This window comes from Anguilla rostrata, chromosome 3 (genome assembly GCF_018555375.3).
Source record: "Anguilla rostrata isolate EN2019 chromosome 3, ASM1855537v3, whole genome shotgun sequence".
Lineage (NCBI taxonomy): Eukaryota > Metazoa > Chordata > Actinopteri > Anguilliformes > Anguillidae > Anguilla > Anguilla rostrata.
In genome coordinates this window covers 1,779,491-1,851,030 of record NC_057935.1, presented here as the reverse complement: position 1 = coordinate 1,851,030, position 71,540 = coordinate 1,779,491, and the positions used below count along the sequence as shown (strand labels likewise).

General features: G+C 48.4%; 2 protein-coding genes and 2 long non-coding RNA genes across 8 annotated transcripts in view; 2 read left to right on the top strand and 2 right to left on the bottom strand.

Annotated features, from left to right (window-relative positions):
• The window catches only part of LOC135249781 (cytoplasmic polyadenylation element-binding protein 4-like), a 21,928-nt gene extending 16,668 nt beyond the window's left edge, over positions 1-5,260 (bottom strand). For 2 of the 3 annotated variants that reach the window (XM_064325333.1, XM_064325335.1), the window contains exons 1-2: positions 4,811-5,260; positions 2,956-4,112 (exon numbers count right to left, since the gene is read on the bottom strand). In XM_064325333.1, the coding sequence (XP_064181403.1) occupies positions 2,956-4,056 (1,101 nt within the window). In that variant the 5' untranslated portion in view covers positions 4,057-4,112; positions 4,811-5,260. The remainder of the gene's footprint in view (positions 1-2,955; positions 4,113-4,810) is intronic. The other variant, XM_064325334.1, reaches the window with a different exon arrangement.
• The window catches only part of LOC135249786 (uncharacterized), a 34,563-nt gene extending 19,376 nt beyond the window's left edge, over positions 1-15,187 (top strand). The window contains exon 5 of the long non-coding RNA XR_010328777.1: positions 14,899-15,187. This is a non-coding gene — a long non-coding RNA (uncharacterized LOC135249786). The remainder of the gene's footprint in view (positions 1-14,898) is intronic.
• Positions 15,188-34,516: 19,329 nt separating this feature from the next.
• Positions 34,517-39,079, top strand: bod1 (biorientation of chromosomes in cell division 1). Of its 3 annotated transcripts, none has more exons than XM_064325343.1 (4): positions 34,517-34,803; positions 36,064-36,188; positions 37,594-37,857; positions 38,481-39,079. In XM_064325343.1, the coding sequence occupies exons 1-3, from the start codon at positions 34,666-34,668 to the stop codon at positions 37,790-37,792; spliced, it is 462 nt and encodes a 153-aa protein (XP_064181413.1). In that variant the 5' UTR covers positions 34,517-34,665; the 3' UTR covers positions 37,793-37,857; positions 38,481-39,079. The 3 variants fall into 3 exon arrangements, with proteins under 3 accessions (XP_064181413.1, XP_064181412.1, XP_064181414.1); XM_064325342.1 differs by having other exon boundaries at positions 37,594-37,865; XM_064325344.1 differs by having other exon boundaries at positions 37,594-37,886.
• Positions 39,080-56,223: 17,144 nt separating this feature from the next.
• LOC135249787 (uncharacterized) lies at positions 56,224-58,624 on the bottom strand. The gene is made up of 2 exons (XR_010328779.1): positions 58,491-58,624; positions 56,224-56,607 (listed from the first exon to the last, which is right to left on the bottom strand). It is a non-coding gene; the product is annotated as an uncharacterized LOC135249787 (long non-coding RNA).
• Between the last annotated feature and the right edge of the window lie 12,916 nt (positions 58,625-71,540).

The window sequence follows — 71,540 nt, the reverse complement described above, 5'->3', positions numbered from 1 at the left end:
GGTCTCCACCTCAGTCACACGCTCCACTCCTTTTCACTCTGGCTCCTTCCTCTGAGGTGAGATTCAAACAAGCTTGGCTGTTCCTCTTTCACAGATTATGGCCAGTTCTCTCACAGATTATGACTGGTTTTCTTTCACAGAGTAGGGCTGGTACTCCTTCACAGATGATGGCTGGGTCTCTTTCCCAGATTGTAGCCGTTTCTTTTTCACAGATTATGATTGGTTTCTTTCACAGATTATGGTTACTACCTTTCAGTGGCATGTCCTGCATTGCAGCATGTTATCGTAGCGTAACTGTGTGTGTGTGTGTGTGTGTGGGTGGGGGGGGGCTGTTTAGAGCAGCTTACTCAGGACTAAGAGGATGTCTGGACTTTGAGCCTAGGAGCACTGTGTGTGTGTGCACGTGTGTGTGTGTGTATGCGAGTATGTGAGTGAGAGTGTGTATGTGGTGTATGTGTGAGAGAGAGAGACTGTATGCGAGTGTGTGTGTGCGTGCGCGCGCGTGTGTGTGTGTGTGTGTGCGTGTGGTGTATACGCTTGGCCGGTCTCTCGATGTGGAGGCTCTGTCCGGCGAGCGCTGTGGTGTTTGCGTGGTAAACCTGCCGCGTCTCTGGACTGCTAGAGACTCAGCTCGCAGCAACCGTGGAGGTGTTGCCTGGAACCAGGTTCTAGGTCCGCAGACAATACGCTCGCCGCAGTCTCCTGTGACCAGGGCCATGGGCTGGCGTGTAAACCTGCAGACAGAACCCTCCCCCACCCATCTCATCTCTACCCACTTTCCATGAAACCCCGACCACACGCCCTGCCCCCCCACCCAAATCCCACCCCTCACCTGAATACTCCACCCACCCTGCCCCATCCACCCCACCCATGCACCTAAATCACCACGTGCATAACGCAGGAGGTCCTAAATGCAGGAGGTGCTAAACGCAGGAGGTGCTAAATCAGGTGCTAAACGCAGGAGGTCCTAAATGCAGGAGGTGCTAAACGCAGGAGGTGCTAAATACACCAGGTGCTAAACGCAGGAGGTGCTAAACGCAGGAGGTGCTAAATACACCAGGTGCTAAACGCAGGAGGTCCTAAATGCAGGAGGTGCTAAACGCAGGAGGTCCTAAACGCAGGAGGTGCTAAACGCAGGAGGTCCTAAACGCAGGAGGTGCTAAACGCAGGAGGTGCTAAACGCAGGAGGTGCTAAACGCAGGCTGCAGCTCCGGCCCGTAGTCAGGAGAAGCACAGAGACTGAGGTCTGGGTCTGTCTGTACATGATCCGCCAGCATTGCATAACGTGTGCGGATTGCAACAACAAAAAATGCTCACGTGGGAAAAGGAGTCTCTCATTCTGGGCTCTCCTCAGACAGCCTGTTAAACCACAGGGACTCTACAGGGCGGGGCGGGGCGGGGCGGGGCAGGGTGGGGCGGGGCGGGGCAGCCAGACAGCGGTCCTGTGGGCGAGGTGCAGAACCCGGGGAGAAGGGCACAGGACGGGACTCTGCAGCCTGTACTGGGGGCGTATTTGCGAGCTCAGTTTTGAAGCAGAAAGGCGGAGAAATTTAGAAACGGGGGCTCCAGATTAAACGGTCTCACCAAAACTCACAGAGCCCACAGAGCCGGACCAGGGCCCTCCAAAACGCAGACCGTCCTGGAGCCAGGAAACCCTACCCCAACTGCCACCAGCGCACCATTACCCATCAGCCCCTGCATCTCCCATCCGTCACAGCTGCCTCGTCGATCGCCGATCAATAAAACCAGGCTGATTATCCCCGGTGACCTGGCCGGAGGACACGGGAGAGTCCGGTCTGAGCATCGTGGAGCCAAGGAAACGGGAATCTGTCCCGATCCTGCCTTTTACAAGCCATTACAGATACCACATTATCTGAAGAGCAAAGACAGAGAGAGTGGACGCCTGCGTAAAACAGCATCTGTCGCATCCGTTCGCGATAACTGCTGACGACCTCCAGAACGAGCCCTTATCGCTTGGCCCGGAGCGAAGGAGGAACGCAGGAGAATATTCCCCGCTGCGGGTATTGTTTCACTTGTACCTGTGCTGTTCCAGTATCAGCCAGGCACAGCGTTCAGAGCCAGAATGGCATAACTTTCAGAGTCAGAACTGCAGACCTTTCAGACCCAGAATGGCAGAGCGTTTAGAGCCAGAATGGCGGACCTATCAGAGCCAAAATGGCATAACTTTCAGAGTCAGAACTGCAGACCTTTCAGACCCAGAATGGCAGAGCGTTCACAGCCAGAATGGCAGATCGTTCACAGCCAGAATGGCGGCACTACATTACTCACCCTGCCCGTGGCAGTCAGAGCGCTCGGCTTTGATCTATTACTGTACTGCATCTATCAAATGAGGCCACGAGAAAGCCTTGTGATAATCAGATTAGGCACGACACAGCAGCAGCAAGGTTGAGTAAAACAGGAAAAAAATCCAGAGTAGGCCAACATTTCACGTTTGTTATATATAGATTTTTTTTTTTGTGCTTTTTGCCCTTTTCCTCCCGATTTGGAAAATCCAATCATGCTTACACAGCAACAGTCATCACAGCCCCTGCTATCAGAGAGCGGACCAGCGTGTTCTCTGCTCCCTAGCCCGTGGCATGACTGCAGTTCATTTTCACACTGCAGTTACAGTGAGTGAGTCGGGCTCACACAGACATGAGTCTGAGGAAGACGCTTCATGTGCAGCTCAACAGGGGAACTGAGAGCGCCTGATCGAGCAGCGGGAGGGAGCAGGGATGGGGGGGGAGCGTCCTGGTGCATGATCAGACCTGAGCGAAGGTAAAGTCAATTACAGGCGCCCCCCCCCCCCGAGGGGTTGCAGACCACTGTCAGCACTGGAATGTTCCAGATTCAATATCGACAGGCTATGGGGCCCAATAATGCCTTTTGTTTAAGAGCGTTTGGCTGTTTTTTTTGGGGGGGGGGCGTTGCAGAGTCTGGCGGGGACCGCCTCACCTGAAAGGGGAAGATGTTCTCGCTGCGGCTCACGCTGTCGTCCATCCAGGACTTCTGGTTGAAAGCGGCGCGCGGGTACTTCTGCGAGGACGCGTGGCTGTTGGGGAACGACTTCTTGAGCGGAGAGATGGAGTTGAGCGGCGTCACCCCTCCGTTGAGACCGCGGCGGTATTCGCGGCCCTGGGACGCGCCCCAGCCGCCATACCCGCCCCCGGGGCTCCAGGAGGTGGAGGAGGGCGTGGGGGAGGGGCTTTGGTAGCTGCCCCACGGCGAGGGGGCCTTGCTCAGGCTGTTGGCCAAGTGGGGCACCTGCCCGAAAGCAGCGTTCCTGTGGGAGAAGGGGGGCGGGTGGGGGCTGGCGGGGGACCGCCGGTGCTGTTGGTGCTGGCTGTGGGGGTGCTGGAAGTGGGGGTGCGGCGGGTGGTGCTGGGACAGGGCCCCGATCTGGGGGGAGAAGTTTCCGCCGAACCCGGGGCTGACGTGGTGCGGAAAGTTCTGGAACAGCAGGGGCCCGTTGCTGGCGGAGGCGGCGGGGTTGAAGAAGCTGACGTCCTCGTTGATCATGGCGGACGGGTTGGGCGGCACGCCGGGCGACCAGTTGTTGAAGCCGGTGAGCGAGGAAGAGGAGGCGGCGCTGGACGGCACACCGGAGCCCAGGCCAGAGGGCTCCTGGTAATCGAACCCCGTCAGCACTGGCGACTCCATCCGCAGCTTCTCCTTGCCGCTGCCGCTGTCCACCGAGCCGTTCTCCCCCTTGCCTTCCTCGGATCTGGAGCTCTCCAGCTCGGAGATGATGCCCGCGTCCTGCTGGCCCGGAGACTGCTGCTTTTCTTGCGCTTCTTGCATTTCCTGTTGCTGGGCCTTCGGTTTCTCCGACCCCAGAATCTCGTCTTGCATGTTGCCGTGAGCAGCTGCGGCAGGAAACAGCCACGCGGATCCACCATTATTGCCGTTAGCAGGTGTGTTATTTATAAAAGCAGCGGAACTGGCCGACGCATTCTGGTGGTGCGGAGGCTGCAGATGTGGGTGAATTCTAACAGGGAAAGCCGATTTGTTACCAGTGTTGTTCTGCACTAAGACTCCAAACCCGTAATCCCCCATTTAGGTGCTCCGGTAATTTTTCCCCTGACAGTGTTTTACTCGGTTGTCTTAATTCCCTGGAAAAGACAAACAAATAACAGAAACTCGAGGTTATTTAATGATGCGTTCTGCCGAAATTAAATGTAATTAGACTCTGACAACTAGCTAGCTTAATACCTACTGCAGATCTAGTTCGCTACTGTAATTATTATGAAATATTCCTTTTGTCCGGCAACTCGCTGGTGATTATAAATTAAATAACAACGCATATCCAACAATAATGACTTTTAAAAGCCTTCATCTTAGTCCCGAAACGTGTCCAAGGAAACACGTAAGCGATTACACGAATACAGTGAACGTTAGCAGCTAGCTGTGAGCTAGCGTTTGCTCTCTTCGATCTAGTTTGCAGTCATGCAGCAAGTCAGCTAGAAAACGAACAATAATTAGCTACGCCTTTGCAAATGTAATCGGCCACTAACTCAGGAAAGGTAGACCGATCAAATCTACCTATCCAATGAATTCGATCAATGTCCGTGTTTCTGAGAGAGAATCGCATGATACCGATACCTCCGAATTTTCTTCCTTTTAAAAGGAACAAGCAACAACCATTTAATACAAGATAATTCTGATGACGTCTTCAGTTCGCTCGGGATCTGGGCCAAATTTTCCACTCTTTCGGATATTTCTACGTTACCAGTAGGGAAAATGGTTTACACATTTCGGTCAGGGTCTTAAAAAGTCGACGTTGGCGTCGTCAAAAATAAACACTTTTCACCTTTTCGTACCCTTGTCTCCAAAGCGACGTCTCCGATGAGATCCGCTCCGTTCTGACCACAGCAAATTAAGCTCCCTTAGCAAGCTAAATGGTCGGCGATTGGATGGATCCTTGAAATTCCGTAAAACTACAGAAAATAGAAATCACAGACAGCTAGCTCGATGTATTACTGTCTAGTCCGTGTCCTGATTGCTCAATGACACAGCCTTATCTTATTTTTCTAACTATTCGGCGAGCTAGCTAGCTAACAAATTTTACATCAAGGAGAGCCAGTCCCTTAGATTTTCTCAATATAACGCCAACCGTATATAAATCAAATATGCTTCGTGGTCGGTTTCATGGTGGCTGGCATTTTCTTATTACTGCATTTATAAATTTTTTCCTTTCCTGCGTTTCCTCGCCACTGTCCTCTCTCCTCGGAACCTACCGAAGCTACAGCAAATGACAGCCAAACCAGTCGCGAGACACTTCCGGCTGTTACCCCGCCCACTTCCATAACCACACCCACACAAGTTTTTGATTTGTTCAGCCCACTCAATCCATCTGGAATTTAGGCATTTCTTTGGGTGTTACGTGTAACGCGCACCCACTTTCCTCTTCACTGCCGAATCAGAAACGTGGCTCCGCCCTTTGGGGTCAGCTGGCGTACAGCTGTACGCCTCCCTTCCTCTTCGTGTCTCCGCCTCGTAAGGTCCTTGGCGCATGATAAATTTATGGGATGCGCGAACATCTTCCCCTACGTGACAGCAGTTGTCTGTCCACCATCGTGTTGTGGAGGAAACCTCCAAGAAATAGGAGCTGTTATCGACTTCATCCTCTTGCGTGGGGAAAATGTGACGCTTAAATTTATAACTGTGCGTTTATGTGATGCGGCTGTTAAGGTACAATTTAACATAAACAGACAAGCTGTATGTATATCAATGTTCTTTCCTGTTCATATCAGAATACCCCTGAATGTCTCAATCACATTGGTTTTACTTCCAAGTTACATAATTGGCCACATAATTAATTTAGAGAGCTTTCCCCAAGCATAAAATATTCTGACTATGGCGTAGCACTACAAGCGGTGTGTGTGCATGTGCATATGGGGTTATCACCAGAATAAGGGTACTGAGTTTCACTGGGACACAAAACACATCGTGATTATCTTGAGCGTGATTTAAGGCCATCTGAAACAGATCTAATCTTTTTATCGTGAACAGAGAGCAGGAAAGGCGGAGTGAAATGAATCCGCAGATAGGAACAAAAAGAGCCTGTGTCTTTAACGCATTACTATGCAGCCAGAGGCACTGCCCTATCTGGCCACCACGGTAAAAGAATTTGAGATGCAAATGTCCCCAGCAACTATCTTAAATTCTTCCGGTCCCTTTATGGATGTAAAATGTTTATGTGTGTGTGTGTGTGTGTGTGTGACTGTAGAATTATGTGTGTGTGTGTGTGTGTGGCTGAAAAATAATGTGCGTGTGTGTATGTGTGTGTTGGGGGGGGGCTATAAAATGTGTGTGTGGCGGTAAAATGTGTGTGTATCTGCCTGTGTCGGCAGGAAAGGCACTTCTGGGGTTTTTTTGGTGGGTTGGGGGGTGCTGCTGGGGGGGGTTGGTAAGGGGGCGGTGGTTCGTAAATGATGTCTGCACCTGCTTTACCTCCCGTTTTAGGGAAGAGGGATCAATCTCATTACCAGGAGGGCCGCAAATTGATGGGTCAGAGATCAGGGAGCGTGTGTTACACGGAACAGCTGTGGCCACAGCCAGAAATCTCATTAAAGTAAGCTGCTGCTATTTTCAGCCTGTAATCGAGCTTCACTGCTTGATTATTTTCACCGAGGCCAGGTTATTACAAATGCATATTCCTCTGCAAGGGCCTTCTTCCCAGATGCTCTGAACAGGAGACATCATTGGAGTTAAGAAAAATAATGAATCGTTTTTTATAGTCTTTCTTGTGAAGGGACGTGTCATCGTGCTCAATGGAGGTGTAGATGGGGATTAGGGCTGCGCTCTGTTTTTTAAACACGTTTGAGTGTTAAAAAAATATTTGACTGAAGCTCACAGCTTGTGGTGCTGTGCAACTCAGCTAGTTCAGTTGCTAAAAACCTTGGAAGCCATTTTACTGGACTCGCTCTTCAGATGGCATGTGGCTTGTGCTGTGGGTGCAGCACAGCAAGGCATTCGTTTGCCTGGATTATCCCGTCCCATTTTACTGCAGTGTTTGTTTAAAACTAAATTCCTAAACATTCTGAATATTCAGTCTGAAACTACCACACATTCTATGTGGTTTTTTACAACCTTGTGCCACACATTTCTGAAGATCTTTCATTTTTTAACTTCAGAAAAATCAAGCATATGACAGTGTTACAGTATGCCTGTTTGGCCATTTCACCACATTGCTTCCCCTCTCTCTATTTTCTAGACTATTTGCACACTTTTTTTTTTGTGAATTTATATCCAGCCACATTTGAATATAAAAGACTATAATTGTGCATTTAATTTAACGAAAAATCAATATTTCAGTAGAAGTGTCTCTGCACCAAGTGACTCTCTGGGCCTTAATGAGAAAACCTCGCCTCTCTGCCTTTGAGGCCAGCATTGCTCTGCTAATTGGAAGCATTTTGGTTGTCTCGCTTTCAGAATCAGTAACCTTTGATCTTTTCAAAGTCTTTCGAAATCATATCAACTTCTGAACCTCTGTGCAGGTTTTCGAATGTCTGTTCGGTTCGCCGTACCTCTGCGGGCAGGCGGATACGGTGTAGACAACACTGAGGAAGCCTTCGCCGACCGATCGCAAGCGCCGTTAAAATGCTGTTGAGAAAGACACTGTCTCTACCGTCTCTGAGACCTAAATCCCAAAATTCACTGTTCCCATGACACCACCCACTGAGTACATTGAGAAAGTGTACATTGAGGAAGTATATATATATATATATATATATATATATATATACCATAGCTATAGTCTGCCAATTTAATGAGTTCATGGGTTATTTTTAAAGTCCATCATTTAAAAGCAGATTTGTTTCCTGTGGGTCGTGTGGGAGCCACACCCCAGCTCCAACTCATTATTGTAATGTATTTATTTTTTATTTACTGGAGTTGAATTCCATCTGCTTCCCCAGCTCAGGTCCCAGGCCCTTTGACTACACACAGCTGTGTTGTCGAGGGCGTGATTACATTTGCAGTACCTCCGTCATCACCGGTTCTTAGGCTTTCTCTAAATTTACATCTGGATTGGGATCATTTACATTTCTGAGGCTGTGACAGTTATGCAAGTCGCAAAAACAAAATCTCATTATTTTATTGGCTGGGATGAGAGTAGGTTAATGTATTGTCCCTTCACTGAGTAGGTGAGATTGCATTACAGACTTGCAATACAATGCTCCAATGCTTCATGATCTGATTTATCAGACATTATTATTCTTCTTTGTCATAAGCAGCTCTGTTCCACACAATTCCATGACATTAATTTATAGACAGAGACATTCCATTACACACAAACTTAACTGGACTACATGACCCAAATCCTCCATTGCCCCCAAAGCCCATGACTGCATGTAAACCCATTCACAAACATATTGCACCAACCCATTTTATTGCTCAAGATCCTATGATTGCACTTGCCCCGTGTTTTTACATGAACTCGACTGTTCATTGAGCAGCCTGATCTATTCGGGAATAAAAAAAATGTCTGTTGACTGTAAACTGGGGGTTGCCATAACGTCGCCCTGATGGTGTAAGCTGGTATTCTGTACACAGCACGTGGGAGGGGTCAGAGGAGAGCCAGCCAATCACAATGTGCTGTCAATATGGGCTGTTTAGAATGTCTGCTCCAGCAGCTGACCAATAACCTTTGAGCTCACTCAGGAGTCTAGACAGCATAGCATTAAGGTGCGCAGACAGAACATTATCTCATACTGCACTATGCTTTTGGATAACGGCCTGGGACAGCTCTAGTGGGAGGGGGTGGGGGTGAGGGGGGGGGGGGTAGTTCAGCCTCGGATCTCTGTACTGCTCCTTCCTGACATTGGCATTTGTAAAACCTTATAGAATTGAAAACAAATGAGAAAAATAATAGAATTGAATGACAGAGCAGAGAACTTGGGTAAATTATGGAAAACATCGCAGTTTTTACTATGGCAACGGGTCTTCTGAAAAGCACAGACGAAGAGCCGCCAGGCAGGCATTGCTCTCCCAGAAAGCGCGTTTTCAAAGTACAGCCACTGTCCGTGTCAGATATGACCTGCATAATGAGTGTCAGAGGCAGCATTTCTCTCATTTTTACCCTTCCTCGTTTAATGTCCAGAAAGTTAATATACAGTTTTTTAATCCGTTAAAATTTTTTATACGACCATGCCCTCCGTTCAAGCACAGATACAATTACAGTATCTCAGCAGCTTCAGATCTCTTTCGATAGTCATCTACCTCTTTCCCTTTTCAGCCCGACTGCTTAATGATCTCCTCCGTTGCTGATTAAGAATTTTAAATTAATTTCCCTGTTAGCTTTTTGCCCTTTGCCGTCGTTAGCATTTATAAGTCTGCCGATATGCCCAGCGCTGCAGTTCCCCTCGTGCCGCATGTCGTCGATATTAAATAAAATATGACACGCTAACAGTAAGACCCAGGACTGCGGTCTCTGTATGGCGGCAAAAGATTAAAGACTGAGGGGTTGGCTGTGCGTATCTGCGTCTGCGTACAATATCCATTGTTTTTAAAACAAAATTTTTTTTCAGTTGAATACATTTTCATACGACAGATGCCACAGGTTTTATTCATAAAAAGTATATCGGGAGCTTGGAGTTCGGGGATGAGGTCACACCTGGTTGCTGTTGACCCCCCCCTTACCCCACCCCACCCCACCGCCACTCTTCATACATCAAAGATGAGATGGAGGAAGATTTTAAATGATAAAAAGCCGGAATAAAGGTGGAGATGCCAGAATCAGCTGGCGAGAGACAGGCGGTGTGTGGCTATTTATACCCACAGGGCATGATGGCGCAGTGGCTAAGGTGACTGCGTTAGGGGCCGTCTGAAAACGCCTCTCCTGCATCTTAGTTTAGTAACTCGAGCAGGCTGGGAAGTGTTCATTTTTAAAGCCAGGCTATGCAGGGACATGCACATGCACATGTGGAGGGGATGGGTGGAGGTGTGTGTGTGTGTGTGTGTGTGTGTGTGTTTTTTGTTATCGTAAAAAATGAGAGGCTTCTTTTATCGTGTGAGCATTATTACATTTACATCGTTTGCTAGACAGACACACAACTGCCTGTGCGGTGTTCATTGTTTGTTTTGGACGTTGTTATATATATTATTCAGTTAGTCAGCTGGGTGCTGAAGCAACTCAGCTTATGTTTCTTGCACAAGGTAAGAAAAGCCCAGGCTGGGATTTGGGCCTGTCAGTTAAGCCCGGAGCTTTCAGCCCTGTTTCACTCAGCTCGTGAAATCTGCGCTCGCAGAAACCGCTGCTGTTGTGTAATTCACCCGCGTCTCTGTTACTGCGTTAATTATCGCTGGTGTGCAGTGAGACATTGATTGGCATCTCGGCTGGCAGAAACCCTCTCTGGCACCAATTACCCATCATCCTGTGGGGCTGCCAGCCACGAGCGGCCCTGGTACGGTCTGGATTCGATACCGGACCCCGGGACCTAACCATTGATTCGGTTCAATTCATGTCAGTTCAGAGCACATCATTCATTTCTTTAAATCCACAAAGTAACATAAACTAAGAAAAAATTACTTGGCATATTTAAAACTTCCTACGATTTGTCACATTTGTCGTATTTCTATTGTCATATCAAATCGCTCTGTCACGCACACACACACACACACACACACACACACACACACTCTCTTTCTCACACACAGGTCTGATGAGAAGATCAGGCCCGGCTCATATTTCTTAATTTTGGCTTGCTCTGATCCCTGGTCTGCTCTGGTCCCTGGTTTGCTCTGATCCCTGGTCTGCTCTGGTCCCTGGTTTGCTCTGATTCCTGGTTTGCTCTGGTCCCTGGTTTGCTCTGGTCCCTGGTTTGCTCTGATCCCTGGTTTGCTCTGGTCCCTGGTTGCTCTGTCCTGGTCGCTCTGCTGTTGCTCTGTCCCTGGTTTGCTCTCCTGGTCGCTCGTTGGCTGATCCCTGGCTCTGTCCTGTGCTCTGGTCCCTGGTTTGCTCTGATCCCTGGTTTGGTGGCTCTGTCTCTAGTTGGGCTGCGGGACGCTGGGCCTGTTTAATCATTTACGCTGACAGTGGCGGGACTGGGCTGCCACATGTTTCCACTGCCAGGCCGAGTGGAGGGGAGCGTGAGCGTGTATAAACGGACTGGAGGAGAATAACTTGTGTGACGAGCTTTCGGTTACACTCCCCCCCCCCCCCCCCCCTTTAAACCCCCCTCCTCATTTACATCTGCAGACAAACGAGCCTGAAATACTGAAACACAGAGAGAGCGCACGTGGGGTTCATATTCGTGAGAGCTGGGCAGGTATATGTGTGTATTTGTGAGAGTTGGGCAGGTGTATGTGTGTATTTGTGAGAGTGGGAGTGTATTGTGTATTTGTGAGAGCTGGGCAGGTGTATGTGTGTATTTGTGAGAGTTGGGCAGGTGTATGTGTGTATTTGTGAGAGTTGGGCAGGTGTATGTGTGTATTTGTGAGAGTTGGGCAGGTGTATGTGTGTATTTGTGCGAGTTGGGCAGGTATGTGTGTGTATTTGTGAGAGTTGGGCAGGAATATGGACGTATTACCTGTGCCGCGTCCTGCCAGGACAGGTGCTCCTCAGGAGCGTGGAGAGCGTTGCACATGCAGCCCGGTTTTCTCCAACCCCTGCTCAACAACGTGTGGGCAAGCGCATGAATACCACACTGAAACCTCGGGGGAGATCAGTGCTGTTTCCCAGGCCGTAAGTACACTGCGGTTCCTCCTGGAGGAGGACGTACCTGCAGTAAAGGAGAGATTATTTAGTGCAGTAGCATCTTGAAAAGACACACACATGTACGTATGACTAGACAAGCAAAGGCGTACTCTGCCGTGTTCGTCCTCATGCTGGGAGTGCCAGTGTTTACCTGAGTACAGGTGTGAGTGTTTACCTGAGTACAGGTGTGCAGTGTTTACCTGAGTACAGGTGTGAGTGGCCACGTTCCTGTCCTGCGGTGTACAGGATATTTATTTAGCACACACAGTACGCCTCCTTCATTCACAGAGCGCCCCTCTCCTGCTCGCCTGTCCCTGCACGAGCAGCTCGAACCCGAACATCGATCCGAAAACGTCTGAAAGGGCGCTGGGTGTGACCGCCAGCCGTGGGTTTAGGGCGAGCCTGCCCGAGCTCATAATGGCCCCTGATCTGCACCTCTCCAGCGGGGGGCGCTGGCTCTCTGCCCCCCGCAGCACAAACACTGCTCTGCATACGTCTGTTTCTACAAACCGTGTGTGTACAGCGTGTCTGTACAGTATTACAGTATGTCTGTACATACAGTGTGTATATACAGTGTGTGGATGTGTGTGTATCGCACGTCTGTACACTGTGTGTATTCATTATGTGTGTGCATATAGTGTGTGTACTTTATGTATGTACATGTATGTGTGTGCATGTATGTGCACGTGTGTGTTTGCACACGTGTATTTGCATATGTGTGTGTGTGCCTAGCAGAGGCCTGTCCCATTGTGCTGAGGGTGGGGGGGTGTGTGGGGTTTGGTACGTGTGTGTGGGGTGTGTGGCGGTAGGTGTGTGTGTGTGTGTGTGATGTGTGTGTGGTGTGGGGGTTGTGTGTGTGTGTGTGTGTGGGGGGGGGGGGTGTATGAAGGGGGTGGTGGGGTGTGTGTCTGTGCAGAGGGTGGTGTGTGGGGGGATGTGGGGGGGGGTGTATGTGTGTGTGGGGTGGTGTGTGTGTGTGTGTATGAAGGGGGGGGGGCGGGGTGTTAGTGATTTCATTACTCCTCAGAGTGCAGGGGAAGGAAGCGCACCAGCAGCAGCTGGGCCTGCCTGTGCTCCATATGGGCCCCCCGATTTTAAAATCCCCTTTTCTCTTTACTGCTCCATTTGAAATGGCCGATCCCAAACGAAGACTCGTCTCATCTCTGCCACGTCCCTCCTCACCTGGGGAGAGAGCTGTGTACAGTACAGACTGACCTGAGATCAGTCTTTAGCCAAATGGCACCCTTCAGTACTGCAGTAATAACAGATCTGAGATCAGTCTTTAGCCAAATGGCACCCTTCAGTACTGCAGTAATAACAGATCTGAGATCAGTCTTTAGCCAAATGGCACCCTTCAGTACTGCAATAATAACAGATCTGAGATCAGTCTTTAGCCAAGTGGCACCCTTCAGTACTGCAATAATAACAGATCTGAGATCAGTCTTTAGCCAAGTGGCACCCTTCAGTACTGCAGTAATAACAGATCTGAGATCAGTCTTTAGCCAAGTGGCACCCTTCAGTACTGCAGTAATAACAGATCTGAGATCAGTCTTTAGCACAATGGCTCCCATGGTGCAGTAGAGGCAGAACTGGAGCCCCATCCCCTGATGGTGATGTCACAGTCGAGACCCCCCTCCCTCACAGAGCTGGCATGGCCCAAAAGTGGGGAGGGGGGTTTTTGGGGAGGGGGGGGGTCAGGGCTAGAGATGTGTGGAGAGAAAGAGGCTGACAGAGCCGGTTTCTGTCCCAGCACAGCCCAGAGTGCCTTCATCAATAATTTAGGGCCTTTTCACAAGCGGCTTCCTCCGGGTTCAGCTTTCCCTGGTCGGGAAGATGGAGTTACCAGCATGGCCTTGTCGTCTGCTAAACCCGCGACTGCTCCTCCACACACACACCGACCCGCTCGTGTCTTGCCCACTGTGTATGTCTCACAGACACACGCCGTTACCCGGTGCTCTCAACACACGACTAACCGGCCCGTTCCCCTGTGCTAGCGATGCTCCCACAACCACGCCTATTTCCCGTGTTCAATCACCGACCGCTCTTGTTTGCCCTGTGTTATGATCACAGATCCAGGCCTGTTTGCCCTGTGTTATGATCACAGATCCAGGCCTGTTTGCCCTGTGTTATGATCACAGATCCAGGCCTGTTTGCCCTGTGTTATGATCACAGATCCAGGCCTGTTTGCCCTGTGTTATGATCACAGATCCAGGCCTGTTTGCAGTGTGTTATGATCACAGATCCAGGCCTGTTTGCCAAATGTTATGATCACAGATCCAGACCTGTTTGCTCTGTGTTATGATTACAGATCACAGATCCAGGCCTGTTTGCCCTGTGTTATGATCACAGATCCAGGCCTGTTTGCCCTGTGTTATGATCACAGATCCAGGCCTGTTTGCCCTGTGTTATGATCACAGATCCAGGCCTGTTTGCCCTGTGTTATGATCACAGATCCAGGCCTGTTTGCTCTGTGTTATGATCACAGATCCAGGCTTTGCAGAAGCGATTGATTTTTCCCACCAGCCCCCTGATGAGCCATTACTGCCGTTGACCTCAGAGTCCAGAGGTCTGCGCTTGCGGCAGACTGATGGACGGACTGATGATTGATCTGTAATCTGCTGACGATGTCTCTGTATCATCGAGTCTGTCCACACTCCCTGCCCGGCCTTTTTTTCCCCACTGAATTTCTGACAGTGAAGTGTGAATTTTCTAGCGGAACAATGGATACGCGCTCATTGGAGGTGATCGTTTTATTAAACGCACATTCGTTAGAGGTGATCGTTTCATTAAACGCACATTCGTTAGAGGTGAGCGAGTCGCTAAATGGAGGCTGAACAGGCAGGTTTGCTGTGATCAGCCCTGTGGGAGGGGAGGGTTTCTATGTCAGACCATTAAATTACATTAAATTATATTACATTACAGCACGTTACAGTACCTTACAGGCGTTCAGCAGACACGGAGAGCCTGAATCCAGCCGCAAAGCCCCCTACCTTAATGAAACCTTTTGGTGAACTCATTTCCTTGCTGTAGGAATATTTTGGGAGATTGCGGCAGCATTGCTGAAGACAGCCCGTCTCCGTCCCCCCCTTTAATCTCACCGGTCCCGTTAGAGAACAGATGGTGAGGCGTGTCGGTCTGCACCCCCATCAGACATTTACGTGTCACCTCTCTCTCTCTCTCTCTCTCTCTCTCTCTCTCAGGACACCACAACTGCCCCAGTGTACCCCAGTGCTTCTGCATCTGCCCCAGCTACTGCCCTGTGTGCCCCAGTCTATCCACTTGGGCACTGAGTGATGGGAGGTCACAGGAAGTGGTTTGCACAGTGCAGCCAATGGGCTCTGGGGGGGTGGAACTGAGCATGCCCAGTACGATGTGTTCCATCCAGTGCTAATGCCAAGTGGAGCCCATCTCCACCAGCTGTTCTTTGTAGGTTACTCTTGTGTACAAACACACTCACACACACGCACGCACGCACACACGCGCACACACACACAACACACACGCACACACACACACACACACACTCACACACATGCACGCACGCACGCACGCACGCACACACGCACACGCACACACACACACACAGACACACACACACACAGAATCAGTGAGCTGCGGTTTATTCCATCCTTTCCCTGCTCTCATGGTGATTGGACGGCCACGAGCCGTATGTTAATCGCCGCACCGGTGGCGGAACAGGAGGCCGCGGTAATGACATCGCTGTGCTTCGTCCAATCAGAGGCTTCCGTACGGAGGCCCCAGCTGACAGCTCGGGCCCCCGGGGACCAATCGGGGAGCAATCTGGGAGCGATCCACGAGAACACAGATAGAGACCTGGGACGGGGGGGCCCGTGACTCCCCCACGGAGACCTGAATCCACCTCAGCTCTCCACAAATGAGAAAAAAAAGAATTTCAAAAAGGATTTCTTCACATATGTCTGAATATCTGCTTATCTTGCTTTGAAATATCCACTCATTACTCATGTGTATAAACCAGGGCGTTTTTCAAAATTATTATGTTAATTTAAAAAGGTAGGCTAATTTTATGCAATTCAGTCTCTCCTATTGTTTCCTGAGTAGTTTTGTACGGCTAGCTAACTCCATAAATGTGTGCTGCACTGGAGACAGGCCATCAGCATGGACCTAAGAACAGAAAGTTGAAACATTTTGTTTACAAGCCTGATATTTCATTAGCATCGCAAAATTATAAGTATAGGTATGTGTCAGCTGCACTCTGTGTTTGCGGTTGTTCTTGGTATTAGCTGAGGTGCTATTAAGCAATGTAATTTAATTTAGATTATACTTGTTTCTGTATCCTTTACCTTTAAAGTTCTACTTAATGTTTTTTTTAATGGGAAACTGAGCGTTAATTGAGAAAATATGATAATTACAATTACCTTGTGAGTAACCATAGGGAACCATGTAATTAGGATAATTTTTAATGAATTGACAGCTCTGGTATAAATATCTACTGTGGCATGTAAATTTAGCATGTGTGATAATGTATATTCATGCGCAGGGTAACGTCACATACAGTATTTCAGACACGCTTCACATGAACGCATTCCTTAGATTTAGGTTGTTGTCGTAATGGATCTCATGATTGTAGGATTCCTTCCTTTCAGTGGTCAGTGAAGAGGCATCTCCTTCCTGTTCTGTTTCGTCAGTAGCTCTGAATGTTAGCCTAGCGCCAGAGCAGAGATTAGCCTCTACCGGCGTCATCCTCTATTGGCCTAAAATCTGCACTGTAAACGAGAATAGCTTGTGAGGTTTAGGGGGGTTCATACCCATGTGATTTTGGGTGGGGGGGGGGGGGGTTTGCAGGATGTAGGGATGTGATCGGAAATCGAGAACTGTGCTGAAGTCCTCTTTTTTGTCGACGTGCGTTCGATAAAAGCTGCCGTACCGCGGTCGAAGTGCCCCTGCCTCAGGCAGATCAGGTTGCGTTGAGCACGTGTGGTGCGAACGCATCGTAATAAAACTCCTGCCTGAAGGTAATTAATTCAGAGTCGGGGGCTGGGTCTTTGAACAGGCAACAGCCAATGAGCCTGATGTAAGAAGTAAAGCAGGCTTTCAGGCACTGTGATAGACGGCTTTGTAGCAGAGTGGGGTCCTCGGAGACCGGCCACCTGTCATAGACAGTAGTTCCGCTGCAGAAAGTACTGCAGGAACCCTCTTATCGAGATTTACTCAGAATCCGTGGTGCAGGGACGAGCCCCAGGGTCTCGGGCCGAACCCAAGCCGTGGCAGTGCTGACTGTGGCCGGTAGCTCCGTAGGGTGACGCGCGATTGGCGATTGCGCCACCCAGAGGATGGGGGGTGTTCAGTCGGTCAGCGGTCCACGTTCTGTCGCTATCTCGCGACCGGATCGGGCGCTCGTGGACTCCACGTGTGAAAGGTCCTCCTCTGACTCCACCCTGTGCAAACTCTGCCTTAGCCTGCGCTTCTGAAAAAAAAGCAGCTGGTCAAACCATCTGCCTTGGAGAAGGACCACGCATGCCTGCACTGCTCTGAATCCGCAGTGGAGTTTGCGCATTAAATGCGTCTGCGGTCGCAGATGCTTGGACATTCCAGATTAGAGTGGGAGTTGGATGTACCAAATGGAAAAAAAAGACTTGCTCAAAATCCAGTATCCGGTCCAACATTGCTGTTACGTGCACTGCACTGCACCTTATTCTTCTGAATCGTGCTTTTCTCGTGGTTTGGTTCTGCTGGAGAGATATCGCTCGATCTGAAGTCGGTGTTAGAGCAGCGGTTTTTGAACTCTATTCTGGGGACCGCTGTGTCTGGTGGTTTTTGTCTCAGCCTTGATCAATTCAGGAAGTCCCGGTTGAGCACGCACAGGCGGAGGGCTCTGTAATGCTTCTGAATAATGCCCTGTTTGCACAAGTGACTCAGCCTCTCGTGCATTAAACCAACATGGCTTCATTTAAAGAAAAATACTATTATTTTTTTTTTGGCGTGCAGGTCTGGAGAATGTGTGCAATGAAATGACAGCACTGGCCAGCTTCTTGCACGCGTGGCTCTGTGTTACAGAACACCGCCTTGCCTACAAATCTCTGGGCAGCGCTTCCTGTCTCACAGAGCGCTTTGCTTTAATTTATTTAGCAGATACTCTCTGCAGATCCGTAATCCAGCGCAGGAGAACATTAGCGCGGTCGTCTTATTAATGAGTAATAGCGCCGGACCTGGGTAACAGCGCTGCCCGAAGCAGGGGGACCTGGGTAACAGCGCTGCCCGAAGCAGGGGGACCTGGGTAACAGCGCTGCCTGGCACAGGGGGACCTGGGTAACAGCGCTGCCCGGCACAGGGGGACCTGGGTAACAGCGCTGCCCTAAGTAGGGGGACCTGGGTAACAGCGCTGCCCGAAGCAGGGGGACCTGGGTAACAGCGCTGCCCAGCGGGCCCTGACCGTGCCTGGCACAGGGGACCTGGGTAACAGCGCTGCCCGAAGCAGGGGGACCTGGGTAACAGGCTCCAAGCAGGGGGACCTGGGTAACAGCGCTGCCTGGCACAGGGGGACCTGGGTAACAGCGCTCCCCGAAGCAGGGGGACCTGGGTAACAGCGCTGCCCGGCACAGGGGGACCTGGGTAACAGCGCTGCCCGCCGCAGGGGGACCTGGGTAACAGCGCTGCCCGGCACAGGGGGACCTGGGTAACAGCGCTGCCCGGCACAGGGGGACCTGGGTAACAGCGCTGCCCGGCACAGGGGGACCTGGGTAACAGCGCTGCCCGGCACAGGGGGACCTGTGCGTGCGGAACATCGCTGAAGTGCTCAAGCAGATTAACTATGCGAAACGTGAACCCGAAAATGCAAATCCTGAACACGTACAGATTACATCCCAAACAAGCCGCCCGCAGGGGTAATTAACCTGAAGGCATAAAAATGCCATTACCTGAACTGGGGGAGGGGAACCAGGAAGTGGTGTGAAGGGGGGTGAGTTACCTCATGCAGTGCCATGGGTGGAGTTCTCTTTTTCACTGAACATGGCCGCGTAAAGCAGGGCGGACCCTATCTGGAAAAAGATCCGGTGCAGGTTTTTGTTTTGGCCCAGCACTACAACACCTGATTTAACTATTTAACTAATTATGGTCTTCAATGAAGACCTTGATAGGTAGAATCAGGTGTCTTAATGGTGGGCTAAAATAATAAAAACCCTGCACCCACACCGGCCCTTTTCGGATAAGATCGGACGCCTCTGGCTAAAAGCTCTGTGCTGCTATTGGTACTGATCACAGGATGCTAGTCTCCTCTGTCACTGCTGAGCATTGTGGGAAGGTTATGGAGCTCAGTAAAATCTCTGTGGCTTGGTCAGAGTTAAAAGTCAGCTGGTTTTTGTGTTTTTGCGGCTGCAGAATTGCACCATCGTCCCGTCCCTGTGCGGCTGAGCTTCAGCAGTCACGGCGACATTTTGTGTTCCTGTCGGGTCCCTTCACCCCCCACCCCCCCCACCCCCCAGGCTGTGTGCGGATCTGACCCCTGAATGTTCCTCAGTCCCTGTAGCACCCTGCCCCCGAGGTCTCCTTCCACACCCCCCCCCCCACCTGACACGCCCTTAGCTGGCCTTAGAGTCTCTGTTTTCTGCTGACTCATTTTGCCCCCGGTCGCCGTACAGAAGACCTGATATCCTTTCTAATGATGACCCCCCATCCCCACCCCCTTCCACTCCCCCCCCTCCTCTGTTTCACAGGGTCTGTCTGTCTCTGTGAAATCCTGCACAGTCTCTCTGTTTTGTCGGTCACCCTACAAACAGCTTGTACACACACCTTGGTCCCAGATGCCTGAGTGGTAAAAGGGGGAGGGGGAGGGGGTGGGGTTTGGGGGGGAGTCTGTGAAATATATGCCCACCCCCCCCAGAGAGAGATGAGCGGTGTAATCTATTTAATGGGCTCAGGGTTGTATTTTCCATCAGCTCTCTGGTGCAGAGCCAGAGCCAGCCCTGCAGTGCTGACGCAGGTGCTTTCTCTGCACTAAAGCAGAAGTGCATGCCCCCACAATGCACTGCAGCGAGGGTCACACAGGGTCGACGGTGAAACGAATGCTTTCTGCATTCAGCGAACAACACTCATCGGAGCAGTCTGCACAGATTTCAACCCATTCACGCGACAGATTATTTGAAGCAATTCAGGTTAAGTAGCCTGCTGTACCTAGCTCAAGGGAACAATGGTGCTAACCCATCTGGGACTTAAACTTATAACCTTTGCGTTATGGGTCCAGTTTCCTGGCCGTTACACAGTTACCCTGTTGGGACGCTATGGGAGTGCGGCTGTGTGTGTGATTGCATCACAAGGCTCCAGCGCGGGGTCACACGGTGGGGAAGCTTTAGCAGGGAGAGGCTTGCGTATGGGTCGGGGGGGGTGTGGTCTCCAGATGGACCCCAACCCCCTCACCCCCCCTCAGCCTGGCGCTACCCATCACCCCATCCCAGCGTCCTCAGCGGCACCGCGCACGGACGCCACATCACCACCCTCACCTCCCGCTGGAAGAGGAAGTGGCGATCACCATGACAACCACACTGGAGATGCGGCGGCCTTGCTCTGATGATGGTGTATGCGGCGAGCGGCAGGTACTGCGCCTGCAGCTCGCTGCAGCACTGCGGGGGGAGGAATCCGCATTTATATGCAGCGCATGCACGCCCGCTGCCCGCTGATCGCCATCCCCCCCCAACCCCCCCGAGGCGGCGCGACGCGGACCGCGTGCTATTCCCAAACGCAAACGGTCACTGCCGGCTCTGTTCTCCCTCTCCATGGCAACGGCAGGGACAGCGGGTCCGCTGAAGAACGCGAGTGCATCAGGGCTCTTTGTGCGAGTGAGAGAGAGAGAGAGACACACACAGCGAATGGAGACTCTGCTTTCCAGTGTTAGAATCAACACTGGGAGTTAACACTGGGGATTAACACTGAGAGTTAACACTGGGAATTCACACTGAGAGTTAACACTGTGAATCAACACTGTGTGAGCTTGGAGAATCAACACAGAGTCAACTCTGAGCCAACACTGTGATGGCATTGAGAATCGACACAGTAAGCACTAGCACTGCCAGAGAACACTGAGAATCAACACTGTGATGTCACTGTCCTTCTGTGTGGCAACTGAGGACATCCCATGTGAAGTTCTTACACAGAGTGAGTTACACTGCTTACAGTCCTTTACACAAAACCCCCTTTTAACTTACTGAAGCTAGTCAGGTTGTACACCTTTTAAAATGGCACAACAGCGGTTCCCCACCTGGGAATTGAACCGACAACCCTGACTCCCCCGAACCTACACGTATGAGCTATTGTGTCCATCTGAAACTCATTAATAATGAATAATTAGGTTTAAATGGAGAGAGGGATAGAGAGTGTCTGTTGTTTGTTCATAATATTTGGTAATTTCTCTGATTCCTATATTTTATCATACTCATATTTTTTTTATCAAAATGCCCAGCATGTATTCAGCATGTGTGTCACTCGTCTTCCTCCTTGTAATTTGGATTTTGGGGTTTAAAGGTGTTATTTGGTGTAATAATCTTTGGCACGCGCTTATCACAGTCAATGCGTGGATGCACACAATGCTGCAAGCCCATTGGTTACTCACGTCTCTGTAGCACCTCCCCCTGCAAGATCAGCCAGTACAGCCTCCATGCAGGGGCAAATCCGTGCAAGGTTTTTTTTTTAAGAATGGGGGGGAAAAAAATTATGAACCTTTTGTATTAATGAATGCCAAAAAAATGTGTTGATGACTGTGAAGCCACAGGTGTGAGTGAAGGATGTCTGTGAATGCGTGTCTCCCTCACAGAGGACAGGAAGCGCGAGGTTGACGGGCGGTTGCAGTGCTGTCGGCTGGTTGGTCGGTCGGGGCGCGCGTGTGGGCTATGAATAGCACAGAGAGGCTGCAGCTTACGTCCGCAGGAGCTGATTAGAGAGAGTGACAGAGACGGGGCCCCCAACCCCCCCCCCCCTCCCACAACATCCCCCCCGCCCCCTACCCCAATCACAGGAGCTCTGAGGAGCTTAACCTATACTGCCCCCAAAACACCACACTTCCTCATCAGCACCTTAATCCCACGTGGACTCCACCTACGCCCCCCCACCCCCACCATAACCACACCCTAACGCCACATTAATGTCAGATTAGAGTATCCCTGGCCTACATTATAGTCTATGTGGCAGATATTCTTCTTATCCAGAGAAATGGACAGTTGTGGAGCGTGATATACTCGTGAGTGATTATACATCATAAATGTACACTTTGCTGATTGAGTTTTTTCTAGCTTTCTGACCTGTGGTAGCCTCAGTGCAGATGAGGAAGAGAGTGTTGGTTATCAGAGGTGGAAAGTCCAGGGATCTGAAAGCAAAAGTATCGCCCTGTGTTTCTTCCACCCGGCAACTCAGCCGGCCGATTTTCCATCTCTGCCTGCTGTACACCGTCTGTGGTCTCAAATCAAGTAATTTCCACCTCCTACTTGCTCTACCCCCCCCCCCCCCCAGTGTTTTAGTTTTCTGTTGGCACTGCCTCATATCCTCTGAAGTGAAGGGCAGCACATTTAGCAGACTGTGATGTCGTGGTTAGACAGCCAAAATAAATTCTCACTCAACCACGCCAATTTCTAATTGGAAAAAAAAAAAGAAAAGATTCACCAAGGAATACACAAATGGGATTAGTTCTCCCCAGGAACAAGCAAGCCCCTGTTGTTATTTAAACTCAAAATGTGTGTTTTTAATTAATTTGCTAAAATCTTGTCAGGAAAAAATCCAAAAAAAGAGGCGAAGATTCCAGCTGGTTCTTTTATCTCACAGTAAATGTGAACGGCATTGGCAGTTTCGCTGATTTAGCTGGGCCGGCCAAATCTGGCAACCCTGTTGCTGGCTCAACAGGGAAGGAGGGGTCTGTGCGTAATCTGGCAGAGCCACTGTCTCCATCTTACAACAGTCTGATAATCACCCCAAAACCTGGTTTTTATGCTTCTCCCCTTCTCCAGAGTTTGGAAAGGCCGGTTTTATTTTGATGCTTATTGCCACAGCTTCCCCTCTTAATTCAGTCGTGTGCAGGCGAGCATGTGCTCTCCCCAGAATCATGTCCACAACCACAATCCACAAGTCTAACTCACACAGACATGAGGTGGAGGAACACACTTAGGGCCTGAAGAGCTTTAGCACGTGCAAAACCTTTCAGCGCATGCAAAACTAACAACACAACCAACGATTGGTGCAAGATAAATACCATGACCAATCAGTGGGCATGTTTTTGTTTTTACATGTGAAAAATAGTTTTGCACATGCTAAAGGTCTTAGTAAATCAGACCCTTAATGCAGGGGTCCTCAGTCTTATCCAAAAAGGCCGGGATGGGTGCAGGTTTTTGTAGTAGCCCAGCACTGACACCACCTGATTTTACTTACAACCTGCACCCGCACTGGCCCCTTTTTGGATAAGACTGGGGACCCCTGCCTCAATGTGTGCAGCTCAACACACAGACTTGCAGGTGTCCGGTCGACCAGCAGGGGTCGCTGGTGCACGGTGAGCGCCTGTAGTCCCCGCTGACTGAAACCCTCCCTCCCTGGGAGGTGCTTGGATGGAGCGCTAACCTGAGAGCTGAAGGCTTTCTCTCTCTCTCTCCTCTTCTCCCTCAGAATCCTTCAATTATTCATCCTGGTGCTGAATCATTTATTCATGAGCGGCAGGGACAGGAGCAACTTCAGCTCAAAAAAAAAATAGCTGAAAAAAAAACTTGTGGAACATGAGCAGTGTTCCTGTGCAGGTTCCGCCAAACTGCTGCCGCTGCACGCTGTGTGTGTGGCGTGGGACACCTCCCTGGGCCACCCCCACCTCCATTTCACACCTCCACCCATTTCACACCTCCACCTACACCCCACCTTCTCCCCCTACCGCATTGTTTTTCATTGCGGTTGTTCAATTTAGGGTAAATTGCAGATTCTCTGTCCCTTTCACCGAGTAAGTAGCTGTTTTCCAGTTGTTTTATTTAATTTGGGTTTGTTTCATTGTGCGTTTTCGGATTGCTGTTTTATTTATTTTTTAATTGAACAATATTTTACAAAAGTGAGGATAGTGTAAAAACCCATTTTGTGATATTTGGGAACAAAACTAAATTTAACTTGAAATGATGTATATCTTGGACCATAAGGCTCTTTCTCAGTGTTTTTGCAAGACATTTCTGAATAAAACGAGCCTTTTGCCCACCAGTTCTTTTATCGTGTAGCCTGAAATTTTCCGTAATATTGGATAATAAGAGCGAGATGGTGATCGATACGAACTTGCTGTCTGTGCTGTTTTTTTCCGGGACATAAATGATCCTGGCGAGATGAGAAGTTACCATGGCAACTCCTCATTTCATTCTTTTTATTCACGGCGTGTTGTTCACCCTGTCCTGTGGGGGGCGCTCCCTCAGATATATTCAATTCACACCCCCCCCCCCATACACACACACACAGACACACAGACACACACACACACACAAGCACAGTCACACACACACACGCACACACATACAGACACACAAATGCAGTCACACACACACACACACACACACACACGCACACACACGTACAGTCACACACACACGCTCGCTCAAATCCAGTCACACACACACACACACACACACACAAAGAAGCTCAGACGAAGGAGATGCTCTTCCTGGTGACTGTGATTGTGGCTTAAGAGAGACGGTTTGCAGGCGTATGACTTGCTGTTCCTCTTTCCCTGGAGTCCAGGCATATGATCCAGTTCCAGGCGTCATTCTGCCTCGTCCCCTCCCCCCCCCCCCCCCCCCCTCAGCGCTGGCCCCCAGCCAAACGGCTGCTGCTATTGGACTTCGACAAAGTCCTCCTGGAGAACGTGACCATCACCCTAACGGCGCTAATGTAAACAATAACATATGGACAGGGAGTAAAAAAAAAACTAAAAAAATTAAAAATATAATAATTCTTAGTCATTCTTGGATAAGATTCTGAGAGAAAACTGTTCTCCCTGGAGGTGCTGTGGAGCCAGAAGCACTAACTCATGAACAAGCCTGTTCAACGAGATGCACATACACATTACAACAGGTTCATCCGCACAGAATAGACCGTAAACATGCAGAAGGCTAAAAGCTGTATAAAATACGGTCATGTAAACGCCACGGAGGCTGCTTGGCTCACTCATAGGGCTGTAAGCGCAAATGCAAATCACGATGCTGAACGCACAAGGGATTTTTTTATTCATAAGAATCCATAAAAGAATATACAAGGACAATTTGTCAGTCTCTTTGGCAGTTGCAGTCCCTGACGCTGACGTGCAACCAAATTGGATCCCATTACAGTAGAGAACAGGACAGAAAAACCGTGAGAAATGTGACACACACCCCCCCCCCCCCCTTCCCAATAAGCAGAAGAACACTGTAGGGCAATAAAAACTAATAAATATGATGCACAGGCCGCTGATTGCAATTTCTCAAAATAACTGTTCAATTTCTCAAAATAACTGTTCAGTTTCTCAAAATAACTGTTCAATTTCTCAAAATAACTGTTCAGTTTCTCAAAATAACTGTTCAGTTTCTCAAAATAACTGTTCAGTTTCTCAAAATAACTGTTCAGTTTCTCAAAATAACTGTTCAGTTTCTCAAAATAACTGTTCAGTTTCTCAAAATAACTGTTCAGTTTCTCAAAATAACTGTTCAGTTTCTCAAAATAACTTCATTTCTCAAATAACTGTTCATTCTCAAAATAACTTTCAATTTCTCAAAATAACTGTTCAGTTTCTCAAAATAACTGTTCAGTTTCTCAAAATAACTGTTCAGTTTCTCAAAATAACTGTTCAATTTCTCAAAATAACTGTTCAGTTTCTCAAAATAACTGTTCAGTTTCTCAAAATAACTGTTCAGTTTCTCAAAATAACTGTTCAGTTTCTCAAAATAACTGTTCAATTTCTCAAAATAACTGTTCAGTTTCTCAAAATAACTTTCATCTGAATTTCTCAAAATAACTGTTCAATTTCTCAAAATAACTGTTCAGTTTTCAAAAAACTGTTCATTCTCAAAACATATGTCAATTCTCAAAGCAGTTTCTAAAATTCGATTTATGAAACACCGCGTGAAACGTATGGCCCTGAACGAGTTGTCATGGAAACATTCGGATCTTATCAACCGCCATCAACGAACGCCGACACCGTCACCACTGGGGTGAAGGCTGAAGGGGCGGAGCCTCGACCGGGTTCTGCCGTTCGCTGGACGCTTTCGGGCTTATCACGCTTGTCAGGAGGCAGTTGGGGCTGGGGGGAGAGAGAGCAAGCACCCCCCCCCCCCCTTCCTAGTGGCTGAGGCTGGGGGGGGGCGTGTGATTTTCAGCACCAGTCCCTGTCAAACACAGCTGTGCGTCAGCAGCGTGCCGCAGCGAGGAAGAGGAGGGGCTGACCTTCGGCGTGTGACGCCTCCAGAGTCCGTCCGCGCGCGTGGATAACGGCGAGCGTGCCTGCGCTTCCTAACAGTCGCATTTCCTGCGACGGGCGCATTGGAAGCATGCAGTACAGCTGCGGTCTCTCGTGCTCCTGTAGATTGTGGGAGGAAAGCGGAGTACATGGTCACGAGGAGAACATGCAAACCCCACACAGAAAGGCCCCAGGACCTTCTGCTAGGAGGGGGGGGGCGGTGTGGGTGGAGTATTGAGAGAGCATTGTCATGCTGATGATATTTACAAACAGTGTCACGATGACTCTGTCAGGGGTGGGAGGAATACCTCATAATCACACATCACACTCACAAACACACACCCATATGCACACACACACACATACACAGCCCATATGCACACACACACACACAGCCCATGCGCACAAACACACACACACAGCTCATACGCACGAACACTCACACACACACACAGCTAATATTCGCACATCACACTCACAAACACACACCCACCCCATATGCACACACACACACACCGCTAATACGCACACACACACACACACACAGCTAATATGCACATACACACACACAGCTCATACGCACGAACACTCACACACACACACAGCTAATATTCGCACATCACACTCACAAACACACACCCACCCCATATGCACACACACACACACACCCCATACACACAAACACACACACAGCTAATATTCACACACACACTCACACACACACACCCAGCTCATATGCACACACACACACACACACACACACATACACAGTCCATACGCACACACACACACACACACACCCCATACATAAACACAAACACATTCTAAAGGGTTATTTAGGGAAATAAAAAGCAGAACCTTCCCCAGATTGAGGAGCTGCCCAAAGATCACTGAAACTGACCAGGCCTGCACAGTACAATCCCCTCACAAGTAAAATACATATACACACACACGCGCACGCCCACCCCCCCCATCTTATTATTTCTTCCATCTTATTATATGTAGTAAAAGTCATAAAATACCAGATTAATGTCCACAATCATAATGTCATATGCTATGATTATAATTAATATTGCATTGGTATTGACTGTAACGTTGATAGTGTCGTATGGTGGTTAGTGAACTGGACTGGAGACTCTGGGGTTGCCTGTTTGATTCTCAGGTGTTCCAGAGCGATGCCATTAGCCTGCACTGCTTCAGTAAATATCCAGCTGTGTAAGTGGATTGTGAGGAAAGCATATAAGGCGAGTAAGCCACTAAGACAATATGCTAAATGTTTACATTTAAACCCTGTTGTGTGCAAGTGCTACGTGATATCTGGTTTTTTTTCCTATGCTTTACACATACAGTGTACCACAAAACAAAATGGTTTATTAATACATTTTACAGAACCTCGGTTTTTGTGTCCCTTTACACCGTATATTCTCTAGGATTCTCATGGTTGATGCGTTTGCTTTGGTGTAATAACCTCTCATGGTCTTGTTTTATTAAAAACGGACATGAATGATTCTGCAAATTATCACTATTGTATACACGTGTTGGGGGAGGAGGGAGGGAACCCATCACTGCCCTCTACTGGCCAGACTCTTACACTGCCTCCCTGAAAGACGTTACATACTAAGTCATTTTTCAAACTGACAAAAGAGGCACATTCGGAAATGAAAAAAATAAATGAGAGATTTGTGCAAACAAAGGCTGTGATGTCATGCTGGAAAACAGACTTGTGATATGCATATATCCCTCAGTGATACATTAGATTGATATTCATTCCCTTGCTGGGGTGTTTTCCCTGATGAGAGAGAGAATAAATTCATTACACAGAATAATGGGGCTGGCGTGCCTTTATTTATGTCAGGGACGTCGATCTGTTCCCACGGACCAATCGCGCTAGTGCTGTCGGATCCAGCCCACTCCCTCAGCCAATCAGAACAATCCAGTGGCTCATGGGGGAGGGTCCGGCCCACTCCCTCAGCCAATCGCAGTGCTGCCGTAGCTCCAGTCCCGGAGGGTGTGCGTCTGGTTTTATTTTGCACCTGAGCTCTCAATTAGCTGACTAAATAATTTAGTGTTTTATTAGATTAAAACCCCTGCCTGGACAAAAGGTCCTTGTCGTTGCTCAGTGCAAGCCTGATCGTGTGGATAGAGTGCGACGCGCCACATCACCGTCGGAGATGAACAGCCCTGTAATGAGGTCTCCTTCAGTCAGACTGCATTTGCAAAACATGGTTAGCAGACCAGTTTGGATAATTTTGTCCCAGGGATGTTTTGCATAGTCCAGTGGGTGTTCCCCTAGGCTGCCAGGCAACAAGGAGGAGCTGCTTTAGAACACGTGCGCACACACACACACACACACACACACAGGAAAGGTCTGTCAGTGCAGCTGGGGTTTATCAGTGCAGTTCGACACCTTTTGGCTGTGTTTGATTGTGTAACAGCAGCGTGATAAGACTGAACCCCAAACCGCCGCTTTCCCACCCTGAAACCCTCGGGTAATTGGACGTCTGGCGTCTGAGAAACGCGCGCGAATGGAGAAGTTAAAGGCCGTCGGTTATTAGCGAGGGAACAGCTGGATCAGAGTAACTCTGAGGAGTAATGCTGATCGTGACTTACCCATGAAGGTTGTGATTCGGGGGACAGACCGAGAGTCTAATTAGAGAGCGTCTGTGCAGAAGCGCAGAGAGGGGAGGATTAGAGGAGGCTAATGAAGTCTCTCTCTCTCTGCGGCCTGCTGATCACACAGCTCCAGCTCCTCTCTCCTCTCTTCTCTCTCTTCACGCGGGCGTTCAGTCTCCTGAAGGCTAACGGCGCTCATTTACATAAACATGTCCGTCTCCTTCTGCCTCTCAGATCCGCTCGTTCTGACTGGCTCTCTCAGAGCCGGGAAGGGCTCTGAACACCCGGCGTGTAGCGCAGCCTCTACGTTTATACACTTCCTGAACGGGAAGGCTGGCCGTGTTCATACGGAGGTGGGGGGTTTTAAAAGCTCTGACCCCCAAGAGGGGGAGGTGTGAGGGGTACGCTCTTTATGATGGGACGTGCGTAGTGGAGGGTACCCGAGACAAACCCAAAATCTGTAAGGGGGGACAGGAACCAGACACATGCAGTGGTGCTTCTCTTACCTGTAGTTCATTTTCAACTTTCGTTTAGCATTTCATCACTCGGCAAAGCTCACTATGCCATGTCCATCAGCACAGCATCCTCCGTTACCATGGAAGCCTGACTCCCATCATAATGCAGCACAGAGCACAGCACAGCATCCTCCGTTACCATGGAAGCCTGACTCCCATCATAATGCAGCACAGAGCACAGCACAGTTTCTACTGTTACCATGGCAGCCTAGCTCATATAACAATCACATCATGTCAGGGCCTTCGTGCAGTTTGACCCAGCCTTGTGGTTCACGCTCGATGCTGCTGCAGTCTCAGAATAGACAAGCTATCAGTTCGTGAAAATGAGATAAGATCTGACTCAGAGATTTTGAGTTCCCTTTTTTTCGCTTTGTGAAGCCATGAAAGGCACTGAGACAATGAGAGAGGCAGTGACTGCGTGTGTCCGCTCGGCCTGCTGGGTCACATGCTGCCCTGCAGTACAGAGCAGGGAGCTCTGTTTCAACATGGAGCTCAGTTCCAGATGAGGAACCGAGTGGTGGGGGGAGGGGGAGGTCTCTGAGTCTCGGTGGAAGAGAGCCTCCAGGGAGGTCACGTTTCCCAGCATGCACCACGCAGGTGGATGAGCTGGCCTGTGTACACGTGACCGGCACCAGGAGTGGGCCTTAAAGCTACGGGAGTCATGGCTTGGGCGCACGCGTCCATCACCGTACCTGCAGCTAACGAGCAGGGAAAGGAGGCGAGAATGAGGAGTTAAGGAGGCGCTAACAAGGAGCTAACAAGGAGGTGAACGAGGACGGATCACAAGGAGAAATTGGGCCCCCTTAACAAACCAGTCAAACAGTATCCAGCACATCGGTTACTGGTGATGCCAGAAGTGTGAAAATGGGGGGGGGGGGAGTCTCCATGGGTACTCTGCTCTTTAACAGTTCCTGTGGACAGCTCACTTCCTGTGCTCTTTAACAGTTCCTGTGGACAGCTCACTTCCTGTGCTCTTTAACAGTTCCTGTGGACAACTCACTCTCGTGAACCCTTATCCCGGGGAAAAGGACGCTGATGTAGACAGCTGGTTTGTGGTATAATCTCCCACACCAGAGACGTGTCGCCTTGGAAACGCAACCTGGCCTGCTTTACAGCAGTCTGTGGTGACAGCTCTGCTCATTCAGTCCTTTATGTTTAATGTTTTTTTTAATGTTCCCCCCTTTTCTCCCCAGTTAGCCAGCTGTATTTATCTGCGCTCACTGCCAGTGTTGATTCCTTCTCTCCGCTGAAGCATGTGATGTCAGCCTCCATCTTATCACACCGCAGGCTGCAGGTCCGGGCTTGCAGGCAGGAGGCACAGGTGCAGCTGAACAGGTGAACTCGCCGCCACTGCCGAACAGATCAACCCTCCCGTCCGTAGGGGGCGCTAGATCCCACTGTGCATGGTCCTGCAGGGCTGCCGGCTACAGTCAACACCAGCACAGTCCGGATTTAATAAAACCCAGAGGGGCCCATTCGTGCACTAGAACAGGGTCTTAACAGGATGAGCCACCCAGCAGCCCCCACACTTTGGCCCTTTATAACTGACCTCAGACCTGCGTAAGAAACATGCCAGTCAGCTGCACATGACCTCACAGGAACCTTACGGCCCAGCTGCATGGCTCCTGCACTCTATGGTGCAATACTGGAGAGTATGGAATCATACGGCTTGATGAGAGACATGCACACCGTACAGTTCTTACTGAGCATGTGCTTCTTGTTTGCATTATTTATAGGTTGCAGGAAATCAATGAACTGTGCGCAGTACATTACAGGCCTTTTGCAGACACTCATATCCAATGGCGACTTACCAGAGGCTTGTATTTTTATGAAGCATCTATTTAAACAGCTGGATATAGACTGAAGCAATGCAGGTTAAATACCTTGGTCAAGGGCACAGCAGCAGCATACTACCTGGGAATCAAACTGGCAACCTTCAGGTTACAAGCCCACCTCCCTAACCAGTATACTACAGTGCTGCCTAATACATATTTAATTTATCAGCGCATACAGTAACACAAGATGCCAAACAATTAATGACACTGTCGCACACCATTTAATGTTCCTCAATAATTGATTTGCATATTGTGGTTATTTGATGTGGAGTTTGTATGTTCTCCCTGTTTTTGTGTGGTTTCCTCTCACAATCCAAAGACATGCAGGTTAGGTTATTTAGAGTGTCTAAATTGCCCCTGGGTATCAGTGTGTGATTGAATGGTGTGTGTGCCCTGCGATGGACTGGCGAACTGTCCAGGGTGTATTCCTGCTTCTCAGCCAATGCATGCTGGGATAGGCTCCAGCACCTCCCATGATCCTGACCAGGAATAAGCGGGTATAGATAATGGATGGATGGATGAATGGATGGTTATGTGGCGTGCTGTTTACATGTCATTTATTATTTTTTGATATTTAGCTGGAACATGCCTCATATTAACAGGGTTGACTGAAATGTTATGTACACAGACATCCAGGCCATTTTTTCAGTTATTACAGTCATACAAATGACTACAAGCTGCGCATATTTTACTGACTGAAATCTGCGTTGCACTTTCTGTATTTACCTCACGCACATGAATTGGGCAGAAGTGAGCTCGGTTACAAATGTGCCTTCGACACTTCGCGATTCCAGCGTAAGCCAATGTCCCGAAGTCTATAAAATATCATCATTGAATATTAAATTCTCCTCACTTAATCCCATGAATGTACTTCCTGTCACATTACTGATATTGCTGAGCTCATTAGGGATGCTGCAAAAAAAAACAATTAAGGAGATGCAGAATCCCAAATGACTGCAGCAATATCGATAATGTGACAGGAAGTACATTCATGGGATTAAGCGACAGGAATTTAATATTCTAAGATGATATTTTATGGGGATTATAATTATTCTCTGTCAGCACGTAAGGCGATGAATCTTACTTTGATGTGTCTAAGACCAATCTGTTACCGCCATGGATGGCACCGTGCCACATCTAAGGAACAGCCTGCTTGCAAACACTGCTGGGATACATTCACAATCCCCGGGGGCCAACTGCACCAGAATGCATTTGTTTACTCACTGTGGAAGTTAGAGGAAAAATATTGGCCCAGTATTACAGAAAACAGTGCCCGCCCCAAAACAGAACTAAGCTCTTAACTGATGTTTAAGTAAATGTTCAATAAAAAAAATTGAGACACACAGATTCAAGTACCAAGGAGTGCCAACGCCCTGGAAGAGGATTATCAGAGCTCTGATGGGCTGCACACTGTGCAGAGTGTAACATTTAAAAAACAAAACAAAACTATTTGTTCACTACCCAGTGTGTTCTTATTATTTAATATATCCCTATTCCGTTTTCAAGACTTGCTCTGTAATAAACTGCAGGTGAGATCTGTAGCACTGGGGCACTGCTGTGTACAGAGGACGAAAGACAACGTGGAGGAACTGTCAGTTAAACCTAGGCCATGAATCTAAAAGAGGAAAAAAAAAATCATTGACACAGTAAGTATGCCTATCCTTTCAACCAATATCACGCCCACACCTGCAGTGTGATGTTATGTTTCCCTCTAGTGGTATCTAAAGAAACTACATCTACATTTTTGTTTTTAATTGTTTTTAATAAGTTCTGCATTACTTTTACAATTAACTAGTGAAACAACAGATCTCTTGTTGTTGTTTTTTTACTATCCTACTCAGTGAATTTTTCTGGGTTTAAAGTCTTGCAGCTATTTCTTAAGAGGGTTAGTCATCCGTTAATAGACATTCAAAATATATAATTAAGGACAATTAACAACTTTATGATGCAGGGAATGCAGTTCTGATTGGAACACAGGGGGCGCCAGTACTGAGATTGTAGCCACTGCTACATAGTTGTAGATGTGACTGACCTGTTGTTCATTCCAGTATCCATCAAGCTACATTTAAGTCTATTTTGTTTTGCTTTGATTTTTTGTATTTGGAATACACAGCTCATATCCACATTTCCATACAAGCACAAGCACCATTGATTTCAGTCGCTAGATTTTGTGAAAGACTGCACAGTTTTGTCTTGGGTCAGAGCCACCTGTTCGGCCACCTGTCTGATAAAAGGGGTGAATCTGGGCCTACCTGAGATCCAGACACCTGTCCCTCTCATCCGCTGCACTGATGCTCTCCTCTTCATGCACCACCGTGTCTCCTCTCTCTAGTTGCCTGGCAACCAGTTGCTGGGAGCCAGGGAGGCGCTGACTGCTATCACTGTCATTTAAAATACATCCTATACCACAAACCCAGCTGTTAGACAATCTGCTCCATCTCATCCTGACAGCTTTTCTCTCCTGAAACGGTTTCATACTATATGTCAGTCATATCACCTTCCTTCCATTCATTCATAAATCTGGCTCTTCACAACATTAAATGTGTAAAAGAACATTGACATTGTTACTATGCTCTCTATTTGTAACACGTCTATGCTATTTCATAGCTTTTTATTTATTTTCTAGATGTGACCCAAAAAAATGCTGCCTCGGTCAAATCCATTTTGACAGTGCACAATCAGTCGATTGTTCTTTCGAAAAGAGCGTAGGCCTATGTGCGTGCGCGAGCGTGTCAGTGAGTTTCGTATGTGCACAAGTGTGGGTTCGAGCGACCATTACATCATGAGAACATTTCTCTCTCAATGGCGCATTTATCAGGGACAGCGTGTTCAGTAGCATGTCCTACCTATTGGACTGTAACTAGCGCAGCTCGTGACGCAGCGCAGACCTCGGCTGACCCGCTCGCGCTCAGGGTGGGCCAGTGCATTACCCGGCTGACTCCTTTCTGCTCTGCGCAATTTTCTCGGAAGAGAGGAGTTAAGAAAAAGGCATGAATAATGGGCCAGATGCAGGGCATTGTAATAACGGCCTGTGGGTCGCTGGAGGTTCATTACCAAAACTTGGCCCAGGACTATTCCCAGAGACACAAAGACACACAGAGAACTGTTCTCTCTGTATGTCTCTGAGTGGCCCACAGCTTCTCAGTGCCACAGGGTCACTGGTGACATCAGGAGCCACGAGAACCCTCAGTTCTTGGCACTTCTAAGTATGGCTCAAGTCCAGGGTTATGGTACATCGTTGAATGCATAGCGCAGCCATTAGCCACAACGTACCCTCTTGAAACATGAATCACTTATTTAAAGTTGTGCTGTTAAAATTCTAGGCGATTTTACATCTGAACCTGTGTTAACGTAACTGTCTATGCAAGCTGACATGCTCCTAGCGGGGCAAAGCTGGTACACGGGTTACACGCCGGATCCGCATTTGGCAATGCATTGTGGTATTTGTAGTGACGCGCAATGATCACTTCCGTTTTGGAAACGAGGATCTCGCTGCAGGCCATTGTTTTCCTACAGCTATTGTTCCCGTTTTCTTGATCCGAATCGAGAGTTTTAAGACGTAATCCTTCTGTGGTAGCCTGCTTCGGACTGTCTGGTTTGGAGATGGCGGACGGCAGCGGCAGCACGGTTAACCTGACGCCGGGGGATCCTCATTTAATAGGCCTAATTGTAGAGCATTTGAAGAACCGTGGCCTGTTTGATGAATTCCGAAGAGACTGTCTGGGAGACGTGGACACAAAGGTGGCTAACCTTTACGAGCTAGCTACGGGTCTGTGAATAAGACTGTGCCTAACCAACATTAGCTTTCAAGCTACATTGTTAACGTATATGTATTGCTATTTGATTTGAACAGCGTGGGCCAGGTTGGTTGTTTGCGTGCTTGCTAGCTAACGATGCCTTTCGCATTAATAAGCGCGTTAGCGGTAGAGTAGTCTGGTTAATTACCACAAAGTTTCCTAGATTATCTTTGAAAAGTGAACACGCATCTAAAATCCATTTGCTAGCTAATGGTTTATGGATATATTTCTATCAGATAACTTCAGTCAAATGTAGCAGTCTATCTTGAAGCATTGTTATTGTTCGCCAACACCTGGGTGTGTATGTAACATTAGCTAGCTAGCCTGCCCGTTCGTTAGCTTTCTACGAATCCTGCTAGCTAGCTAATTAGCTTTTTATCCGGACAGTTCAAGATAGATTTGATTAGGCATTTAGCCTGTTGGCCTGTTTTTCAGAAGCGGTCTTGGCTTCTCAAATCTCGTCCTGTGAGTACATTGCGATGCTAAGTCTGTCATTGGAGAAGTCGGACAGGGCGTACTCATTCATTGTGCTTTGTTATGACTGCTCTTGCTGGATTTGATTCAATGATTGGCTATGCAGTCTAGCTAGTTTGCAACATTCACTGATTTAAGTTAATCACATCTCCTGAAGGCTAGCTAGCTTGCTAGTTACAAATCAGGTTTTTTTTTTTTTTTTTGGCAAACTAAGTTTGTTGTTTAAATCGTTTGTTGTGTATTTTTTAACCATAGATTCAACTAAAGACTTTTTACATTTTTCACGTGTGTCACTAAAATTAATATAACAATGCTAATTGGTGTCAGTATTCGCATTTTGCTGATATTCTTTTTCAGTGTCCTTTACACTGTTACATGTCAGTGTAACAGTGTTAATTTATGTAGTCGGGTATGTACAGAAGCAATTTGGGGTTAATACTTTGCTCACCGGTGCTACAGCAGTGTCCCACTAAAGAACTGAGCCTGCAACCTCTGGCCTACACACCAGTTCCCCTAACCGCTGTGCCACACTGCTGGTTTATGGTGTGAAATAATCAGTTGAGCTACTGCAAATACTCAGAGAGACAATTTATGGATATCGTCTTGTTTTGTTAATATTGTTTGAATTATATTTTATTAAGGCATCATCATAAGGCTGTTAGCTGATATGAGATCCCTTGTGGTTCTACCTTCAGATTTACCTGCCTTTGTTTTTCGAATGTGTTTCCAGCCTGCCTATCAGAATTTACGACAGAAGGTGGACAACTTTGTGTCCTCGCACCTGAGCACCCAGGAGTGGAACCCGTCCATCAACAAAAACCAGGTTCGCAATGGCCTGAGACAGAGTGTGGTGCAGTAAGTATGACGTCTGCTAGCGTTTAGCCGGTGCTGCATGGTTGCATTGGAAACCACCCACGCTTGAGCAATGCCAGTGTGTTTTGATTGCAGAGCCGCTAATGATCATCAAGAGTTGGTAACATGACTGTAAAAAAAAAACAGGCGTGGCGAGTGAAGGTGGTGTAAAGTTGCAGTGAGCGGTGGTGTAAAAATGCAGTGAGCGGTGGTGTAAAGATGCAGTGAGTGGTGGTGTAAAGATGCAGTGAGCGGTGGTGTAAAGATGCAGTGAAGGTGTTGTACAGATGCAGTGAAGGTGGTGTAAAGATGCAGTGAAGGTGTTGTACAGATGCAGTGAAGGTGGTGTAAAGATGCAGTGAGCGGTGGTGTAAAGGTGCAGTGAAGGAGGTGTAAAGATACAGTGAAGGTGTTGTACAGGTGCAGTGAAGGTGGTGTAAAAATATACAGTGAAGGTGTTGTACCGATGCAGTGAAGGTGGTGTAAAAATACAGTGAAGGTGGTGTTAAAGATGCAGTGAAGGTGGTGTAAAAATACAGTGAACGGTGGCGTAAAGATGCAGTGAAGGTGGTGTACAGATGCAGTGAAGGTGGTGTAAAGATGCAGAGAGCGGTGGTGTAAATATGCAGTGAAGGTGGTGTAAAGATGCAGTGAAGGTGGTGTAAAGATGCAGTGAAGGTGGTGCACAGATGCAGTGAGCGGTGGTGTAGAGCTGCAGTGAAGGTGGTGTAAAGATGCAGTGAGCGGTGGTGTAGAGCTGCAGTGAAGGTGGTGTACAGATGCAGTGAGCAGTGGTGTAAAGATGCAGAGAGCGGTGGTGTAAATATGCAGTGAGCGGTGGTGTAAATATGCAGTGAGCGGTGGTGTAGAGCTGCAGTGAAGGTGGTGTAAAGATGCAGTGAGCGATGGTGTAGAGCTGCAGTGAAGGTGGTGTACAGATGCAGAGCGCGGTGGTGTAAATATGCAGTGAGCGGTGGTGTAGAGCTGCAGTGAAGGTGGTGTAAATATGCAGAGAGCGGTGGTGTAAATATGCAGTGAGCGGTGGTGTAGAGCTGCAGTGAAGGCGGTGTAAAGATGCAGTGAGTTCTTGTTTCTGAGTGGTATGGTTAATAAGCTGAGCTAACGGTAACCGTGAAGCTGTAAATGAGTTTGTGTTTCCCTGTGGTGTGCCGTTGCCGGGCAGCGCGGGCGTCGGTCTCGCTACGGCAACGCCGGGTCGGAGCGGAGCACGTGGCGGCCGCTCTCGCTAATCGAGGCTGACGGCATGAGAGGCCGGCTTGTGCTCCCTGCTCCGAGCCCTCTAATTGCCACGGCGACGGGCGGGTGGGCGGGTGGATGTGGGGGTGGGGGGGGGAATGGACAGGGGGGCGGGGTGCAGTAACACAGTGCCCGTCTGTGTTCCGAGCAGGTCAGGCATGCTGGAGTCCGGTGTGGACAGAATCATCACTCAGGTGGTGGACCCCAAACTCAACCACATTTTCAGACCCCACATAGAGAACGCCATTCATGATTTTTTGGCCGCCGAGACCAGGGAGGAGGGAGTGCCAAACCCGGCGCCGGAGGCCGAGCAGCAGGAGATGCCCTCCGCCACGCCGAAAACGCCATGAGGGGCGCAGCTTTCGGGGCGGCGGGGGGGGGGGGGAGGAGAACGACGACGACCCTGCAGGACTGTGTACGGATGTATGTGTGTATTTGCATTCTGTACGTTTTTAAAGCGGCGATCGGATTAGGTTATGCTAAGTCGACTCTCCTAAATGGTCCTCATTGATTAGCAGAAGGAGCTGGCCACTCAGACAAAATGGAGGTTCGCATAGATCTTAGACTCGGGCACTACAGCACCTGCCCATGCTAATAAAGCTACTGATTTACTAAGCTATCTTACTGGATATGACCACATACTGGTGTAAACTAGGTTCTCTTACTGGATATGAACACATACTGGTGTAAACTAGGTTCTCTTACTGGATATGAACACATACTGGTGTAAACTAGGTTCTCTTACTGGATATGACCACATACTGGTGTAAACTAGGTTCTGTTACTGGATATGAACACACACTGGTGTAAACTAGGTTCTGTTACTGGATGTGACCACATACTGGTGTAAACTAGGTTCTCTTACTGGATATGACCACATACTGGTGTAAACTAGGTTCTGTTACTGGATATGAACACATACTGGTGTAAACTAGGTTCTGTTACTGGATATGAACACATACTGGTGAGTGTTTGCTTATAACGCCACAAGGCGCAGTGGTTGTTTGCGTTGACATTTTGTTTTCTTCGTCGTTGAAGGTTCCACTGCTCTGTGGCATGTTCCGTCTGGCAGTCGCCGTCGGACTCTTCCTGCGTCGGGGAAAAACGGACGCGTACACCACTGGGAGCAGTGACCTTACACGGCCGGGATCGCTGGGATTTAAGGGGATGGTTCTGCGCCTCCTGCCTGGGGTTTAAGGCCTGAAGAGGACACCTGTAGATTCGCTGGGATGTTAGCAACGCTGTTAGCAGCGCTACTGGAGAGCAGTCTGTACAGGGAACGTGTCATGGACTGTTCCGGTAGGGAATTCTGCCGGCTGCGCTGACAGGTGCCACTACTCTTCAGCGTTCCCGACGTTCCCAAGCGGAATTTTACCGATTCTTATCTGCATTTGCACTGATGTCTGTATTTTTCCCAGTTTCCCTCTTAACAGAAACCAAAAAGTTAAGCATTGAACTTTATGTTCTAAATTAGTAGATGGTTCCCATTTTAATTTTTTTGTTGTGCAATGGACTTTTTGAATGAAACGTTTATTTTTTGTTTCATTTTGAAAGCTACTTTTGAAATGCTGTACAGTGGGGAAATGTGGAACTTGTCTGTTCTATGTGTGCATTTTGAATAAAGTTTTCTTACTGTATGGCTCTCACTGTGAATTGGGGGGATGAGAGCCCTGAACAAGCTACAACGTTGAAGACAATTTTTTTTTCTTTCTGTTGTCACAATATCTCTGAATTAACATTACATATGATTTATGTAATGACCTAAACCAGAACAGTGAGCAGTTTTGGTTAATTGTTGATCACAAGTTACTCTAATCTGGATAATACACAGTGTAACCCCTGGGATTTCAACGGGGTGGGTCCTTGAAGATACTGTGGGGGTCCCTAGCCAGATTTGTTATGCAACAATTTGGAAAAATATTTAAAAATATGGACCTCTTTTTTATTTCTTAAGGGGTTATTCTGGATGCCTTTGATCCTGGTTGGAGTCCCTGCATTAAAAAGTGAACCCCCCTTGCTGTAAACCCCCCTGTATCTTATTTGGGGGCAGACAGAAGTCATTGTTTGTGTTCCTGCCATAGCACAGAAGCCTGAGCTGAAGGTGTCCTCTGTGTCCGCTCTCAAAGCCCCGCCTCCCTGCTCTGTGGGCGGGGCTTAATAATCCCAGAATTGTTCTCGAGCACGTCTTCTGTCCCAGTCGTTCCCGGACTGCTGTCAGTGGAGGAGCCGACGTGGAAAACGATCCATCCCAACATTCAGTAGCAACAGAAGCTCATTCCATGGTTGGGTTTTCAGTGTGGCTGGTGATATGAATTGGCCACATGTTTTTAATAATAATTTACAGTACATTTAAGGCATTTAGCAAGACACTCTAACCCAGAGCAACTTGAGCATCACACACAATTACATTACACACATTACATTTATTTGGCAGATGCTATTATCCAAGGCAACATACAGTAAGTGCATACCAAAGGTCATTGACATACAAACAAAAGGTATAAGAACAATTCTCACTTATTCATGAACAAAGTCGTTAGCATAAGCATAGCTAGTCGTAAGTATGGCATAGTAAACTCAGTGAGTTCTACAGACGTATGTAAGAGTACATAAATGGTAATAAACATGGCTGTGAAGACAAAGTGACAAAAAGTGTTATCAGTAAGATACTAAGAAGGAAATTAGTCCAAACATGGAAGATGTATCTTCAGACCACCAATGGATGGTTCATGAATGACAGTTGCTTAACTTGGATAGGAAATCATGGCTATTAACAACACTGTGAAATAATTAATAAAAGTGTTTGAAGACATTTATGATGAATAATGTGTTTCAGTGGGAAATAACAACATACATAAGACTATAGTCAAATGTCCAAATAGTGTAAAAATGTGAAAAAAAAAAATTTAATGCCATTTGTCTGATACTGAAGGATAGGAAATCTAACAACCCTGGTGAAATAAATTAATAAAAATGTTTGAAGATATTTGTGATAAATGTGTTTCAGTGGGAAATAACAAAATAATAAGACTATAGTCTTATGTCCAAAAAAGAAAAAATATCAAAAATTCTAAAAATGCCTTTTTTCTAATCCTGGGGGATAGGAAAGCATGGCTAACAACCCTGGTGAATAAATTAATAAAAATGTTTGAAGATATTTAAGATGAATGATGTGTTTCAGTGGGAAATAACAAAATACATAAGACTATAGTCTTATGTCCAAAAAAGGGAAAAAGTCAAAAATTCTAAAAATACAATTTTTTGATACTGATGGATAGGAAATCTTGGCTATCTAACAACCCTGGTGAAATAAATTAATAAAAATGTGTTTGAAGATATTTATGATAAATAATGTGTTTCAGTGGAAAATTACTAAATACATAAGACTATAGTCTTATGTCCAAAAAAGGGAAAAAAGCGTTTAAAAAATTTAAATGCCATTTTTTAATACTGATGGATAGGAAATCATGAATATCTAACAACCCTAGTGAATTAAATTAAAATAACTGTGTTTGAAGATATTTATGATAAATAATGTGTTTCAGTGGGAAATTACTAAATACATAAAACTATAGTCTTATGTCCAAAAAAGGGAAAAAAGTTTTTTAAATAATGTTTTATACTGAGGATAGAAATCATGGATATCTAACAACCTGGTGAAATAAATTAATATACTGTTTTGAAGACATTTATGATAATAAGTGTTTCAGTGGAAATTACAATACATAAGACTATAGTCTTATGTCCAAAAAAGAAAAAATAAAAATTCTAAATCCCATTTTTTATACTGATGGATAGGAAATCATGGATATCTAACAACCCTGGTGAAATAAATTAATATAACTGTGTTTGAAGACATTTATGATAAATAATGTGTTTCAGTGGGAAATTACAAAATACATAAGACTATAGTCTTATGTCACAAAAAAGAAAAAATGTTAGAAAATTCTAAAAATACAATTTTTTGATACTGATGGATAGGAAATCTTGGATATCTAACAACCCTGGTGAAATAAATGAATAAAACTGTGTTTGAAGACATTTATGATTAATAGTGTGTTTCAGTGGGAAATGACAAAATACATAAGACTATAGTCTTATGTCCAAAAAAGTGAAAAAAGTTTTTAAAAAATTTAAATGCCTTTTTTTAATACTGATGGATAGGAAATCTTGGCTATCTAACAACCCTGGTGAAATAAATTAATAAAAATGTGTTTGAAGACATTTATGATGAATAATGTGTTTCAGTGGGAAATTACTAAATACATAAGACTATAGTCTTATGTCCAAAAAATGGAAAAAAGTTTTTAAAAAATTTAAATGCCATTTTTTTTATACTGATGGATAGGAAATCATGGATATTTAACAACCCTGGTGAAATAAATTAATATAACTGTGTTTGAAGACATTTATGATAAATAATGTGTTTCAGTGGGAAATTACTAAATACATAAGACTATAGTCTTATGTCCAAAAAAGTGAAAAAAGTAAAAAAAAAAATTTTAATGCCATTTTTTTATACTGATGGATAGGAAATCATGGATATCTAACAACCCTGGTGAAATAAATTAATATAACTGTGTTTGAAGACATTTATGATAAATAATGTGTTTCAGTGGGAAATTACAAAATACATAAGACTATAGTCTTATGTCACAAAAGGAAAAAGTTTTAAAAATTTAAAATCATTGTTTGATACTGATGGATAAAATTTTTTGGCTATCTAACAACCCTGGTGAAATAAATGAATAAAACTGTGTTTGAAGACATTTATGATTAATAGTGTGTTTCAGTGGGAAATTACAAAATACACAAGAATATATATAGTCTTATGTCCAGAAAAAGAAAAAATGTCAAAAATTCTAAAAATACAATTTTTTGATACTGATGGATAGGAAATCTTGGCTATCTAACAACCCTGGTGAAATAAATTAATAAAAATGTTTGAAGATATTTATGATAAATAATTTGTTTCAGTGGGAAATTACAAAATACATATGTCCAAAAAAGGGAAAAAAGTCAAAAATTCTAAAAATACAATTTTTTGATACTGATGGATAGGAAATCATGGATATCTAACAACCCTGGTGAAATAAATTAATATAACTGTGTTTGAAGATATTTATGATAAATAATGTGTTTCAGTGGGAAATTACTAAATACATAAGACTATAGTCTTGTGTCCAAAAAAGGGAAAAAAGTGTTTAAAAAATTTAAATGCCTTTTTTTAATACTGATGGATAGGAAATCATGAATATCTAACAACCCTGGTGAATTAAATTAATATAACTGTGTTTGAAGATATTTATGATAAATAATTTGTTTCAGTGGGAAATTACAAAATACATAAGACTATAGCCGCGACGTTTTGTTGTACCCATGACCTCACGGAGGTTTGGCTGCCGTGCTGCGATTGGCTGGTATGGGTGTGCCCTCACAACGCTGTGATTGGCCGGGACAGGTGTAACTGCTCCAAACCGGCGCCTGCGGCTGGGGCAGACGTGCAGGCCCCCGGGAACGGGACAGGACGGGGCAGGGTGCGAGGCCAGAGATGCGGTTTTTCGTGTTCCTGCGAGATTTCTGGGACGCTTGCTGAACGCGTACGTGAGGCGCGGGTCCCAGCGCTACCAGCGAAATATCCCCATGGCAACCAGGGACCACAGCTCACCCTGTTCCATAACTACAACCCTGTCCCAAAACTGCACCTCTGTCCCATACCTGCAACCCTGTCCCATACCTGCAGCTCGCCCTGTCCCATACCTGCAGCTCGCCCTGTCCCATAACTACAACCCTGTCCCAAAACCGCAACCCTGTCTCATACCTGCAGCTCGCCCTGTCCCATACCTGCAGCTCACCCTGTCCCAAAACTGCAGGCCTGTCCCATACCTGCAACCCTGTCTCATACCTGCAGCTCTGTCCCATAACTGCAGCTCGCCCTGTCCCATAACTACAACCCTGTCCCAAAACCGCAGCTCTGTCCCATAACTGCAGCTCGCCCTGTCCCATAACTACAACCCTGTCCCAAAACCGCAACCCTGTCTCATACCTGCAGCTCGCCCTGTCCCATACCTGCAGCTCGCCCTGTCCCAAAACTGCAGCTCACCCTGTCCATACCTGAACCTGTCATACCTGCAGCTCTGTCCCATAACTGCAGCCCTGTCCTATAACTGCAATTCTCTCCCATAACTGTAGCCCATAATTATAGCTCAACCTATCACAGTGCATCACTCACAGTTTAAATACCAGCCTGTCCAATCAGAGTATGTCACTCACAGTTTAAACACCAGCATGTCCAATCAGAGTATGTCACTCACAGTTTAAACACCAGCCTGTCCAATCAGAGTACGTCACTCACAGTTTAAACACCGGCCTGTCCAATCAGAGTACGTCACTCACAGTTTAAACACCAGCCTGTCCAATCAGAGTACGTCACTCACAGTTTAAACACCAGCCTGTCCAATCAGAGTATGTCACTCACAGTTTAAAGACCGGCCTGTCCTATCAGAGTGCATCACTCACATGTCACTTGTAAATAAGTGTGAAGGGATGTCCTTAGGCCTTACTGTTTAGGAAAAACTAAGTGTCCAGGTTCTGAACAATCCCCAGGAGGTGAGTATGAGGGTGTGAGGTTATATCCTTTCTGTTTTTTAATTAATTTTTTTTAAAATGCTGCATTCATGGTCAATGTTACCACCAGGGGGCGAAATGGTACAATTTTGAAACGCCATAGCGACGTGCTCCTCTGCCCCTTCAGGAAAAAAATCATTTCTCATGTCGGACTCTCATTCATGTTGCAGACCACACTCATGACCCAGCATGATTTTAAGTACAGTAAAATAGCAGGAAGTAAGGTCTTCAAAAAAAAAAAACAAACAAATATATAATAAACACTGATCCAAAAATCCAAAATCCATATTTAGGGTACAGTATGCTGCAGACACCGTCGTTCCCAACTGGATGCTGATTGAGTGTTTGGTTGTAAATTCCTGTGTGATTCTTGGCGCGCGGTGACTCACAGTGGCCCACATATCTGGCCCTCGAAAGGCAGATGGGGGTTTCAAGGGCTGGCATTCCTGACTGAAACCTGAGTGATTTTATAGTTCTGAGAATCCCTCTCCTTCTTAATGGGAAATCGCGCGGTTTACGCCGCCGGCCAGCGCCCCCCGAGCCCCCCGCCAAGGCGCATATTAGGAGCGGCAGCTCGGCAAAGCCGTGACACAGCACATTCGGACGCGGACGTGCGGCCCGTCCGTTCTGCAAGCGCATCGGAAAGAGCCGGTAATGTTCTGGGAAATTTACACGTTAACGACTTCTGAAAGTAAAGAGAATAAAAAAATAAATAAAAACCCTCGCTGATATTTACTGGGGTCACTATGAGGCGGCAGAGCGTGGATGAACGAGGGATGGGGAAAGGAGGAGGGAGAGATGAGGAGACATTCTTCCTCCTTTGGATTGCTCGTGGGCTCCTCTCAGTCAGTCCCAGAGCGTGACCTCTGACCTCTGGATCAGACGACGCTTCGTCAAGTACGTAGTGATGCGCAGTAGCCTGTCTCCCGCCACACTCCCACGACTGGGCCGTGCGTTTGGGCTACATGCCCCGTCACTATTTATTTATTTGTTTGTATGTTTGTTTGTTTGTTTGTTTGTTTGACTGGGACACTGATGTCCCAAACACCAACAGGCTACCAGATTATACTATTTGTATGAGAAGGCCTCTCCTCCAATCAGCAATAGCTCTCCTGTAGATGGTAAAATAGCCACTGGCACTCCTGTAGTACAGTGTGGCCTGTAATCAGGGCAGAAGACTTCCGCATTTGTTTTTGACAATGCAGGGAGGAAACAGCAGCTCTTTGAAACGGAACCCAACAGGAACACATCAGTAAACCCAACACGAAACCCCCATCGCACCACCTCCCAAACCCTCTCCTGAGCTTCCACCTACCGGAGATCGTGTCGTGTGTGTGAGAGGTGCGGGGATCCCCGAGATCGAGATCGAGTCGAATCGAACCCCGAAACGCCTCCGACTCGAAGGCGCGGCGGCGGAGGGAGCGTCCGTGCGGCGCCTCGAGTTTCGGGCGTCTCCCGATGAGCGTGAGCGCAGACACGCAGGCGTGCACGCAGCCCGTAGCGCTCACGGGCTCTGCTTACCCAGCCGCTGGGTCGAATGACGCACCTCCGCCTGCACCGCACGTCCCGGAGAACATGAGCGAGTAAGACAATCCGCCACAGAGCAGCGGAGAGGGACCGGACTCATTCACGCGCTCACTTATTGATTTGTGTACTTATTATTAAGGTAAAGCTCGCAAACGACAAAACGTGCAGCATCTTTAAATGCAGTGAAGTGCAGTACAGGCATTTGTGCTGTTTTGGTTCTGTACTCCAGCAGATTGGATTTGAATTTAAGCAGTACAATAAGGATGAAGTGCGCAGAGTCTGCATAAATTTTCAGTACTTACAGCCATATAGAGTGATCTGTGCAGGAATTACAGCCTTCTTATACATAGCCCCCCCCATTTTAGGGAACTATAAGTAATTGGAGGATGGAGCAGGAGATGATCTTCATCCCTGCTCCATCCTCTAACCTTCTTGACTTTTCTATTTCCCTGGGGGACACTGTGGTGTCATCATCACCCACCGCAAAAAACCTTGGAGTGGTGATGGACAACAGACTGTCCCTCTCCCAGAACATCACGGCGGTGAGTCGAACGTGCAGGTTCTTCCTGTACAACATCCGGAGAATCCGCCCCTTCCTCACCACCTACGCAACCCAGCTCCTGGTTCAAGCGATGGTCCTGTCCCGCTTGGACTACTGCAACTCGCTACTGGCTGGTCTGCCAGCATCCGCCATCAGACCCCTGCAGCTCATCCAGAATGCTACAGCGCGTCTGGTCTACAACCTCCCCAGACATTCCCATGTCACCCCCCTGCTCACTGACCTCCACTGGCTGCCTGTTATGGCTCGCATCAAATTTAAGTCCTTGGTGCTTGCATACCAGGCAGCTAAGGGGTCAGCACCAGGGTACATTCAGAGGATCATCAGACCCTACACACCAGCCAGACCTCTCCGTTCTGCCACCTCTGGATGCTTGGCACCTCCCCCTCTTCGCGTCTGCACTTCCCGCTCCCGCCTGCTGTCTGTCCTGGCCCCTCGCTGGTGGAATGACCTCCCCGTGATGGTCAGAACAGCAGAGAATCTCACCACTTTCAAACGCAGACTGAAGACTCATCTCTTCAGGCTGCACCTCTCCCCACCCCTCCCTAGCCTATAGTTCAGCTCATTGTACCTAGCTAGGATAATTTGATTATGTTAGTGTATCTGGCAGGATTGTTTTTGTATGATTAGGTGTGATTCCAGTGCTAGTTTGTACTAGGTAGGATTCTTGCTTGCTGAACAAGCTTACTCTACAGGGTTGGAGTCCTGATCGATGTGGTCACTTCTGGCACTACGATCCTTACTTCACTCTAGTGTTTCTTTTGCGCCTCTACATCATGAAACCTATGCACTTGTTGTACGTCGCTCTGGATAAGAGCGTCTGCTAAATGCCTATAATGTAATGTAATGTAATTGCACAAAAAATGAACAAGGTGAAGCACCGTCTAATGAGCTTTGAGGCATTTGGTTGGAGGCATCTTTGTCTGTTCGACAGTTGAAGAGGAGTTTTTCTTCCACGGCTTACCAGATTACCATTGTCTCTGACTTATTTATTCAGATTTGTCAGGCTCACGATAGCTACCTTCACTGGCATTGAAACTTCTTTGGTCCCCATGTTTAGAGACAAGAGTGACAAACTCCAAATGCTGATTCCATCAACTCTGGCTTTCTAGTGTGTGAACTAGGGACTAAAGACATAGAGCTGGCCAAGAAACAGCTGAGCAGCAAGCTGTCCCATTACTTTTCCAATGCACAGTCTGGTAAATTTGAAATATATATATAAAAATAATGCAAACAGGTAATGTTAGCAATAAATAAACAAATAAATAAATAAATAAAGAAGAAGAAGGAGAAGAAGACGGGCACCAGGAATGTCTGCAGAAATCAGGGAAGTCACCCCTCTTCCCGTTGGAACACTCGGGCTATTTGAAGGACCTGGCCACCACTCGTGCTCCTTTTTGGAGGAGATAAATTTGGTAAAAATAGATCCCAGAGACCTTAACAAGCGAGCGCTTCAGCGGAGATGTTCTGCATTGCGTCACTGCGTATGAGAGAGAGAGGCAGCGCGTTTCTGCGGCCGATCCCGGCGCAGCGAGCCAGCCATTATGGTTTGTACGGACGTTCCGGTTTTAGAACACAAACAGTTTAAGAGCTGGGGTTTTTTTCCCTTCTACTTCTTCTTCTTCTTCTTCTCGGTAATGTTTTGTTTTGCTATTCTGAAGGGCGAAGGCGTCAGACAGAGGGGAGGAAGCGTGTTTGGAGGGTCTGAGAGTACAGAGCGCTCTAACAGGAGGCCGCCGGAGGACTGAGAGTCGGAGACTGTTTCTGTGCGCCGTTGTTTTTCCGCGGGACATAAAAAGAGGCTTGTCGGGTGTTTTAATGAACGTGTCGGGCTGGGCCTCGCATGCCTGGGCTGGTGCGCGGAGTCTTTCATGTGGTGTGGCGGTACTGGGAGGACCGCTCAACGTGGGTTCAGCGGTATTGGCGGAATGGCTAGGCGTAGGCCGAGCGGTACTGCTGGGATGGCTCAGTGTTAGTTTAGTTTATTGGCGGGAAGGCTAAGCGTGTGTTTGGCTGTACTGGTGGGATAGCTCAGCGTGTGTTTGGCTGTATTGGTGGGATAGCTCAGCGTGTGTTTGGCTGTACTGGTGGGATAGCTCAGCGTGTGTTTGGCTGTACTGGTGGGATAGCTCAGCGTGTGTTTGGCTGTACTGGTGCTGTACTGGTGGGATAGCTCAGCGTGTGTTTGGCTGTACTGGTGGGATAGCTCAGCGTGTGTTTGGCTGTACTGGTGGGATAGCTCAGCGTGTGTTTGGCTGTGTTGGTGGGATAGCTCAACGTGTGTTTGGCTGTACTGGTGGGATAGCTCAGCGTGTGTTTGGCTGTGTTGGTGGGAAGGCTCAGCGTGTGTTTGGCTGTACTGGTGGGATAACTCAGCGTATGTTTGGCTTTGTTGGTGGGATAGCTCAGCGTGTGTTTGGCTGTACTGGTGGGATAGCTCAGCGTGTGTTTGGCTGTACTGGTGGGATAGCTCAGCGTGTGTTTGGAGGTACTGGTGGGATAGCTCAGCGTATGTTTGGAGGTACTGGTGGGATAGCTCAGCGTGTGTTTGGCTGTACTGGTGCTGTACTGGTGGGATAGCTCAGCGTGTGTTTAGTTTATTGGTGGGATGGCTCAGTGTGTGTTGTTATTATTAGTGCTTATTTATACATTATGGATTTAGAAGAGAGCCCCAGCGTTTAAAATGTCTTCACACTCCAGTCCTCTGCCTGCAAACCAGCTCCGTTTTAGCATTCACTACATAGAGAAACACACACACACACAGACACACACACGCAGACATAGACACAGACACACATGCACACGCACACAAACACACATGCAGATACAGACACACACACACACACAAACACACACGCACACGTATGTGCGCACACAGACACACACACACAGGCACACACATACATGCGCACACAGACACACCCACAGACCTATTATTAGTGCTTATTTATACATTATGGATTTAGAATAAGCTACAAAAATACTCCAAATAAGGTTTGAGGTAATAATGATTTAGAGTTGGAATAATATATCTCAGACTGTGGAAAGAAGGTAGGTAAACGGACAGTAATACACACACTCATTCATCCCTAATGACAGAGAAAATGTTATTAATGGATTTTATGCTGGTATCCAATAACAAAAGAGCCTCTCAAATGTCCAGTTGTTTTTTTGTTTTGGTTTTTTTTTGTTCCACTGACCCAATTACAATTTAAATGTCATTTTTCATTTAGTTTCTTTTATTTTTAAAAGCATATTTTTCATTTTGAATTCATCAAATTACAGACCACAAAATGTTTATTTTGTCCTAACTGCAGTATTTTACCAATTATACCATCGACACAATGTTCTCTTGTTCAGTAATTAGACTGAAACTGCACCGCGGCTGCAATAACTTAATTGCAGCTGCAATCAGGATTTAAGTGGATAAATAGTTGTTCTTTTTTCAAATAATCAGGATGGAAACCAAAGGTTCAGTGACCCCGGAGACATCTCATACCACAGTGTGTCTTTGGACAGCAGTTTAATAACATGACTGGGGTGAATGCCTGGGATAGATTTTATTTTTGACAAAGAAATTTTACATTTCAATATTTATACTATTGTGAAAGCCTGGGGTGCTAATATAAATTATAGCTACAACAGCAGAGGCGTGTTCTGTAGTTACATTTCCCTTGACATATTAATTCTCATATTCCCATGGATTCCCATTGATATTCCTATGGTTATGGATGTGTGTGTTCAGGGCAGAGGTTATTCGTGTGGATGTGTGTGTTCAGTAAATAGGTTAATGCTGTGGATGTGTGTGTTCAGTAAACAGGTAAATGTTGTGGATGTGTGTGTTCAGTAAATAGGTAAATGCTGTGGATATGTGTGTTCAGGGTAGAGGTTATTCTCGTAGATGTGTGTGTTCAGTAAATAGGTTATTCCAGTGGAAGTGTGTGTTCAGTAAAGGGTTATTCCTGTGGATAGACTCACGCAGAGCTCACCTGAGGTTACCTGAGGTAAAGACGGTTGGGTGTTGTAACAGCATTCCTCCAAACGCAGGGCTGCTCCACCTATAACTGCCCCAGCGTGGCCCTAAAGCACCCACATCAAACAAACACACTTTCACACAGGCATACATACATATGTGCACAAACACACGCACACACACACACACACATATACACACACACACACACAGTATCTGTTCACCCACACACACACATCCACCCACGCACATACACACACACACACACACACACACACACACAGTATCTGTTCACACACAGCAACTTCCGGTGCTGTTCTGAAACTTAAGTCCTTGTGGTGTTCATTACTGACTGGCTGTGTTCTCAGGACAGATACTGACTGTTTGTATTCTCAGGACAAATACTGACTGTCTGTATTCTCAGGACAGATACTGACTCATTATTCTCAGGACAGATACTGACTCTATTCTCAGGGCAGATATTGACCATATTCCCAGGGCATAAAGTGTAATAATGGTGCAGCACTTTGGTGTTTCCCCAGTTTATCGTCTGCTTGATTTATGACTGTTTTCATAGTTCCTTTGCACTTTTAGTCATAAATCAGTCTGGATATGGATATGAATGCTGACCCAGATCCGGCTACCAATATCGTCCACATGTAAAACTGAAATGGCAAACACGAGAAATATGCTGTTGTGCTCTGAGCGATGTGCATGTGTGTGTGTGCGTGTGTGTGTGCGTGCGTGTGTGTGTGCGTGCGTGTGTGCGTGTGTGTGTGTGCGTGTGTGCGTTCGTGTGTGTGTGTGTGTGTGTGTGTGTGTGTGTGTGTGTGTGTGTGTGCGTGTGTGTGCGTGTGTGTGTGCGTGCGTGTGTGTGCGTGTGTGTGTGTGTGTGCATGTGCAGGGAGAGGGGTGTGTATCTCTGTGGGCATTAAAGGACACAGTGTCGCTCCAGGTGGGCAGCGGTGCCTGGCATTGCTGGCGTCTCTGGCGAGCCCTGCTGCCCGAGGGACAGCAGTCCTGTCCGCAGAGCCGGGCGCTGTCTGCACAGCTGCCTCCGGGACCCGGCAATGCCACCACACACTGGGGTTAGTGTGAGCGGGGTGAGTGTGTGTGGGGTTAGTGTGAGCGGGGTGAGTGTGTGTGGGGTTAGTGTGAGTGGGGTTATTGAGTGTGTGAGCGGGGTTAGTGTGTGTGGGGTGAATGTGAGCGGGGTTAGTGTGTGTGGGAGTGGGGTGAGTGTGAGCGGGGTTAGTGTGTGTGGGAGTGGGGTGAGTGTGAGCGGGGTTAGTGTGTGTGGGAGTGGGGTGAGTGTGAGCGGGGTTAGTGTGTGTGGGAGTGGGGTTAGTGTGAGTGGGGTTATTGAGTGTGTGAGCGGGGTTAGTGTGTGTGGGGTGAATGTGAGCGGGGTTAGTGTGTGTGGGATTAGTGTGAGCGGGGTGAGTGTTTGTGGGGTTAGTGTGTGTGGGATTAGTGTGAGCGGGGTTATTGAGTGTGTGAGCGGGGTTAGTGTGTGTGGGAGTGGGGTTAGTGTGAGCGGAGTTATTGAGTGTGGGAGTGGGGTGAGTGTGAGCGGGGTGAGTGTGTGTGGGAGTGGGGTTAGTGTGAGCGGAGTTATCGAGTGTGGGAGTGGGGTGAGTGTGTGTGGGGTGAGTGTGCGCGGGGCTGGCGCGTGTGGTGGCCTGGCATGGCGGACTCTGGCTCCAGCTCGCTTTGCGGTGTGACCGGGAGGGGGGAGGGAGGGAGGGGGGTCTGTTCCAAGTACTCTCAGAGCACATCGCGCACTCCTCAGAAAAGAGGATTCCAAACAGCCTCAATCTGGCACACAGGCCAGAAGAATCCAGGAGATTAAAATTCTTTAAGCAAATATTCCGAAAAACCTTCCAACTGCAGACGTAAATACAGGATTCTGCTTGTGCAAGGCATCGCAGAGGAAAGGTCAAAGGGGAAATGGCTGCCAATGGTGGAATTCTGGGATCAAGTTTGTGTGTCAAAGGCAGCAGTCTCGCACGGTCATCCTGTCCGATATGGTCCTCCAGGAATTTGAGCCATACTCTGGACCAGATGTCATGTGACACAGAAAAGCTGATCCCACAGCACAGAGGGTAAGACACACTCACTTAAACACAACACAACACCCACAGTGTTACTATAGCAACACAACACCCACAGTGTTACTATAGCAACACAACACCCACAGTGTTACTATAGCAACACAGCACCCTCAGTGTTACTACAGCAACACAACACCCACAGTGTTACTATAGCAACACAACACCCACAGTGTTACTACAGCAACACAACACCCACAGTGTTACTATAGCAACACAGCACCCTCAGTGTTACTACAGCAACACAACACCCACAGTGTTACTATAGCAACACAACACCCACAGTGTTACTACAGCAACACAACACCCACAGTGTTACTACAGCAACACAACACCCACAGTGTTTCTATAGCAACACAGCACCCTCAGTGTTACTACAGCAACACAGCACCCTCAGTGTGACTCCAGCAACACAACACCAACAGTGTTACTCCAGCAACACAACACCCACGTGTTTCTATAGCAACACAACATTCACAGTGTAACCAACATCAACAGAACACTCACAGTGTTAAGACAGCAACACAATACTCACAGTGTTACTATAGCAACACAACACCTACAGTGTTACAGAAGCAACACAATACCCGCAGTGACACTACAGCAACACAACACCTACAGTGTTACAGCAGCAACACAACACCCTCACTGTTATTTAGAGCAACACAACACCTACAGTGTTACAACAGCAACACAATACCCACAGTGTTACTATAGCAACACAACACCTACAGTGTTACAGCAGCAACACAATACACACAGTGTTACTATAGCAACACAACACTCAGTGTGTCATTGTCACGACACGAGAGGCCACAGCTGACGGGACAGGGGTGCTGAGGTTTTTCTTTTTTTTTTAAACCAAATGTCTTGCCCATTGAAGCTGTGCAGCTCCACGCAGATGAAATCCATGCAGCTCTCGTTCGGGGCCCAGCGCATGGCTTTAATATCGCCGGTTAGTTCCGGGGCATCAGCGCATTTTTCCGTGGAGGTTTGACATCTGGAACGGGGTGCTGGGGGGCCATGTGTCTTTCATTTCAGCTGTCCTCCCCCAGCCCCGCTGGACAGTAATAGAAATCAGGCTTTCTGCGCCAAGTTCGAGGGACGGAGTCAAGCGAGCGAACGAGGGAGGGGGGCGAGGGGGCGAGCAACCAAACCCCCAAATCCCCAGGGTCCCCTGCAGCAGACCGTGGTGTGACCGGTACAGAGCTGCTGCCCTACTGCTGCTGTCCTTCTGAGTTCCTCATTCCCTCCACACAGGTCAACAGTGTGTAGAGTCTCACAGGTTCACTCCTCCCCTGACTCGTTACCCCCCCCCCCCAACCATCTCCTTCTCACACACCAAGGAATCGCCTGCGCAGCTCGGCTGGGGGGCTGCAGAGTGACTGCGCAGCTCGGCTGGGGGGCTGCAGAGTGACTGCGCAGCTCGGCTGGGGGGCTGCAGAGTGACTGCGCAGCTCAGCTGGGGGACTGCGCAGCTGAGCTAGAGGGATGCAGGATTCTCCAACAATGAGACAGGCTCGTGACGGGATATTCTAAACCAGGAGAAAATAAAAAATAGGAGATAAAAATAGGGGATTTAAAAAAATGACCACATTGTTTCCGGTCTTGTCAAAATTCCACTTTCTTTTTAAATGAAGTCTTGGAACTGAGAGAGTTCTGCGAAACTTGGGCGATGTCCAAGCATTGTAATTTTAATTTGCCGCCCAAAATCATCTCACAAAATGCAGGTATTTTAGGTAAAATTGTTTTATTATTTTTAACGCTGTAATTGCAGAGCAAATGCCCTTAATTGTTACCCCAGACTCTGAAATAAACAAGGCAGAAAAATGTAACCCGTAATTATGGTTTCTGAAGTCCTGATGTGGTATTTGTGAAGAAATTGCCAGGCCAGTTTTCATGGTGCTGTTTCAAGTGACGGGATCCCTGGACGGAGTCGCTGAGACGTGCGTCAGAGCGCAGACGCTAACGGAGGACCGCGTCTGAGGCTCGGCCTGGCGGGGGGAGACCTGCGCGAGGAGACCTGCGCGAGGAGACCTGCGCGAGGAGACCTGCGTCTGAGGCCCGGCCTGGCGGGGGGAGACCTGCGCGAGGAGACCTGCGTCTGAGGCCCGGCCTGGCGGGAGGAGACCTGCGCGAGGAGACCTGCGCGAGGAGACCTGCGTCTGAGGCCCGGCCTGGCGGGGGGAGACCTGCGTCTGAGGCTCGGCCTGGCGGGAGGAGACCTGCGCGAGGAGACCTGCGTCTGAGGCCCGGCCTGGCGGGAGGAGACCTGCGCGAGGAGACCTGCGTCTGAGGCCCGGCCTGGCGGAGGAGACCTGCGCGAGGAGACCTCGCGAGGAGACCTGCGTCTGAGGCCCGGCCTGGCGGGAGGAGACCTGCGCGAGGAGACCTGCGTCTGAGGCCCGGCCTGGCGGGAGGAGACCTGTGCGAGGAGACCTGCGCGAGGAGACCTGCGTCTGAGGCCCGGCCTGGCGGGAGGAGACCTGCGCGAGGAGACCTGCGTCTGAGGCTCGGCCTGGCGGGAGGACCGTGTCTGAGGCCCGGCCTGGTGGGAGGAGACCTGCGTCTGAGGCCCGGCCTGGCGGGGGGAGACCTGCGCGATGAACAGCACGCATAGAATCTGCTTCATTCCTTTCGGCTGAGACGCTGGATGCATTTCTGGCAGCACACGCAGTATTTAAATTATATAAAGTGTGCGCCGGTGGGACGCAAACCCTCGCATTGAAATTCTACCGTCGCACATCTGCAGATGATAAGGCTCCAGGAACATTAACTGCTTTCTCTCAGGGTCAGGGCTGTATGTCTCTCTCTCTCTCTCTCTCTCTCTCTCACAGACACACACAGACACATGCACACACACACACACACACACACACACACACACACACACCAGTAACCGTTTTAAATCTGTTTTGTAATATACATCATTTTTTTTCGAACTAATAAAGCATCTCTCCATGTACCCATAACTGAAGTTAACATTCAGCTGGTGCCAGCGTGTGCCGGGAGAGAGAGAGACACGTGGGACCCCCCCTAATGGAACACACCGGAACCTCCTCTCTCATTCGCCGCCTCTTCGCCCGAGTCCCGCCCGTTAGCATTAAGCTACATGCTAGCCCCTCTGGAAACTGCCCCAGATGACTTTCCTGCGTAACTCAGCTCCCCCAGCAGGTAGCATTCCAGCGCGCGAGCGGGACCCCTCCTCCCGCTAAACTCAGCCTCCTCCATAAAAATATCCCTCGCGGGAACCGTTCGCGGCAACAAGCCCGCTTCACGCCGCGAACGGTCGCCGCGGTGAAATGGCGGAAGCCGGTGTCCTCACGCCGAGGGTTAGCGGCGCTGAGGCCGAATCGCGGGCGCCGTTCGCACTCCCACGCTACACGGGGATGATTCACGAGCCGTCACACCGCCGGGGCCGCTTCCTCCCGCGCGGCGGCCATGTTGAATTCCGCCTCTTTCCGCAATTTCACTGGAAGCAGCGCCTGGGTTCGAGCTGGACAGGTGAGCGCCCGCACACCCAGACGCTCTCGTTCCCTTCCAGGAACTGGCTGAGGGCACGGCCTCCAGCCTACCGCCCTGTTGCTATGGACACCGGGGCCAGAACCCGCACACCTCCAGGTGAGCGTGCGCAGGTGTGCAAGAGACAGGTGAGGGAAAGGGAACAGGTGCAGCCTATCGCCTAATGCGGTTTGATTATTTGAGCATGCTCACTAACGCACGTACTAATACCTCCCCCTGTGCACACAATCTTTCAGAGTCTGACACAACACACCACACACTCAAACTCTGACACTATATACTGTACACGAAGCAGAGACGCCCCCCCCACCGCCCCCCCCCCCCCCGCCGCCGCCCCCCCCCCCACCCACCCTGGCTCCTCCGACCCTCTCGGGCGATCAGCTTCCATTTTTGGGATATCCTTTCCCCGAGCGTAATGCTAAAGGTGAAGTTGTGCAAAGATAAGTTAGGCGCACTGCAGCGTTTACTTTCGTTTACGACATCAAATGTTTATTTGTTTGGCTGCCTTTCCGCTCGGTGATTATAAATGGGCCTTCTGTGCCGCGCTGGCGATGCTCGGGGCACGTCCGCGTCCCCGAGGCGAGCGTCGACGTTCTCCGTTTCTGCGTGTCACGCTGGATAAGGGCGTCCGTTAAGTCAGATGCTGAGCAATAAACGTAATGAGTTCCTGTAAACAGTATCTGCTTATACGGAGAGTGCGATTACAGCAGAGTAAACCAATAAGCTCGCGCTTCAGAACAGATTGTGCCTCAGCTGTGTACGGGGCGGCGCTGATTTTTCCGTTAAGTGAAACCACATTGAGACGGAATCAAAGACCGATGTGCTGTCATGGGATCCTCTTGTCCCCTGCAAAAAAAAAAAAAAGAAAAAAAAGAAGAAGAGTAAACGGAATGAGGTGTGCCTCTAAGCTGGTCCACGTTAGGCACGTGAGCTGGGCTTTAAGAGCTTCAGGAACTTGGAGAACGTCCAAAGCGGCGTTTCACGAGGAATACCTGCTGATCCAGGCGTAGCCTGGGTTCACCTCGTGCTGCTGGCCGACACACGGGGGGGGGGGGGGGTTTATTTTAAACGTCTGAGCCCCCGCTTCTCTCCGGCAGCGGGGGACTGACAGCTGTACTGCGCCCCTCCGATTAATACTGCACCCCTGGGGTCTCTTCGTTACGGGACCTGCTTTAGGGAATATGGGGGGGGGTACGTTATTTAACCAGAACCGCTAAGGCCCGCGTACCCGCTAAAGCCCTTTCACACGCGAAACCCGGGGGTGCGTGGGATACTGCACACGGGCCCTGCCCGCGTTCGACCCATTCACAGCACACGCCGGTCACGGGTCAGTACCGGGTCCTCCCCATTCACACCAGACCCGGGTCCGTAAGTTTTCTTCTGTAACACGTTCCGTTCCCCCCCCCGCGAATACAGCTTGGTAGCCAGCAGGCTAACCGCTACAGTGTCGTTTGCCATTACGCTGGCTGAACCCAAACATGCTAACTCCTGAATCGAGTCCAACGATGTGCTCCAAATCTTGCACGTGCCTTGTAAAAGCTCCGTCATAAAACGTTTTTACGGAACGTGTTATTTGTTATTTATTACATGCGAATACACGAGACTGCGGGGGTCCGATGGAGCGCCACCCACAGGGTTCCATCGCTGTGTGATGTCACAGTCAGCCGGAACCCTGGAGGCGCCATCTTCGCCAGGCTGGCCAGCCTCAACAGGTACGTACCTGGCCACCTGGCCACACGTCCAAAAAATGATGTAAATGTCCGAAAAAAAAACACTGTCCCCATGGTTATGATCTACACTGTCTTACATCAATGAATAAAACGCAACATCGTGCCAATCGGCATACAGTAGGAAACATTTTAGGAATAGTGGCCATATTCCTCGGGTTATCCAATCGGCATGCAGCCATATTCCTCAGGTAATCCAATCAGCACCGAGCCAAATTCCACATGTAATCCAATCAGCACGTAGCCATATTCCTCCGGTTATTCAATGAGCTCCTGGCAATATTCCTTCGGTCATCCAATCAACGAGCGGCCAAATTCCTGGGTTTATCCAATCGGGACGCGCCTGTATTCCTCGAGTTATTATTACACACGCTGAGTGTCTGGGCTGATATGTCTTATCCCTCCAGGGCCGCTGCTGCTCAGGGAGCATTCCAGCCCGCGGCCCCGCTGACGGGCGGCCATTGAAATACGAGCCGAATCGACAGCTTCTTGGCCGCGATGCTGAAATGCCTGAAACGCGAGGCCCGGGCATCTCTCGGCTCGGAGCGTGGCGCGGGGAGGAGGCGACAGGCCAGCTCCACCGAGCACGCGGGCGTCCTCACCCCCGACCTCCCCAAAAAACCCCTGACCGGGGCGGGAGGGGAGAGGCCCAACTAGGGCCCGGCCGGCTTTCGGGTGAACGGCGGCGAAATTCGGGGAAGGAGGACGAGCGCGGGACCGGCGTGAAACAGATGCCTCGTTTAACGAGGCTCTCCGGGAAAGGCAAGAAATAATTTTATGGGATCATGGGGTGTGTGTGTGTGTGTGTACGTGCGTTCGTGTGCGTGCGTTTGAGAGTACGTGTGAGTATTTCGGGGGGGGGATCATAAGGGGATCGTAAACAAACGAAGGCTCCTCGGATGCGACGAGTCAGCGATCAGCGTATCAGAAACCACGGGACACCGCTGATCTCACGGTCGTCGCGTTGCCTTTCAACCGCCGACCAATCAGAGAGAGACGTACCTCAAATAGGTCCTTTTTTTTTTAAGGTTCCAAGTCCAAGAAGTCCAAAACAGGTCCTTCTTCGGAGTCAAGGTCCCGCTGCTCCCCCCGGTTACGATGATCCGGTTCCATCCCGGAGACGGTGACGCTCGCGGCCCGTCGCAGACCCGCCGCGGAGCGAAGAGCGAAGACGACGAGTTCCCGGGCGTAAGAACCGAAGCCGACTCGCGGTTCCCCTCAGTGCCGTACGTGCTGCTCCTCACCTCGTTCAGCCGGGCTACCTGGGGCGGGGGGCGGGGGGCGTGGGGGTGGAGGGGGTGGGGGGGCGTTTCTGAAGTGACCTTTTTTAGCATGCGCCTAACTCCACAAAGCCGGGCCCAGCCCCGCCCCCCCCCTGGCAGCCCCCCACGCCAGCCCCCCCTGCCCCCCCCCCCCCCCCCCGGCAGCGCCCCCGCGCCAGCCCAGCGCCCGTACCCGCGCTGGCACCGCGCCAGTGTTGTGCTTGGCGTGCCGCGGCTGACGGCCCTGCGGCTGGCAGCGCGCCCCCGTCTCAGAGAGCGCTGGCAAACGGCGGGGCAGGCCTGTCACACGGGAGGCCGATGATTTAGGACCCAAATTAGGGCTCGCACTGTGCGCCCATTGTTCCCCTCGCGCGGAGGGAGCGTTTAGCGCTGCCAGTCCTCCCGGTATAGAGCCCGTCTGTCTCGCTAATGCCCCCGCGCTCTCCGCGCTGAAAAATGCGTCCATAGATTTACTCCCCTGAGCTCACCTGAGGCAGACACTCGCGCTCTCTCCCCCAGCCCTGCGCCCTCTCTGCTCAAAATGACCCAACCCTGCGCCCTCTCTGCTCAAAATGACCCAGCCCTGCGCCCTCTCTGCTCAAAATGACCCAGCCCTGCGCCCTCTCTGCCCAAAATGACCCAGCCCTGGGCCCTCTCTGCTCAAAATGACCCAGCCCTGGGCCCTCTCTGCTCAAAATGACCCAGCCCTGCGCCCTCTCTGCTCAAAATGACCCAGCCCTGCGCCCTCTCTGCTCAAAATGACCCAGCCCTGGGCCCTCTCTACGCCCGCTGGAGGGCAGGGTGATCTGGGTCACTGCTGCACCCGAGCAGAACAGTTGGGTCCAGTGTTGGGTCATTTAGAGCAGTGGGGTGGGTCATTTATAATAGTTTAGTGCAGCGCTGGGTAATTTATAATGATGTAATCCAGTGCTGGGTCATTTACAGCAGTTAGGTATCATGCTGGGTCATTTACAGTGATTTAGTGTAGGTTCCCAAATTGATAGCTGAGGTTGTAAAATATGACTGAGCATTTCAAACTGGGGAAAAAAGGTATGTTTTGTGTGTGTGTGTGTGTCTGTGTGTATGTGTGTGTGCGTGTGTGTGTCTGTTTGTGTGTGTGTGTGTGTGTGTATATAAACAGCGCGGCCTGTAAGTATTTGGACAGTGGCACAATTTTTTGTTTTGGCTGGGTAGTCCAGCACATGGGATTTTAAATGAATGTGAGGTTGAAGTGCAGCCTGTCAGCTTTAATTTGACGGTATTTAAATCCACATTTGGGGGGGGGGGGGGGCGATCCGTGTAGGAATTACAGCCCTTTTCATAAATAACTCCCCCATTTCAGGGAACATTCTCTAAGCTACGTGTGTCTGGTATGTGAATTCCTTCAGGTAATATATAGGGATGACCTCCTCTCAGTCTGCCGCAGTGAGCGTGTGCTTACGCTTCACACTCTCCCCAAGATGGCCGCTTCACCCTCGCGTTCGGTTTGTTCGAGCCGCTTTATACCTTCGGCAAAAGAGGAATGACACTTCTGGGAGATGTATTTCATCACCAGTGACTTACACCAACGTAAATTTGGTTCTGGCTTAGTGTTTCTATTTGCCGCTCATCATCTGCATTTGCTTTATGTCTCTTTGCCTGTACGGTTTCTTTGAATATAATAAGATAAAGCTGAAAAATGATTGAGCTTGTCAGTTCAAAACAATAAATATCCGTAATCTACCGCCTGAAAACCTTTTCATTTTCATTTTAAGTTTTCACAGATGATTTGTGCTCCCTTTGCCTTCATTATAGTGGACTGTTTTGTATAAATCAAATCTTTATCACAAATAAATCACACTTTCATTGTTAAATGTGATCTACCAGAGTTAAATGCCAACTATTAACCATGTATACTGCACATATTGTTTGGAATAAAAATAATACATATAGTATTTTTGCCTATATTTTTCGTCTGTATTGCTTTAAAATCCCAATAACGTCCTGGTTCTGTTTTACCCACGCTAACAGATTCACAGGTGCCAGCAAACATACAGAACACAAGAGTTAAATGACCCCTCATAACCCTTTGAAGAGTTGTTTCTCTTTAATCACGTTTCTTTTTCTCAAAATTCCAAGTCAGCGTTCTAGAACTCTAGAAGAAGAACCTTCGATCGCCAGTTACATCAGCGTCGGAATGTTCAGCTGAGAACATTCTAATCGCGCCTCAAAGGGGTTAAAGAAACCTGGGTGCAACAGATGAGAACAATTAAGTATTCTCCCATTTTTCTCCCTGGTCTAGACGGACTTTTCCATTACATCACCGGCCGGCTCCTTTCAACCCCTGTCCAGTGTCACGTTAGGGAGACCGGGGGAAGTGGAAACTATTTAACATCGTAAAGATTTTGTTTAATTTTAATCAACTCAATGGACCCTGCAAACTGCCTTGTGCATTAGATGTTATTTTACGGAATTAAGTGGCCAATTCGATCCGGCGACATGCTGACCTCCAGAGGAACATCTCCGCACCGGTGCATCATTATTATTAAGCAATTTGTCAATAGTTTGGGTTTTAGAAGGCTTCAAAATCAGCAGTGCTGGGAAATACGAGCCCAGGACCACTTTGGGTTTAGGGAATTCACCAATTTGGGAGACTATGCAACTCCAACCACTTCAAAGGCAAAGTAGGCCAAATACCAAGCATTTACACAGAAAAGGGGTTAATTAGGACAACACAGTTATATCCAAAGGTTACATCCTTGTAATTACTGTGAAGAAGTGAATGGTGATTGGTTGTCCACAAATCTGGCGAGTAAAGTACCCATCAGATCGAAAAGGAGGGGAACATACTGCTTAACCTGCAGTTATGGAGTCAACAGATCAAAATATTGGCATATTTTGATGATGAAAAATAAAATGAATTTATTCAATTGCCTCATAACTCAATGGCATACAAATAGTACTCTGATGTCCTAATACAAACAAACCGCAATGCACTTTCTCCGTCATGAACCACAAGAGGCAGATTTAAGCAAATGTTATTTTGTTAAGACCAGAAGATCTGCGGTTATTTTGACACCTTCCACGCTGAAGTGCGCGGCGGACGTAGAGCTACACTTTGGCCAGCGATCCGCCGTGGAGTGACTGCAGTAGGGCGCCCCCTACAGGACGCCGGTGAGAATCCTGGGACTAATCTGGCTACACGGCAACAGGGAGAGTGGGTGGGTGGGGGGTGGGGGTGGGGGTGTACTGAAAAGGAACGTCTAAAGCCTGAGAATGAGAACCATGTGATCCCCCCCCCCACCCCCCCCGAAAAAAAATATATTCGAACATCCTCTACAGCGGCTCTGTAACAAGGCTACATAATCCGGCCCAGCCAGTAAGCCGTCACAAATGAGCCAAATTCCTCCCCAAAGTTAAAGTGCGACGTTGGTCTCTTTCACTAAGCCGCAGCAACAGACGCTACCTTGAGTGACCCCCCCCCCCACCTCCTTTTTTACCGCCACCACCACCCAGCCCCCACCCCCACACCCCCTCCCATTATTGTAACTTAATGCGGTGGGCTGACCTCTCGCCCCCTCCTGAGTCTCAGATTCCTCCCCCAGCGCCGGACGAGGTTCATTCCAGGGGAGATATTTTAATGAGGGGAAGCCATTTGCATAAGCCGGGGAGGGGTTCCATCGCCCGAGCCGCAGATGATACGGCTACTGTTCCCCCCCCCCGACCCCCCACCCTCCACCCTCTCTTTCGCTTGAGTAAAGTCAAATAAGCGGCGGAAGAATCCGATTTAAACCCCCACCCCCACCCGCCCGCCCGCCCCCCCCCCCACCCCCAAGTTCTTCTCGTTTTTAACCTTGCCTTCTCCCTGAAAGGGAGCGCTCAGAACAGAGGGCTTGTGTTTCCCCCGTCTCTGCCCCGCCACCCTGCCCCCCACATAAGGCTGAATTATTATTAGTCATGTGTGTGTTAAAGGAATCTTTTACTAAAGAAAACTTATTAATAGTTACAGCATTTTTTCCTCCTTTTTCTCCTTATTCTAAACTGCAAGGTCACTACACTTTAGCAAATTAAAAAAAAATCTGAACTAACAGGAACATTGTAATAGTACACATACATAAACCTCTAAAATTAGTTTTAGAGTAATTTTAGAGGTTTATATATGTGCGGCCCTGGTCAGCAAGTTCCACCAGTACAACATACACAATCCAATTACTGGTGAGAGTTCTTTAAATGTGAAATAGTAGCCTACCTTTATCAAGCCAATAGGCAAAGAATCAGTCATAAAAGTGTCCAATCAAGCCCTGGAGCTGGATCTGCGGGTGAAAGCTTCAGACTAGACTAGGAAAATCTCACAAGTCCGACTCCGTGTCCTCATCAGATCAACCCTTGACACCTTCCGTTGCCCCCGAAAACCTTCAGCAGTGGGTTTGGCCAAAGAGGAGTGCTGCCTGCTCCACAATGCTCCCAACGCAAGTCGCCGCCTCGTCCCATCAGCATGGAAGACCGCGCTGCCTCCAGGGGCCTGTAGATGGCGCCATGAGCAGGTTGTGGAGAAGCTGGCAGAGCCATGGATGGACTTGGCAAACAGAGGATGCCCGCCAGCCACAGAGCACCACGTCCAGTTCGACAGGCAAAGCCGGACCTGGAGCTGAACGCACCAGCGCAAGAGCTCCAATGAGTCAACTTCTCCACTGGTCCAGGAGTGGAATATGAGGGTCAACCTCGGCAGGCAACTTCAGTTCCCCACTGAGATCGCCAGCACACCCCACCGGCCTGATATCCTAGCGTGGTCCACTTCCACCAAGACTGTACTCCCCATGGAAATAAGTACACCAAGACTGTACGCCGCATGGAACTAAGTACACCAAGACTGTGCTCGTCATGGAACTAAGTACACCAAGACCATACTCCTCAGGGATCTAACCACCCCATTATATCACACTATGATTAGCCAGATCAAACCAAATCACATCAAATCGAAAGTAACCCATCCAGCATCCTGGCAATAAGGGTGCAGCCATTTTGAATGACACACTCACCCGATCAGCTGCTGCTTGGGCCAGAAGACTCTCCACCTCAAGAAGGACCTTCTAAACCACAAACAGCCCACCGACCATCTCGACACGCACTCTCAATCTACACTGTGGCAACACACAGAGCATGCAAACAAGGCTGTGCGCAGACCTCCCGTGGGCCAATCAGGTCTTCCACCTCCTACCGAAATATAGCCACCGGCTGAGATTACACCGGTGTAATAATGGGGGCGACATAGCTCAGGAGGTAAGAGCGGTTGTCTGGCAGTCGGAGGGTTGCCGGTTCGATCCCCGCCCTGGGCTCGTCGAAGTGTCCCCGAGCAAGACACCTAACCCCTAACTGCTCTGGTGAATGAGAGGCATCGATTGTAAAGCGCTTTGGACAAAAGCACTATATAAATGCAGTCCATTTACCATAACAAGAGGACCCAGGTATCAAATTAGGGGATTGATGATAAGCTTGTGGACAGCTTCAATATCACAGACTGGCGGTGTTTTTTTCATGTGACTCGTGTGTGGATCTGTACGAGCTGATCGAGTTTATCATCTCATATATCCGGTTCTGTGAGCCAGCTGTCATAAACACGCAAGACGCTCAAAGTGTTTCCCAACAACACGGCGTGGGTGTCTGAGGGAACGAGGTTGACACGGGACAGTGTGGCATTCCTTAAGGGTGACACCGTTGTTTTCAGGGGGAAAAAAACGAGAAGGAACAAGACACAGAAAGCCAAAACCGATTTTTAGAAAAAAAAAAGAATGCCATATTACACCCTGTAGTACAATCCAATTCCAACTGCTGTGGCCAGATGAGAACAATCTGAGCTTTTTGGTCAGGCACACTATTAGACAAAAGACATCATATCAACATATTTGCATCTCTGGGTCCTAGGGCTCTTAATACGGTCAATGGAATCATGAACACCAGTAAGTACCAAGACATTTTTATCAAACTCCTAAATCCTAGTATCCCCCCTCACCTCAAGAATCTCAAACTTGGCTTCAAATGGACAGCTGAGACACAGCTTACGGTGAGAAAATGGTCCCATACACACCTCAAAATCATCAGCGAACTAACGACGACAAAGACAGACGGAGGTTTTGGAATGGCGGTCACTGTCTCCAGACTCGAATATCGTTGAAAACCGGTGGGAAGATCTCAAACATGGGGTGCACACAAGGACACCTACGAATATTTCCGAGGTAGATATTTCCTGCAAGGGAGAGTAAAAAAACAGCAAAAGGAAGAATAAAAAGACTTAGCTGGCTACAGGAAAGTTTGGAAACTGTTATAGATCTACTAAAAGGGGGGGGGGGGGGCGGCGGTGTTACTATGTCCTAGTTGACAGGGAACCAAGAAAAAAACATTTCACTCCTATGGCTATCACTCAACTGAAGATAACTATGGGGTAATGGGCATAGAGTCACGTCACAGTTCCTTTTTTTTGTCGCCTTGTTTGACTGTGATGTTAAACTGTATGGCTTGTTTGACTGGGATGTTAAACTGTATGGCTTGTTTGACTGGGATGTTAAACTGTATGGCTTGTTTGACTGTGATGTTAAACTGTATGGCTTGTTTGACTGTGATGTTAAACTGTATGGCATGTTTGACTGTGATGTTAAACTGTATGGCTTGTTTGACTGTGATTAACGTACGTTTGACTGGAGTAAACTGTATGCTGTTGACTTATGTTAACTGTATGGCTGTTTGACTGTGATGTTAAACTGTATGGCTTGTTTGACTGTGATGTTAAACTGTGTGGCTTGTTTGACTGTGATGTTAAACTGTATGGCTTGTTTGACGTAGTTAAAGTAGCTGTTGCTTGATGTAAACTGTACGGCTTGTTTGACTGTGATGTTAAACTGTGTGGCTTGTTTGACTGTGATGTTAAACTGTATGGCTTGTTTGACTGTGATGTTAAACTGTATGGCTTGTTTGACTGTGATGTTAAACTGTATGGCTTGTTTGACTGTGATGTTAAACTGTATGGCTTGTTTGACTGTGATGTTAAACTGTATGGCTTGTTTGACTGTGATGTTAAACTGTATGGCTTGTTTGACTGTGATGTTAAACTGTGTGGCTTGTTTGACTGTGATGTTAAACTGTATGGCTTGTTTGACTGTGATGTTAAACTGTATGGCTTGTTTGACTGTGATGCTAAACTGTATGGCTTGTTTGACTGTGATGCTAAACTGTATGGCTTGTTTGACTGTGATGTTAAACTGTACGGCTTGTTTGACTGTGATGTTAAACTGTATGGCTTGTTTGACTGTGATGCTAAACTGTATGGCTTGTTTGACTGTGATGTTAAACTGTATGGCTTGTTTGACTGTGATGTTAAACTGTATGGCTTGTTTGACTGTGATGTTAAACTGTATGGCTTGTTTGACTGTGATGTTAAACTGTATGGCTTGTTTGACTGTGATGTTAAACTGTATGGCTTGCTTGACTGTGATGTTAATCTGTATGGCTTGTTTGACTGTGATGTTAAACTGCATGGCTTGTTTGACTGTGATGTTAAACTGTATGGCTTGTTTGACTGTGATGTTAAACTGTATGGCTTGTTTGACTGTGATGTTAAACTGTATGGCTTGTTTGACTGTGATGTTAAACTGTGTGGCTTGTTTGACTGTGATGTTAAACTGTATGGCTTGTTTGACTGTGATGTTAAACTGTGTGGCGTCTTAAATGCTTTTCTCTGCTTGCCGTGCGCCTGCTGTGAGGTGCTCAGGCGCTTTTATGAACTGCGCTCTCACACAAAAATCTGGGACGTTAAAGGAAAGCGTTTAGGTCTCAGTGTTATCGGTGTGAGCAGAGTCACTGGATGTTCCCCATCAAAGACAACAGAGCAGGGGCCCCTGAACGCACCAGAGGTCCCGGTTGGGCAATCTTCACCTGGGGTCAGAACAAAACCTGAAGGTTCACTTTCTGCACTTTAATTACGGGCCCGGCTTTTATGTGGATTTCTCTTCTGGGAACCAGAACGACGCGGGACGGAAATATCCTTCCAGGTGCACGTAATTAAAGACGCCTCTGAGCAGTTACAGAAAAGCGTCTGGCACCGTCCCGGCGATTTCAAGAACTTGGTTTTTTTTCGACTGGACGATCCGTAATTTCGTGTAATCGTTTGAGAAACGTCAGAAAAGGGGAACATGGTTGGCAGGAACCTGGTTGAAAATAAAATACTTCATTATATTACACTTTACTGCTAATTTAACGTTCCCACTAAATATGCACGTGTTGCATATTATATCGGATTGAATGAGGTAAATCAGGTTAACGGATGTTAAGTTTTAACGGTTATCGTACAATATTTACAGGGACAGTCCAAAACGAGGCAGTATAATCACATGAATGACGCACACCAACGACAAGACAAACATGACGGGCAGCTGCAGCCGAACACTGAAATCCATGAGTTACATCACATCCTGCTGCAGGTACGGGCCAATCAGGGGGCTGCAAGCTGCTTTTTTTTTAGGCCGCTGGAGAGTTTATTTTAACAGAAACTGCCCCTCTGAAACTGCACGCACACACACACATACATATGCGCGCACACACACTCACACGCACGCAGGCACACATGCACGTACACACACAGAAACTGCCCCTCAGCCCTGAGTTAGACAGACACACACAGACACACACACACACAGAAACGGCCCCTCAGCCCTGCACTCTAAAGAAGCTCATTCTTTTTTCCTGGCAGAGAGATGCGACTGTCAGATCTACCCAGAGGTACACCACAGTAATTGCTCTCACTTACCCTCCTCTCTCTCCCTCTTTCCCTCTCTCCCCTCTCCTCTCTCTCTCTCTCTCTCTCCTCTTCTCCCTCAGTGCCTAACACCAGCACAGCACAGACCACCAGCGCATTGATGAGAATCTCTTAATTAGTCTCTTAATTGAATAATTAGTTGCACGTCTGTGCTCACTGCTGAATTCAGAGTGCCCACAGGGACACCTGGAGGACAACCGCAGAAGTTCAGGTCAAGAACCGAGACGGTCACAAGGTCGGTCACATGGTCAGTCACAAGGTCGGTCACATGGTCAGTCACATGGTCAGTCACATGGTCGGTCACATGCCCAGTCACATGGTCGGTCACAAGCTCGGTCATTTCTCAGGGGCATAATTACGAAGCGTGAACACCGGCAGCCAATCAGACGCACCGCACAAAACCGCATCTTCACCTGAGCGACGAACTCGAGCTGCTGAAATCAAACTTGGGAGAGGAAAGGGCTCATCAGGGTGGGGCTCTGAGCGGATTTGACCGTTCTCTGTCTCCACCACCGCAGGCTAACACAGCCACTCTTCAGACAGCCACCCCTTTAGCCAATGAAAACGGGAGGAGGCAACGCTAGACACCAGGACTGTGAACCCTCTCACCTCCCGATACATGTGTGTGTATTTCACACGTCATTGTCACCACATTTGATATCTGCTAACAAATAACAAATTTGAACCGATGCAAGGGGAATTTCAAAATATGAATCATGCAGTGTAGATCTTCTTATACGTGTATTATATCAATAATGGAAGCAAGAGGTGCCACATCAACTTGGAAATGAGATTACACTCACACCCGTCTGCCCAAATGGTCTCGCCCCATTCGAGTGTGGGATTCCATGAAACCAAAATATGTGTTAAAGGGAGTTTTCAGAATCAGCACCTTTGACAATAAAATGAAGATTTATTGAACGGTCTGAGCCTATTTTTTATTTGTGTGTCATTTGTGTCTTTTGCCAAAAAGACTCACAGGAAGGCCGGGCCTGATCTTCCAGGAATATCACAGAACAGAAACCTGACTCAGTTCCCACAGGCAGCCAAGAAAGAAAGGCAGCATTCTGTTTTTTTTTTTTTTTTTTGTCAGCAAAAAGGATTTGTGGTTTGTGTTGTGATGCTCCATTTTTAAAGTGTTAAAAAACCACGAGAGGGAGAGAGAGTGGGAGAGAGAGGGAGAGAGGGAGAGAGAAGGAGAGAGAGAGTGGGAGAGAGAGCGAGAGAGAGGGAGAGAGCGGGAGAGACAGGGAGAGAGAGGGAGAGCGCGAGAGAGAGGGAGAGAGAGCGAGAGAGAGCGACAGAGAGAGAGAGAGAGAGGGAGAGAGGGAGAGAGCGGGAGAGGGAGCGAGAGAGAGCGAGAGAGAGGGAGAGAGGAGAGAGAGGGAGAGAGGGAGAGAGAGGAGAGAGAGGGAGACGGAGGGAGGAGAGTGGAGAGGGAGAGAGAGAGAGGGAGATGGACGAGAAGAAGAGAAAGAGCGTAATTGTGTAACGGGGGAGTGATCAGAGCATACCGCTCCAGTGGCGGACAGATTAGGCAAAAAAAGCCATTTTTTAATGGCGGCAAGCGTGACCGCAAAGATCAAGCTAAGAAGACAATTATAACACACACACGCAGTCACATCACATACACACACACACACGCATACACACACGCAGACACATACACACACACACATCACAGACACACACACACATACACATACACACACACGCAACACATGCACACACACACACACACAGACACATGCACACACACACACGCAGACACACGCAGACACACACACACGCAGACACACGATCAGACCACACACAACTCACACCACCATCACAGACACACAGACACAACCACACACATACACTAAGACATTAAAATTCTGTGTTCTCGTAGACAAATGTCAAATATGAGGAATTAATCATGTGCTGGTAAAACCTGGCCACTTCAGAAACCTCAGGCCCTCAGTATTTTTATCCTTCCTCTGTGGCACTGCCACGCTCCTCTTCTCCCATTTCAGCAGGTCCTGCGCCCACTGCTGGGGGGGGCAGAAAGGGCTATCTACATTCCCCAGTCCCGGCCCACACACAACCGCCCCCCCCCCCCCCCCCCCAACCCCCACCCCCCCCCACCCACCCCCCCCCCCCCCCCCGACTAACATGTGGACTCCCAAGGTGCCAATTGGGACTGCACCCAGCAACAGTACACACACCCACACTCCACCGACACCCACCACACCACAACATGTAGACTCCTATATGCCCTTGGGACACACACACACACCACATACACACACACACACACCCATACACACATATACACACACATAGACACACACAAACACACACACACACATACACACCCATACACACACGCACACACACACACACACACACACACACCTTCTTACTTATCACATCTTTATTGGTTTTCCATTTGATGATAGCTCACCTTACCATTTAGCGTGTGCAGATCTATAGTTACCATTAGTAAATCAGTGAAAGACGAGAAGAAGAGTGACAACAGAAATACCCTGCTGTGATTGGTTCAAATCACCTTGCGACCAGGCTGAAATGATGATGATGAGATCTGAACATGGTGGCATTCTAATGCTCTTTCAGTGTTCCAGAACCTGAACATGGTGGCATTCTAATGCTCTTTGAGTGTTCCAGAACCTGAACATGGTGGCATTCTAATGCTCTTTCAGTGTTCCAGAACCTGAACATGGTGGCATTCTAATGCTCTTTCAGTGCTACAAAACGTAAACTGGGTATTCTAATGCTGTTTCAGTGCCTCAGGGACATGGCTAAGATCACATTTTAACATGATCAATTTTGTCAGTGCGTATTTCAGGGTGTCACGTGTACCTCCAAAACTGCAGATCTACGCCCCCCCACCATTTTACAGGCCTAAAGGAAGGAGAGCAGGGACCTGAATAGAACATGTTGCCTGTCAGTTTGACATGAAACAGAGGCGGCTGTTTCTCGCGGCCTACGGCTCCTTATAGAACCTCACTCTTTACGGAAAGTCACTCCGTTCGGAACAAAGCTCCATTTATGGAAAATGACCTCTTGTTGGAGCGGAGCAGAACTCCTTACGGCCTGCAGGCTAACGAGCACTCTCACCCCGTCGCTGTATCCGTGGTTTTTACGAGCCTGCGGCCACGCTCGCGGCTCAAGCACTCCTCTGTTTGGAGCGATGCTTTATGGGTTAAGAGTCGCTCTGCTCTGGGATAGCTCATCCGCCATCAGCACGTCAGCATCTACATCTGCTTTGGTCCGTCAGCACAAGCTGGGTTGGGGGGGGTTAGATCTGACACAGCTTTAAAGGGTCTCATTCACATACATACCACTACTGAACCCCCCACATGCAGGAAGGCATACCTATAATTCAGTACAGCACACCGGCTCAAAAAGAAGGATTTGACCACAGCTGGCCTGTTCAGTACTTTCACGGAGACCCGAACAGGTGACCCATGCGCACACCTGCACAGCACTCCGCACAGCCGCACCGCAGGCCTCTCAGTTAGGAGGGTCCGGCCTTTAGGGCTTTGCTTTTCGAGGCGTAGTTCATCCGGACTTTGCTCTTGGCCTGCAGACAGATGCATCGACGCCACGAGAAAGCCTCTGAGATGCGGAAGCTTACGGTAAGCTTATTATCCGCATGTTTTTCGGGATTTGTTAGTGTAGATTTCCCTCTCCAGATATTTGTATGGTTAGCACACTAACTCCCTGTAATACGCGGAGAGGGGAAGGGGGTGGCATTAAATCCTCTAAAGGTGGAGGGTGGGGTGGGGGGGGGGTGGGAGGGGGAGGGGGGTCCCGAGTTATCAGAACCTCCTGAGCCAGCTGTGCCCTGAGTAATGTTTGGGGGACTCCGCAGAGCTTCCGGAAGGTTCCTTGTTGCCCTCCGGCCACACTTCCCTTCCCGGGCTCTCTCAGAGAGCTCAGCCAGACCTTCTCGCCCTGGTCCCGAGCGCGGCGGTTACGTTAGCGTACGTCCAGCGCGCG

Excerpts from the sequence above, each read along its gene's own strand:
- bod1 (XM_064325343.1), top strand. The coding sequence starts at position 34,666 with ATGGCGGACGGCAGCGGCAGCACGGTTAACCTGACGCCGGGGGATCCT. Across the intron at positions 34,804-36,063 it reads TGGGAGACGTGGACACAAAG|CCTGCCTATCAGAATTTACG; the intron begins GTGGCTAACCTT and ends ATGTGTTTCCAG. Across the intron at positions 36,189-37,593 it reads CTGAGACAGAGTGTGGTGCA|GTCAGGCATGCTGGAGTCCG; the intron begins GTAAGTATGACG and ends TGTTCCGAGCAG.